The sequence below is a fragment of the Miscanthus floridulus genome, chromosome 2 (assembly GCF_019320115.1).
Source record: "Miscanthus floridulus cultivar M001 chromosome 2, ASM1932011v1, whole genome shotgun sequence".
NCBI classification, from domain to species: Eukaryota; Viridiplantae; Streptophyta; class Magnoliopsida; order Poales; family Poaceae; genus Miscanthus; species Miscanthus floridulus.
Window position 1 is genome coordinate 154,270,466 of NC_089581.1, and position 62,615 is coordinate 154,333,080.

Sequence of the window (62,615 nt, forward strand, 5' to 3'; positions counted from 1 at the left end):
ATTATTTCTGATAGAGGAACTCAGTTCACGGCTCGCTTTTGGGAGTGCTTACATTAGAATCTTGGCACTCATCTAATCCGCAGTTCTGCATATCATCCGTAAACATCAGGACAGACTGAGCGTGTTAATCAAATTCTTGAAGACATGCTTAGAGCTTGTCTTATCTCTTGCAAAGGCTCTTAGGAAGACTGGTTACCTCTCGCTGAATTCTCTTATAACAACAGTTATCAAGAGAGTATCAAAATGGCTCCTTTTGAAGCTCTTTATGGCCGCAAGTGTAGAACTCCTTTGAACTGGGTGGAACCCGGAGAAAGAAGATTCTATGGTATTGATTTTGTAAAAGAAGCCGAAGAGCAAGTCCGAACTATACAGAAGAATATGACTGCCGCTCAGGCCAGACAAAAGAGCTATGCTGACAAGAGAAGGAAACCTATTGAGTTTGAAGTAGGTGATCATGTTTATCTGAAGGTATCCCCTATGAAAGGAGTCAAGCATTTTGGAATTAAAAGGAAGCTTGAGCCTCGATATGTTGGACCCTACCGCATTATCGAGAAAAGTGGAAGAGTAGCCTATAAACTCGATCTACCCCGTGAGATGGGAGCTATATTCCCGGTATTCCATGTGTCCCAGCTGAAGAAGTGTCTTCGTATTCCCGAGGAAAGAATAGCAACAAGGAAAGTCAACTTGAAATTTGATCTTTCTTATGAGGAAAAGCCCGTGCAAGTTCTGGATACTCAAGAAAGAGTGACTCGTACACGAGTGGTTAAGTTATACAAGGTAGTTTGGAGTAATCATAGTGAACGGGATGCAACCTGGGAGCGGGAAGATTATTTAAAAGAAAACTATCTAGCTTTCTATATTAAATGGTACGCTTTCCAAATCTCGGGACGAGATTTTTCTAAGGGGGGAGGGCTGTAACACCCTAGGTGTTTGGCTTCCACTAATTGCATTTCATTTCATAAGCATGTGTATCATCTATGTCATCATTTCCATTGTCACTGAAACATACACATGCAACATTCGCACATTCTGTTTGTTTCGTATTGGAGTGCTTATGAATGATAGTAGTGCAACATATGAATGCAACATAAATTTCTCATACCTTGAAACATGGCAACATGGTAGAAATATGACAAGTGTAGAATAACAACCAAGCCATGAAACATATGAAACATTTCATTGCAACATATGATTGAATTGTTTGTTTTAATTGTTTTATTCCATGTGATCATTAGAAGTGGTATAACAAGTTTGTAAAGTGGTTGATCATGGTCTAATACACCTTAACTACATTTAGTTTACTTGTTGGAACATTGTTCATGTAGGTCAAAATGACAGAATTGCCCTTGAATGGAGGTTTGACTAGGATTGACCCTAGGAGTCTCACTGTTTGACTGATTCAAAAGACCAACTTAGAGACTTTGCATGGCTGTGCACTCTTTACCAAAGTTGTAGCTAATTTATCAAGGAACAAAAGTTGTTTTATGACCAACTCATGAAAATGTGTGGAACATGTTCAAACATGGCCCACAAGTCAAAATTTCATGTTGATTTCACTGAAAAATTTGTCTAAGTCTTAAACTGCATTTCAGTTGCATCGAGCCCACTTTGGCTCCATGTAACTTCGGATCCACGGCGTTTTAGGTGTTGGTCCTTGAAAAGAGTTTGTAGAGGGAAGGTAGGTCTACAACTTTGATGTTCAATTCCTCCACTAAATCGTCATGGATTTGGAGCAAATCATCGTCTAACCTGCTCTGTCAGTCGGTCATTGGATAACTGAATCGCAATTTCTGAAATGATTCAGTCGGTCATGGCCGACCGGCAACAGAGGTCAAGCGCCGCGTGGGGGACACCCGGCGTCGGTCGGCTGATCGCGCTGCCACGCGCCGTGGCTGATCTGAATCCGCTGCACGCTGCCCTCCACTTCAAGCCAGCGCCGCGCTCACCCGGCGTCGGCCCTGCTCCATTCGCTCAACCCGCACGCGCGTCTGAGCCGTTGTGAAGCCACCGCTCCGCCATTGCTCGCCGTCGCGCCTCGCCCTGCACCCTCGCGCTCAGTGCTCCGCTAGCCTCCCACGGATCTCGTCTACACCTTCTCTGAGTCGTACGAACCATAGGTAAGCAGCCTTGCCGGCTCCACGCACCACCGCGCCATGGCCGCCATTGCCGCACCGGTGACCTCACCGTGGTCAGCACGGCCCCGTTCCCCTCCTCCTCTCTTAGTTCGCGATTAGTCATCTCCTTCACGCGTAGGTGCTCGAGTGTAACGGCCACCCCCAGTGCCGGTCCAGCCGCGCCGGGACACGGCCGAGCGCCGCCGTGCGCCATGGCCGATTCGCCGTGCGCCGCGGCCGGAGCTCTTAGGGACCACTAGAGCTTCGGCTTGGTAGGGAAATCAACGCGTGGGAGCTGGGGAAGCACGTCGGTGCTATTCGTTTCGCCAGGAGGGTTCGCCGTCGGCGAGTTCCCTCGTCGCCGCGCCGGCGGAACCGTCTCCCCTGTCTTCGTCTCGCTGACGGGTGGGGTCAGCTGACGCCCGGGCCCCGCAAGTCAGCCGCCGAGGCTTAGGCGGGATACGGCTTGGGCTGAGCCGCGTCTTGGGCCGCGCCAGTGTTGCTCGTGGGCCGCCGTTCCTTGGGCCAGCCCACCTGTAGCTTTTAGGTTTTCTTAATTGTTTTGTTTATTGTTTTCACAGATTTATGTGCATGATTCTAAAATATGTATTTCCTAGTATATAGATCCAATTTGATGTGGTTCTAATTTTGTTAAGTTCCTGGTCATGTCTAGTATTTAACAAAAATAATGTATGAGCACATGTTTTAGAAATTTTTGATGAATTAATTAGGACTTTGAAATGTGTTTTTAGATGCATGCAAATTTGTTTAAATTTTATCTTGAGTTTCTGTGGTCCAAAAATTATGAAATTTTGTGGGTCCTCTATTTTGGTTTAGTAGAGTCCCTGGTTAAAATTTCAGAGCTAGTGCATATGTAGTTTTTAAGTTATAGAATTTCCTTTTATTAATAGGTGGATCTTGTGTGAATTTTCATAATTTTTCTATAGATCCAGTGAAGGTGAAATTTGATGGGTACTATTCTTATGCTAGAAGGATGCTAGGAAAAATGGGAAATCTGTTGCTTGACACTTTTCATTAGGATTTCTTAATTATGCCATTTTAAGCCAGTATGCCTTATCATTTTTGTGTAGACTGTTATACTTACTTAATGGCTTTGAAATTTTTATGGTAGTCTATGTGAAGCATGAGATAGGTACTGTAATTTTTGTAGATTTTTCTGAACAGTTTTACTATATATTGCTTTAATCACCTAATTAACTAGATAAATTAGAAAAAGATATTAAATAATTTATTTAGAAGTTAGCACTATACTTTATGATGTTTCTTAGGTATGAAAAACAAGTTGGTAAACTTGGTTTGGTCAAATTAGGCTTTTGCACAATCATTAAATAATTAAGTTAGTAACCCTGTCATTGCGGGACAGATTCTAGGTCTACTGGAATGGAATTTGGTTAACTTCAGAATCATGCTTTGATGTTTACCAATGAATTGTAGAGAATTTCATAAGCTTTCCAGAATGTCCTCTTGCAAGTCAATTGGAGTTATAGAACTCTGGTTATGATAGAATTAAGTTACTACTTGTTGCATATGAAGCTTTAACTGCTATATTAAGTATGTCTTTACTATTCTAAGTTCATGGTACTGTTCCTAGGTGTTAGGCCTTTAACTGAAGATGAGCATCTTTATCTTAGGTTATGCAAATTAGGTAAGTTGCTCTTGTTATTTAAGTTAAGTTGGATACATGCTTAAAGTGATTTGAATAGAGCTAAGTACTCGGTAAACGAGTGTCCAGTAATACTTTCGTAAACACTCACTGGGATTCATTCATCATGAGCATCACGTCATTCCTTATGCATCCATGATATTCATCGTTTGCATCGGCATGCAATAGGTGTACCGGAAGGAGTAACCCTGCTGGAATTCGAGGAACTGAACGAGCAGCAGCAGCCGACACCGGAGATTCAGGAGGAGCAGCCTTCAGGAGAAGTGCCAGACGAGGTCGCCGTTGAGTGCCCTGATCACCGTCCTTGCAACTTTGTGAAAGGCAAGCCCCGGAGCATATTAAGCCTCCTATTTTCCGAACTGCAGCTACAGTATTATTATTACATATATTGTGCATTAAGTTTAGGTGTTGGATGCAAACACTTGCTGCATTGGTTACCCATTCCTTGTCCAGATATGGTTACCCTGAATCCTATGTAGCTCAGGCTCGAGTAGTGCTTAGCCCTGCTTAAACGCGGTAGAAGTCAGGTGATTTCCTGTCACCTGCGAGATATATGATGATACATATGGCACGGTTGGCTATATTTGCTATCGTGGAAAAGAACCAGTCTTAATTTGAAATTAAGACCGGGCGGAGGCTTGCCGGTTTGCAGTGACTCCGTCTGTGTCGATTAAGGACTGGATCTTGGAGCCTTTCCTGTTCATGTTGAACGCATGCCTCTCTCTTAGTTGGCCGGCCTGAAGACCGACCGCGAAGCCGAGTAGCTCACCTCAGGCCGGGAGTCGATAAGTATAAAGTGCGCCTCGGAAGGGAGCCGTAGGCGTGAGTCCAAGGGCAGGTGATTTAAAAGTCCTGGTCGTCCTGGCAGAAGGGTAATCCCTGAGAGTGCTGGCGCTGATCGAACCCGCGAATTTGGTTCCTGAGATGTTCCAAAGGTGACCCACGGCTACCCTTGCAAAGTATGCCAGGGTGAGAGTTAGGAATACCCCCTCAGCTGAGTTGTAATTCGATTCGAGTCGCCGTCTCTCCCGGTTAGTGAGAACTTGACGGGCTTATCTCCAATGTAGATACACTAAATAACTTAATGGTTCAGAAATGATGATATGATGATGACAGCCTTATTATACCTGCTATGGTTAATATTGTTTGCTCCTAATAAGTGAGTGCTCTAGTACAGGTGCTAATCTAGTGGACAGGTAATTAATGATAAGCTTGATCATCAGTTTAAATTGGTTACTATAATCTTAAGCTCTTTTATGCAACTGTGTCAAGCTAGCCCACCTGAAAAGCCTTGCATGATCCTTGGTGTCTTTTATTTCTAATTTTTGTTGGGTAAGTCTAGCTGAGTACCTTCTCGTACTCAGGGTTTATTTCCCACCTGTTGCAGATGACCAGTTCTACTTTGGTTGCTGCAAGTACTGCCTTCTCCCTGCTGGGGATGAAGACTAGACCGTTGGGCGCGGTTTCTACTAGTTCTCGTACCTGATAATGCTTTTGTGGGACATGACTCTGATCTTGGCAATGTATTTGAAAACTATGATGTTTTGTACTAAACTATGTTGCTTCCGCACACTCAAACTTGGTTTGTAATATTTATTTGAACTCTGATGGATGTAATCCGAATGCTACTTATGAAATGTTGTAACGGATGATGTGTTGTGTTGAATCATTACGATCTTGGATTGTATGTCGAGAGTTGGTTGAAATCCTTCGTGATTTCCGGACTACCGGGATTATGGGAGCTTAAGTACAGGAATTTGATCGCTTCGGTGATTGTTTTTGTACTTACGTTCTTATGATTTGGTCGGTTCTGTTACATTTATCGCAGCTCGATCTACACAATCACACAGAGGAGGTTCCTCAAGTCATCTAACTGTGGCTAGGTGCTTCTCCTTAGCCGTCAATGGCGGAGGGTTAGGGGGGTGGAACCCACCGCTTGAAGTGATCATGTGGATGTCTTCCTCTAAACCAATCGTCGAAAAGGAGGTACCTAGGATCAAACTTGTCTGCACCGTCGATCCACTGAAAGAAAAAGCACCTCTCATGGTCCTACACAACGAGATTCCAACAAAATATTAGTAGCATACTTACACAAATAAAGAAAAATGATAGTGGAAACAATTTCTTACATTAAAACGACTACATGTGTATAAGCAACGCGCCGCTGTGTTCGGATGTTTTGATTGAAAAACATAGGCCGGGAAACCACAGTCACAGTTAGGGACAGGGAGGTCAGGAGGGACGGGGGCATGTTTGCTAGACGCGTCGGGGTATAATTCTCGAGGACGACCCCGTTTTCACCAAAACTCCTTCCGAAATATTTCTTGCATCGAACAAAACGGATGTAATTTAACAAACATAAATCAAAACATCACAAATAAATGTCAATGAGAACCATAACTACAATACAACCAATTTCGTTCTAAGAACCCAAAGCTGTTAACATTAAACCATAAACCTAGGGTTTCCTATTTGATGCACAACAATGAACCCATAACATAACTACATGCATCTAGGTTTGCTAGTTTTTTCATGCCTTCGCATCATCCTATGGTTGTATAATACATATATTGATGGATACAATGAAACCCTAAGCGATGACGATTATTACGTTCAAAAATCTGACTAATACATACCGAATCGATGCGAAAAAAACTAGGAGAGGAGCGATGATACCTTACTCTCGAAGATCTACGGATCAAATCAAAGTTTCCAAGGTCCAATATGTCGATTCGTGAGGTAGAGTGAAGTGGGGAGAGAAAAAACCCGAGAGGGAGGAGAAAGAAGAGGAAGAACGCTCGGGCAGGAAGGTCGGAGTTAAATGGCAGTGAGCTCGACGCCAGTCACTCTGGCGCCGAGCTCGGCACCAAGATCTACGGCGCCGAGCTCACTGCCATGTCATCTACCGTGCCTAGGAGCTCGGCGCTAGAGACGCTGGCGCCGAGACGTGTTAGCTCGGCGCCAGCACCAATGGCGCCGAGCTAAGGGTCCATTTTCTAAATTCTTTCCGCCAGAGGTCTATTTGTGAGAAACTTTTAAAAAAGGACTAAAATGTAAAAAATTCGGGCAATCCCATTCCATCGACTAACCGGATTGTCTGTTCGACAATCCCATCCCAGGGCTCGTCGGTTCGACCCAAAAATTATTCCAACTCATAAAAAATTATATAGATTATTCTCATCAAAAATTATATAAATTGGCGGCATCAAAAGACTTTCGAGGAACCGAAAGATGCCTCCCTAGGCTCATGACAACCGGATTCTCTCAAGGAACACGAGGAACCGAACAATGGCGCTTAGCTGATAAGCCACGCTAAAAAATACTATTCACAGATTTGTTATGAAAAAAATATACTATAACATGGATGATAAGTTCAAGCAAACAGGACCAATGCCTGCCTCGGCTCCATACCGACCAGGATTCCATGTGGAGTAAATAGTTAGGAACTGCCATACTGTGTACTTATGTAGTACGAGTTGAGTATGGACATCTCTAGGGCTTGTTCGTTTAAACTTATCAGCCGACTTATCAGCTAGAATCTACAATATTTTTCTCTCACAATAAAACAGCTCCAACCGGCTTATCAGCCGTCTTTAATACCAGCCGAACAGGCCTCTAGTTTCTTCGTATATAAGATCCCAACGACCTAGTTTTAGTTAGCTCTATCCGTTTCGCTAAAATTTAGAGCGTGTTCTTTTCTCTAGTCCTAGGACTAGAGACTAAAACAGAAACTAAAATGGTGTTTGTTTTCGGGGACTAAAGGGAAGGAGAGAGACTGCAAGGGAGGAGAGAGGAAGGAATATGTGCTGTTTAGTCCCAATTAGCAACCCCGGAACTACTACATTTTAGTTCCTAGTCTCTATTTTAGTCACTGGTGTTTGATTCAAAGGGACTAATTAGAACTAAAATTTAGTCTTTAGTCCTTTCTCTCATGGAAAAGAACACGCACTTAGCTCATGCTGATGCTTATGCTGATTTGTTGTGAGGGAAAAATACTTTTGAAGTAGTTCAAAGCGAACAGGGCCCGTCAGGCCGTATCCTCTCCGGCCCATACATCGACAGCCTCGAAAGCCAATGCAGCCCAGCCCATGACAGACCGAGGAACCAAGGATCACTCGAAGGTAAAGCCAATGCGCAGCCCATGACAGGCCGAAGAACACTCGGTCGACAGGTTCCGAGATTTGTCGGACAAGTCTCACCTGTACTGTACGTCCATATATGATTATACCAGTGCTCCTGAGTCCTGACCTAGCTGAAAAATAAAATCAACTTGTCATCCTCATCCCTTCCCCATATTGGTCATATATGCGTCGCATCAGTTTCGAAGTTATCGAAACAAGGTACCAGTGCAATCAGTGTTACTAGTAGTACATGCCAATTCTCGCAACCAGAGTGAACCCTGCATCCACCCCTCAAGTACTGATCGGCTAAACATTCTTACAGTAAGAAAAAAGAATCCCAGCAGTAGTTTGTGTGAGCATTTCAAACAAGAGAAGAAACCGAGCATTTCACACAAGAAAAGAAAACAAGAATACTAAGAAAGGCCGGGGAAGAAGACTATCATCAACCTATTTTACGCTGAACATAACACAGGAATGAACATTATTTGTACAAGAACTCAGCACATTGGTCAGCTGATTCCACACTCGGTTTTGTTAGAATAGACAGGGATTCGGCCACATCCCTAGATTGCAGGAAATCAGTCCAAACCGTCACCACCACTGGTTCTGTTAGTAGCTACTACTAGTAGTTACCTATGGCCTGCTCCCAGGCAGCTACTTACACCATGTAAGAAGCATCCTCTTCACCGTTGCCTGTGGCATGCCACCCATCACTCACCTGGTGCTTGCAGATTGGGCATGTACCCTGTTGGCGCAGCCATGGGTCGATGCAGTTTACGTGAAACTGTAAAACAAACAGAAAGTAAGAAATCTTGCAGTGTTATCTCATCATGACACATCACATTAGCACTATGGTGGCCATATCTTCAAACCGGTGGATTTTCATTTATGCACTTGTAAAAACATCAGTCCATAGCATGCTACACAAGCTGACATGCATCTGTACTGCATATGCAGAATCAAAATCTAGGCCATGCTTACGGGCAAGGCTATAGCAGGTCTTGTACAATAGTCTCTTAGGTTCTTACCAACCCTCAAATATAGGAAGCCAGCGGTGTGGCGTGGCAGATTGGGGGAATCGGGATCACACCTCTATTGCCCCTTAATCCTATTTCACTTGTGATTCCTGGTCTATATTTTTGTCTAGAAATATGTGGTTCCGGATATTGTGATCGGACGTGCTAAAAATATGTCAAACTAGAACTCTATGGGAGGCAAAGAATGACAAAGCAAAGGAAGTTATTGATGTGTCAACTAACCGGTCAAATTTCAGATAACTCCAAAAAATTTACAGCGTTCCAGATCTGAGTGTAAAGAATAAACTACAGTGATACGCTCCCTACCTTCTATTCCGCAAAATCAACAACATAGCACTTCACACTGGTGCATACTCCCTCCAGCCAGAAATAAGTGGTGTTTTGGGTTGTCTTAAGCCAATGATTTTAAATTCTGGTTACACATTACTTTTTATATTCTATAAGTTTGGATATTTGAGAATTATTCGTTAAGGTTTGTCTCAGAAGTTTCATAAACAATTTTTTTCTGTTTTATAAATATTTTGAAGGAAGGGCGGGCCTAGTGCAAGCGGTAGTCTTACCGCCTGTGACCGGAAAGTCCCGGGTTCGAGTTGCGGTCTCCTCGCATTGCACAGGCGAGGGTAAGGCTTGCCACTGACACCCTTCCCCAGACCCCGCACAGAGCGGGAGCTCTCTGCACTGGATACGCCCTTTTTTATAAATATTTTGAAGCAAAAAGTACCATTCAAAGTTGCATTTTGGAGAATGTGTCAATGTCCAATAAGTCACTTATTTATGAAGAGGGAGCATGAAGCAAGTGGTCAACCAAGTGCAAGATGTAAACTGTAAAGTAACATATGATATATGCATAACAATAATAACAGTTAAAAACAACTTTTATCGTCGGTATGTCACATTATCACGTATTCATCCACAAAATGTGTAAAATGCACTGGTTAACCCTGTTGCTACACCAAACATGATTCTGGTTTCACGGCGTTGTTTTAGGATGTTAGCTAACATGTCAAGTTACCATATCAAAGTATCAAACTAGAGCTAAAAGGTGCTACCAGGGTCATTTCGGAAAGGAAACAAAATCGAGATCTGCTGTTTCCATACAAGGAAAACCAAGGGCAAGATATGAGCATGATTACCTGATGCAAGCATGGTAGGCTTCTCAAGAGATCACCCACCACGACTTGCTCTAAGCAAACACTGCATATTAGTTCATCCTCTGGAGTTTTGCTGGTTCCATCTTCTTTTAAACCATCCTGCTTTTTCTGCAAGGCAGAATCAAGTTAAACAATAATCATCGTGGACCAAAGTCTGAACCATGTATGTACTACTGCACAGACACTGATGGTGATCACACTAGCTATGTGATTCTATACACTAGGTGTTACATCAATTTAGAAAGTGTAAACTAGAAAACCATTGACACAATATATCATACAAATCCCAAAGCTAACCAGACAACCAATAACTTCAATAAATGAAGGCTGAGCCAAAAAGTGTATTGCCAAGTTATACAGATATGTAAAATACATATATGTTATCTTTACAACGGAATATTATAAGAATATCGTTGCATATACATACAACTGACAACTGTGGCATCACAAATAACATGACATTTTAACAGCCTACATGATTGGTGATAATAAGATACTTTTAAAGCAACCACACCTTGAGAAACAAGCCAGTATTTATTAATTACCTCATTGCCAGCTCCAGTTGAAGAAACCGATAGCTGAGATGGCCCATCACTATTGAAAAACATTCGTTAGAAACACATCACAGAGACAAATTACTCCAAGTCTCCATTTCAGAATTAAATGTTTGGTCATGTGTTGATGATGGGAGATACTGGAACCAACTTGATATGGCCATATGGACAAATCAACCCAAAGGATAATTCGTCTTACCTTTTCCGGGCAGGGGCATTCCCCTGCTGTGCCTGAACTTTATATTTGAAGACAGGAAGAGAATTTATTTCTTCTTCACTCATAGAAGGAGCATGCGGGCTATTGTCAGCATCCAATGCTCTCAGAGTGTCATAATCTGAAACAAAAAGATTTCCATGGCGCTAAGTCTTCAGGAAACACTATAAACCATCACATGAGTCGAATGGGATGTATTGGCACACCTAAATCGTCAAATTCACGGTCAAGAAGAGCCAGTTGAAGTCTAAGGCTCTGTAACCGGCCTCTTGTAGCAAGGGCAATGGTCGGCGGTACATGTACACGCAGCTCAGTGTGGCTGAGAAAACTGTTGGCAGCTGCAGCATGAGCAAGCTGCTGGCATGTGGCATACATTCTAAGGCTCGTGGCCATTAGGAAGACTCCCAAGACAAGCCAAAGCTACAAGAGAAGAAAATATTGCGCAATCCGACAAATATGTAGTTATTAAACTGTTCCACAATTGCATGCTTTGTACGAATAAGAAACCAACTTTAATCGACTCATGGACACCTCGCACACAGCATGAAAACTTACCAAAAGATTGGGAGAGGGAGACATCTGGTGTGAGTTCAGGACCATGAACAAAACAAGAACTGCCCAAGAAAAAACACAACGTTAACCAAAAGAATAATCTTTAGCAGCTCAACATTATTGGTAATAGACAGGCGAGCGGATTACCAGTTAGAAGAAAAGCCAAGGAATTGCTATTCACCGGCCTGTTCCCTGCATGAATTCGCTGCACCCAACCACACATACGAATGAGATCAGACATCAGGACAAGGAAACCGGTTTAAGCTACACTACCACCAGTTACATTTTAGCAGAAATGCATCATGGGTTGAGCAGACGGACACTCACCATGGCGCGGCGCTCGGGGGCGAACCCCGGGAAGCCACCGGCCTCGATGTCGGCCCTGCTCCCTCGGAAGACGAAGCTCATGATGCCCACCAGACGCTGCCGCCGCCACTTTAAGGCGCAAGATTGGCTCCAAACTCCAAAACCCCGCGCAGCAATGAATTTGCCCGTGAACCTGAGGCACCGATAAATATAAATGAAATAAGCGCCGGAGAGCGACGCCCCAACCGAAATCCCAGCTAGAAACTCCGTCAGGCCAAGCGATCCGGTCGCGCCGTCGCGGGAAGCGAAATGCCGGGATAAACCCTGAAGCTTCCGGAAGCTTCGCCCAGCGCACGGCTTGGGCGCTGACCGGATCGAATCGGAAGCCAGACGAGGAAGGCGAGGGGGAGTTCGAGGAGGGCGCGCACCTGATCGAAGGCGAGATACCTCCCGCCGCTGCGTCGAGCCAGCGATTCGCTCGCTGGCGGAGGACGAGAGCAGCAGCGCCTGCAGCCTGCAGATGGGGAAAAGAGAGGGGGGACAGCAGGACTGCAGGAGCTAGAAAGGCTTCTGCGGTTTCGAGTTCGTGCGCCGCAGTGCCGGGCACCCTGTGGAGAGTGCGTGGCATTATCTGTGCCGTCCGTTTCGTGATGGACGGCGCACTTGGATCACGATAGCTAAAATTGAATACCACCATCCTTAAATTTATCCAAAGTTATACAAAAAATACTAACCTTTGTGATATAAAATAAATATTATTATAATAATTATGAAATATAATTTCATAATAAATTGATTCAAATATATTAATATGAACACTATTCACTGTAAATTTGGTCAAATTTGAACTACTATAATGAGCATGAATACCATAGCTACATTCTTTTACAGACGGAAAGAGTACATAGTAGTAGTAGATGTCTGCGTCATATTGTCATAAATAACTAGCCAATTTCTAGCAAATTTCATGCCAATTCTTTTTCCCCAACAGATAAAAAAGCTCCAATAATAGATGCACCTTGACTATTTTAGAGTACGCACCTCAATATTGGTTATGAAGCTGTTTCACAATAGAGTTTGTGGAGTAGAGTAAGTGAAACAGTCCTAAACATACCCTTAGGTTGGAGTTGAAAATGAGTAGTGTCCTCTAAATTTCAATGGAGCATACACTATCCCAAGCGCATGAGATAAGTTTATCAGAAGAAACCTAAACGACCAAGAACAAAACAGTTGTTGAAATAGCAAATGTGTAGTTTTATTTGTGGATGAAATTGTGCTATTCATGTCGCATTCAAACTTTTAACATGTAAAAAAAAAATGATGTGTAGTTTAAGTTTGGAACATTGGACTTTATATAGCTCGAAAACATTCGCTTACTCCTATTTATGACCGAAGTGAATAGATATTCATAATAACTATGTCTATATCAGCTTTTCACGGACTTGTATACCTGATCGCATAATACAAATCAAATTATCCATAAATATGTCTATATCAGCTTGTCACCGACTTGTATACTTGATCGCGTAATACAAAGTTGACCACAGCAGCAGGTGATCGGAGAGACCATCTCTAATACCTGGTCTCTACCAACGATTTCGTGCCCTGCCGCTGTGTGCCATCAATGGTATCTCCACAACGAGCACAGATGCCTATGCTCGGGCGCCGAGGCGCTGGGTGGCGAGGTCGCAGCGCGCGGGCGCAAAGCCAACGCGGCTATTCTGGAGGTCGTACTCCACCCAGACGTTCTGCTGGTGATGGTGTCCGATCACGTACGCCGACATGCCCGCCATGTCCGAGTTCCCGAACGTCAGGCACCACACCGCCTCGGCACCGCCTTCACCGCGACGCTCGCCGGGCACCCTGTACAGGAGCTTCTCCCCGCCGACCGCCACCTCCGCGCCGCGGAGGACGAGGCCCACCTCCGGGAGCAGCTGGCTCGCCGCGGCCACCCGCGCCTCCGACGCGCGGAAGCACGCGTCGAACGCACCCTGGAACACGAAGTCGGGCTCGCCGAGCGGGGCCAGGAGCGCGGTCGTCTGGTTCAGGAACTCGCCCTTGAGCGGCGCGTAGGCGTCGGCGAGGAGGAACGTGAACTGCGTGCCCGAGTCCACCATGGTCTGGCCCGCGCCCGTGTGGTCCGGCGCGAGCACGGACTTGGGGATGGGGAGCAGCGCGGCGCCCACGCGGATGCCCTCCAGCTGCACGGAGTAGGCCACCCGGTCGAAGTACGGCAGCGGCTGCGAGATCTCTATCAGCGGCGTGTAGTTTAGCTGCGGCGCCGACAGGGCGGCGCCGTCGCCGCCGAGGACGAGGAGGCCGGGCCCGTCCCCTGGGGCAATGCAGTAGGCGAAGCGCAGGGTGCCAGTCTGCGTCACGAAGGACAGGCTGCCCCGGTTCATGCCGAGGAGGCCCGTCGCCGCCTCCGAGGAGTTGGTGGCGGCGTCGTTGCCGTTGGCCGTGGTGGACGAGTAGGAGGTGATGCAGCCGAAGAGCGCGCGCACGGGCGGCGCGCCGCCGAGGAGGAACGTGTCGGCAGCCAGGACGCCGTCGGCAGACGAGGCGTCGGCGTAGGAGAGGGACACGCGGCAGGAGTTGGACGGCGGCCCGGCGCAGAACGGCGGGACGGGGAGGTCGCGCCCGCGCCACTGGCACTCGGGCGACGAGCAATGCGCGGCGGCGTACGTGGACGACGCCGACCCGTTGAACGCTCCCGGAGCCCGTGGCGGTGCGGACGCGGACGGCACGCGGCTCCCGTTGCAGAGCAGCCAGGAGAGCTCGCTGCCGGTGTCGAGCACCATCGTGACGTTCTGCGGCGGCGCGCCCACCGCCACCGGCACGGTCAGGCTGACGTCGTGGCGGAACCGGAGCCTGTTCGCTGGCGGTGCCTGTGTAGGCGCCAGCACCAGCTGCTGCGCCCTCAGCGGGAGAACTGCCCCCCCGAACCTGGCCTCTCTGCACGCCGCCTCCGCCCCGTGGGCAAGAAGAGAGAGGCAGAGGAGAAGGATCGGCTCCATGGCAAATGTCATGCAGTCACTCTGGACTCTCCGTTTACTCTCACCGCTGACTGGTCGTCACTAACTGGCTCCGCCTTCGTACTTATGTCAGCGTCTCTTTTCCACCGGCATTCGTACGAATCACGTGTCAGCGCTTTTCGTCTGGTTCGGTGTATCCGCAGCAGTACTCTAAACCGCGTCACGTTGCATTGTGTCACATCTCGCTTCTTCACAGCATCGAATGCTCGTTTCCTCTATTCTCCCATCCGATTCTGCGATGCAGCGGTCGGCGATCTCATCAATACAAGTACTATAACCCCATGGACACGGCTGTCCGTCCAGGTGACCAGGTGGCGCAGCTGGAGCTTCTGGGGGCTGGGGCTCCCGCGCTCCCGATTTGCCGTCCATCATCGGGGAGTTTTGGAGGCGAGCGAGTGAGTGGCTTTCAGTTTCAGGGCAGCTGCCTCGCTAAAGATGCCCGGGCCAGGCACGGCCTGATCGGGCTCGGGTCTTTTTGGCCCGCCATACCACCGGGCCATGCCTGAACAGTTCACCGTGCCTGGTGGACGGCCTAGGCACGGTCCGTGGGCCGAATATCGGGCCGTGCCAGCCCGTTGAGCCCGCGGCCCACTGGTCCATCGGGCCAGCCCATAGCCCGTTACACAGTAAACACCATATTTCAAAGCAAGCCTAGTTTGAACCAAACTAGCCTGTTCTGTTTTCTTCTTGCATGAGAGCATATGTCTTTTCAAATGACCAGTGCCATTAGCAGATTTACCAGACAAACGAGACTTACAAAGCTTACAAATAGCAACAACACGTACCTCACCGTCCACTGTCTCTATGATTTCATCAAAGTTAGCCCAGACAGGGGATCGGCGCTTACTAGTGGTGGACGAAGCCAGAGATGCTGCATCGCTGGTGGCCGCAGCACTAGCCGCTGCATCGTCTCGGTTGGTCGGAGCAGCACTCCTACCGAACAAGAGATGAGCAGCATCTCCCATGTCGTCTTCGTCATCGAGGATCTGCCCTGTGGCCCTGAGCTCGTCGTTGATGGTTGGACCATCGTCACCATCAGCGGACTGAGCCGGCCATGGCAGATGGCACCCACCCAACCGACACCGTCCCTCAACGCCTCCTGCGGCACCAGCTACACACCGGCGACCTGCGAACCAAAAACACCGAGAAATGGATTAGGGTTCGTGTGATTGCCTACTAGATCTAGGGTTAGGGTTAGAGGTACTTGCCTGCATGGAGACGGAGCCCGGCACCGGAGAAATGGAAAAGAAGACGAAGACGAGACGGAGAAGAGGGGGGAGACAAAAGGAGATCCCAAGATCCGGTCAGAGAGAGATAGAGAGTCAAACTAGTCAGAGAGGTAGGGAGGAAGAAGTGAGACGAGGAGGGGGGGGAGAGATCAGAGAAGAGGAGATCTCAACATCCGGCGTCGGTAGCAGTAGCCTGGGAGGTGGACGACGGCAGCGGTAGCCTGGGAGGTGGTCGACGGTGGGCGGCGGGCGGCGACCGGCGGCGAGGCGAGGTGGGGATTAGGGTTAGGGTTTCAGAGCTCAGAGGCGAGGGTGGCGGGCGAACGGCTGCGGGCGCGGGCGGAGTGAGGGAGAATGGCCGAAGGTGGGGGTCCGTCGGGGCAGGGGGCTTATATAGCCCCTCCAGTTGCCGGGCCTCCACCGGGCCGGCCGTTGTAAAACGGGCCGGGCCGGGCCGCGGCCTCAGCCCAAGCCCGGCCTACTATGGGCTTTGGGCCGGCACGGGCCCGGTTAGAGTTCGGGCCGTCCCGTGCTCAGGTCGGGCCCAATAACCGTGCTTTGGGCCGGGCCTTTGGCCCACGGGCTGCATGCACATCTTTTATGCCTCGCCATGATTTCTCGTTAGATTTGTCGAAAAGACCCTTTCGCATTCGGTGCAGCGCGCGCCAGTTCATCCTGCCTGCGGTTGAGAAACCCGTGGTCGACAGCTGGAGAGTGGACACCTACCAATACAGTGAGTGCAACCACAGCCACAGGCCCCTCATCTTCCTGTGCTCCCCCTCCCCTCCTGTTGGTCTGCTGAGAAAGTCTACTATTTTGCCCGTCGGGTTTCCAGTTTCTCACAGCAGCTGTGGCCTGTGGCGGTGCCGGTGAAGGGGGCTTGCCGCCGCGGCGCAGCCTGGTGGGTGATCCCGGAAGCCACGGCCACGAGCCAGAGTGCCAGACGGTGATGGTGACTGCCGGTGCTCTCAGCTGCACCGCATGTGACGTGCTCTGCCCCGCCCTGCCTCTGCTTGACCCGGGCATCATGCGGGAATGACGCAGCATTTCTTACGAACGAACCATTGGACCTGCAGGCTGCCGGCGGCTTTTTTACTTTTACCAAATTCCGATACGTTAAGGGAAAGTAACAGGCACTATGGCAAGCACGGTACGACACAAACATGTGGGCCAATTGAGAGTTCTGACGTGAAATGTGCGGACATGCAGCTTGTTCGCTCGTTAATTTCAGTAAGGGCTTATCAGTCAGTTAATAATGTTTTTTTTCTTACAACAAACTAGCACTATTTAGACTTATCAGCTTAGAAACCGACCAGCGAACATGCTCATGAAAAAGGCAGTGAGTGGTATACTAGTATCATGAGAAAAGCCACGCAGAGAGAAATGTGCGGAACATTCACACCTTTTCATCGCCGCCTCGCCGGTGCTTCTGAAATTTGGCCAGATGGACTCGTCGGACAGGCAGATTCCAAGTAGCAAAATGGGCAAAATGCTATTCATGCATCATTCTACTGTACAGACGTGGGCACGTGGCTCGCCGCTCGCACTCGAGCCTGTAACATCGCACTCAGTCAAAACGCTGCAACTATCACCAGAATCAGAATCTACACACGAGACGCTGGGTTCGTCGGATTCAGTTTTGTTCTCGCAAATGATTAGCTTCTGCCGCTGGAGACATGTGTTGACCCGACACGAATGGCTATTCCGCTTCTTTTTGAAGCGATCATCATGCACACACCTGGCACACCAATCATGCACAACTGAAGGGCTCTGTTCGCAAGAGCTATAAGCTAGAATCAGCCTTACTTTTTCAAATATGGAATAATGTTTTTTCTCTCGCAACAAATTAGCCACAGCAACCATAAATCCTGCCAAACAGCAGCCAACAGCAGCAATCAGCCTGTTCGGCAGGCCGTATCGTATCGTGGATTATTTACTGCTGGCTGGTTTGGTGTGAGAGAAAAACACTGTTCCCGGCTGGAAATTTACGATCGTTTACGAGCAAGCGAACAGGCTGAATAAGGCGGGTGCCAGACTGCCGGTGGAATAAGATAACATCGCTTGTGCAAATCATCCAATCCCCTTCTGCTCCAGGAGCACACTGGATCTGCACGGCAGGAACACTTATGCCCAAGCATTCTTTACGTTCTGATTGTTCAATCCTGCAGCACTGTTTTGAGACAACTACACAATGAAGCACTCAATCTTGGAACCAACAAAGTGGAGTAGGCTTTCGGAAAACATGGAGCCTCACCACAGCAGTAAGGACTCCGCAGGACCATTGCTTCTGAAGCAACTACTATAATTACAACACAAACCACTGGATCGAGTGCACTGTATTATGAGGTTTGGCAGCCGTCAAATTTCTGCGAGGAGCGCACCGAAACATGGAGCGGCGGCCGTGCTGCCAAAAACTGAGTCCATTGCACAGAAACCTGGAACTGGAAGAAAGTTCATCTCTTAGCTTATCACAAATATTCTTGCCGGGAAGGTATACAGAACATCTGATTACTCCAGCACTCTGTGTGATACAGATTTTTCACATAAAACGAAAAGAAGGCAATCTTTCCCAATGCTTCGTAAAAGTCAGGAATGGGAATAAAGCATCGCACTGTGAGCAGTTATTAGAGTTAGGATGCTCATTCGGCGGCAGTCCTTTTCGTCGAGCACTAGTGATGCGCCAGAACACTGAAAGTTCTCCACGACCAGGACCACCACCAATAGATTCCAATGAACTGAGCCATCCTGCCAAATGTTTCCCTGATAGTTAAGCCAGCCTAGGTACCTAACAGACGGTCCTTACCTCGAGTGAAGATGAGCACCCATGATGGTTGAGAAAGGCAAGGCGATTTTCTCACTGTAGATGGGCTCAAATGGGTCCGGTCCTTCTTGACCTGATAGCTGTCTTCCAATCTTCGTCACCATGTTTGTTCATCACCATGGCCAACGCAGCATAAATGGAAGGTTGCGCGAACAGTAGGCTGTTGAATCAACCGACATTCAGAGATGTTGATTGCTCAACAACCAAGATAATACATCATCTTAATACAGATAAAAAAAACTGCTACATTAGGGCGTAACTGAGTGTGCCATAAAATGCTTATGGATGGACAATTCGATAACGATGCATAAGCAAAATCTGGTAGGGTAATATTCCTACCGACGGATGCCCCCGCATCGCCATACACTGTACTGTTGTACTGTGACAGCCTAAAAAATAAATGACCATCACCCTTGTCAGCTGGACTGCTGGAGAGCCCTGTGAAAGGTAAGCATATCACAAGGACCACTGAAATTCTTCATTGTCAACCTGCAGGCATGAGAAGCATGGGGGGTAATCATCATGAAAAGCATACAGCAGTTCCCTCCAGAAAATATGCCATTAGCAACAGATATACATAACGTAGACTAACATTTCTGGAACAATTAAGCTGGAAGAAAGCAGCAAGACAAAGAACCACGGTTCAAAGGGTAAAGCAAACAGCTGAGAAGTTAAAAAAAGAATATGAGTCACAGGATATGGGTGATTACTCAGGGGAAACAATAAAAAGAAGGGAAGTCAAATAACTAGTTAGGATCCGTGGTCAGTTATTAGCCACTATACAGAGATCTTTGGTAACATATAATGATCAAATAATTTGTGCATGAGCAGTGACCTACAGCTATATCCAAAAATAATACATGACAACCCCAACAAGAGGGAATGATAATGACATAAACTAAACATCAACAAGCTTCACTAACAGCAAGTGAATCGTTGTCATGGACTATGATCCAAACTTAAGAAATGAGAATAATCTCTTGTTTTTACTGTGAAGATATTCAATTGGTGTTTAGTTTTTTTCTCCACCAGCAGACAACAGAACCCTGCATAGATGCTGTTTCAGCATTCATATTGTTACCAGAAAAGATGTTAAAGAAGCAAACAACAAGGACACACGCCAGCATGACCTAGCAAGTTTTTCCGAGGCCAAATGGTAATAAAGGTAATCAAGTGAGCAAAGCAAAGATTACGATATAGAGAATTTTATGCAGTTTCTCAGATATCCTTCTGCTTTTAAGTAACTCCCTAAACTGCCACATATTCATATCAGAGTAGAGGCAATATAAAACAATAAAGCAGGCATGAGGTGATCAAGACGAAAAATGAAGCTTTTCCCCCTTCACAAGTACAACATAAAGCCATGAACATATAGGGCTTGAGTGGTGATGAGTTTCTAGATTGAAACTACAACTGGAGCAAAAACAATAGCTATGCTAATTAATAGAACACAAATAGATGAAATAACTCCGGCAATTTGTCAAGGATGCAGAACTTATATCATCATTGCAAATTCACCGTGTTACTTATTTGAAAGTATGCACAGAAGAAACGATAAGCAAAAATTTCACAGTTAGGCCAACCGCTGCGTATGCAGTATGACTCAAACAAGATGGAGGGCTACAAGGATGGACGTAGACAAATATATGCCTACTACAAGATGGTACAGTTCATCATTTCTGCCAGAGATGAAAATGTAGAACATGACACCCACAGCCCTTTAAATTCTACGTATCAATAATAGAAGCACTAAAGAGTAATTAAAGATAGATGGTAGGAATTTTTTTAAAAAAATAGCAGCTAGCATACCACTAGAGCAAAGCTGCAACCAAATTTGTGGGATCCATCTGGACATGTGTTGTATTAAATTCTTATATTGCCCTTACACCATGTGCACCACCCCAAACATGACCCTGCACTAGTTGAACACACTGAAAAGACCAATCTACTATTGTGACATTTTTTAGGCATAAAAAAGATATTTGAGTTGGCACATTTAAAATAGCAAAGGGACTTGATGTTTCGTTCTCTAGCTGAGGAAACAAAAACATCAAAACTGCAGGAGAAAATGGGCAGAAAATTGAAGAGAACAGTCCTGACCACTTACCAGTTAGCGATAGGAGCACAAGCTAGGGTAAGCTATGACCATTAAGCATAAACAAGTGCTCGGCTGGTAGCTGTTATGACTGATCCACGACACGAATACTTCAAATTGAAACAATGAAGGGATGTGGCTAGATGAACAGAAGTATTACCATAGATTTTGGGGATTTTTAATGTCAATATAAGATATAACAGAATGGGAATTCATGTTCAACCAATCCAGTATGTACACAAACAGTAGGGATGCAAATACAACAATTGTTCTCTCTACCTACAATATTGACAAAATTGATTTCCCCAAAACATTCATTGCTATTCCTTTCTTGAAGGTTTGCACTTGTGTGTTTGACCTAATTTGGTTGCAAAGCTTACTCCAAGATGCTTGCTCATAGCCATCTCTTAGTAATAATTCTTAAATGAGACAAAGGAAGGGGGAATGCTAGGCCTTCATTTACATCAAAAGCCCCAAGAAATCATAATCTGGGTTCCATTCTTACACTAGCCCTAGTTCTTCAGTGCTATTGTTACCAAGGAAAACTGCGCTCAGCCACTACGGGACTGCGACGAACTCGCTGGCTGACCAAAACAGCCAAATAGATTCCTAAGTAGGCGGCGAATCCGACCTTCACCACCATCCACTTGGCCATCTCCCTCTGGCCATGTCACCCGCCTCGGCCCAACCCCGTTACTGAAGCCGCCATCCAGCTCCGTGTAGACGACGGGGAGCTGCTCTCTAGGCCCACCGGCGAACCTCCCTACGGCAAATCCACCGCGTGGAAGTCGCCATATGGTGAGCCCAGCATCCGCCTCCGCATCTGGGGTGGCTGCAGCCGGAAGCTCCTGGCGGCAGACGGGGCAGGAGTTGCGGAGCGAGAGCCAGGGAAGGATGCAGTCCTGGTGGTAGACGTGCTTGCACGGCATCTCCCGGCCGGCGGCGCCAGGCTCAAAGGCCTCCTGGCACACGGCACAGTGAGCACCACCTCCGGCGACCGTCACCGACGGCATGGACTCCACCGCAGCCTTCGACGCCGGCGGACGCGGAGCCGCCGCCTCCAGTCGTGAGAACTGGTCGAGCAGGCGGTGGAAACCAGACCCCATGAGGAGGTGCTGGACGTCACCGGGCAGCGGCCGCAGCCCTTCGCCCGCGCCGTCGTCGTAGTAGAGCTCGAACCCAGAAAGCGATCCGCCGCGGAGCACGATGACCGGGTTCATCGTCCCGCGCCGGCCGCTCCCGCCGCCGCCCCGCGGCGGCGGCGGCGGCGGCGGCTGCGTAAACTGCTCTAGGAAGCCGCCATCACACTCCGGGCAGACGACAGTGGACGGAGATGCCCTCACGAAGCGGCTGCAGCTGTAGCACCAGTAAGACACCGGAGACGACTCCATCCCCGAAATCGAAGACCCCGACCCTTGAGGCCCCGACCAAATCGAGCCGGAAAACTCGCAGGCTCACTCCAGACGCAAATTGAAGACGGCGGACAGACTCAGATCCAGGAGATTTCGGGGAGCGAGGCGCCGAAATCCCCAAATCGAACTCCGCCGGCTTCGAATCGGGGGTTCGGGGGAGGGGAGACGACGGGAGGGGAGGGGAGGGGAATTGTGGGGGTGGGTGAGTGGGTGGGGCGGTTTTATGTGGGACGGCGCTGCCGGAGCTGTGACGTGGCGGGTGACGGAGATGCACGTGGAGCGCGGCCATTGGGAAGGTTACGCCGTTAGCTAGCTGCCGGTGGTGACGTTGACTGGTCTGCCGGCCGGGGAAGTCAAGGGGAAGGCGGGGAGCCCGGGATGGGCGGGATCGGCGGCGGCCGGGTGGGTTTGGCAAACCGCCGCGTGGATGGAAGGACGGAAGAAAGAAGGCAGGCGGTTTTGACTCGCGCGGTGAAAAGCGTCAGGTTTAAATTTATCGTGGTTTTGGTTTGACGCCGGCCACCAGTTTAAAACCGAGAAACAGTACGACTATGGGGTGGTTGGGAGGGCTTCTCCCGACGAGCTCCTTTAGTCAGAGCCGTTTAAAATGGTGTAGGTTTCTCTTTTTTTCACTGAAAAAAGCTTCTTCAACGAAACGAAACGTTTGGCAGAGCTTCTCTGGTGGAGTCGAAACCGGAGCTGAGAAGAAGCCCTGGCAAACAGACCCTACATGTGCAGGATCCTTTTGAACTTTCAGAGTGTAAATTAGTTAAACTTGTTGATCGCAACCCATATTAACATGACACAAACAAAAAGATGACACTGGTACATGACTTTTCTTTGGATGTGAGTCAGACTTTCAAATCAGCATGGCTTCATATGATTTTTTTATGTTTAAATATGAAATAGTTTGACTTGGAAAAAAAATTGTGCTGATATATTTTTTGATAGAGATGTATCATGTTGTCGCTTAAGATATTAATACGACTCCAGTTTGCAAGTCTTGTAAAAGTAAGGTAAACTACTTTAAATATATATAGTTATATAAATTATGAAAGTATTTTCATGGTTAATTTGGCAGCACCGACCATGTTTTGAAAATTTACGTAATTTTTATATAATGGTTGACCAAGTTTCAGAGGTTTTTCTTTCAAAAAAAAGTTTCAGAACTTTAACTAGCTATAATCCTGAAATGACCTACATGGCTACATTTCTATTGGAATCGAAGGGGAGTAGTTAACTCTTTGCTTTTTGTCAATTGTCTTAGAATTTCCTTTCTGGCTCTTCAAATATATTGGCAAAAGTCATCCACTTTTGCTTCTCGACGAAAGGATATTCGCAGCTATACAGCCTGTTCGTTTGGCTGGACTTGTTCGTTACTGGTTCGTGAAGAAGTACTGCTGGCTGGCTTGGTGTAAGAGAAAAATACTGTTTCGATTGAAAATTTACGATCATTTACGATAAGCACGAGCCAAACGAACAGGCTGATAGATGGTTCTGCGAATGGTCGCCGTTGCTGCAACAACTTCACTTTCAGTCGCTTTCTAATCACTAGTAGATGCTCATCGGCGAATACAGGGTCAAAAAGGTCTCCTTAAGTCACCATATTATTTTTTTTCTTAATTATACAGCGCATTTTCTGGTTAAACAAAAAACCGTAAACCAATTGCTGTATTTTTTTAAAACCGCAAACCAATTGACATTCACATGTGCCTACATGTACAGGAACAAAATAGCCATATTCCAAAAGTCACTGGCCCCGTTCGCTGGTCTGAAATTTAACTGAAACTAGCTGATTGTGTGAGAGAGAAACACTATAGCAGCTGGTTGATAAACAGTGCACCTGTGAGGAGGAGGAGCCGGCTAGTCTGGTTTTTCCAGACCAGCGAACGCAGCCAGTAAAGTTTGACACGTGCTCGAGTCCACGTCAGGGATAGATCAGATCTATAGAACCAACAAAGAAACTTCATATGCTGTCATGCTCAATCAGACATGATACAATCATCACTCCTTGTCTGCGAAGAAAGTTGACGAGAAGCTTCCTCCCCATCCCTTGTGGTCACGGCTTCTGCTATTCCAAGCCTACGACGCAATTCAACGTCAACAACTGCAATCACACCCGGGCATTGGTCACAGATATCTGTAGATGACTTGACGTTCAATTCAGAAAAAAATGATATCACCTTCATTTTAGAAGAAAAAAAATCGATACAAGACATTATCTTAAAAAAAATTCCAGAGTTGTTTGCAAAGCTCAAACATTCATAGTTGTTTACACAACATATCCACAACAAATCACCAGGCTATGCCGAGGCTGCAAATTTCCGCCATGTTCGGCTGGCTGGAAAAACGGCTGATGCTGATGTTGATTTGTTGTGAGAGAAAAATACTGTTATTTTGTTGAAACGGTACTGCTGATAAATTCAAGCGAACAGGACCTTCCATAGTCCAGGAATAGGCAGTCAGTTCATTCCCACCTTCTCTATATAGCCTCACAGCTCACTTGGCATAATTCACAAAGGAACGATCAAGTTATTATTTTGCTCTTCTAGAAGAATAGCAAACAGAAATATAATATTAGGTGTAGATGTAGATGTAGTTTCTGTTTCCAAGGTTCGTATCCAAAAGTCAATGCCTAACCAGCCCAAGTTTCAACATGCAAGCAACAGAGAAATATAAGATATACAGACTTCAGTTTCAAAGTTATTGGTGTATATGGCGCAACAATTCAGGCAGATTTGATATTAATAACATTAAATATATCCAAAGTGGCAAACTGTTCATTAACCCCCAACACCAGAAACAGCGCTAGCACACCTTTTGGTGTGAAAGGCACCATATATGAACACCCCAGAAACTCAACTGATCAAAACATGTTGTTACTGCTAGATTCAGATTGAAGCACAATGTGATTCAAGTGCGATATAGAATTTATGAAGCATCTGTTATACAATAACTTTTACTTACAACTTGAATAATGAGAAGAAATCGGGCTAATTTGAACTAACAAAAACAAGGAGCTAACCAGTCTTCACAATGACATAAAACCTGAGAAAAGGAGATGTTGAAGACTGATATGCATCTGAAGAGCATTGTTAGCATAGGCAGCACACATAATCTGCATAAAAGTAATTCCAGCAGATAGAGGAGTCAAAGACTTACTTAAGTATGCAGTATCATCTAAATATGGTAGATAAATAACATAGGTGATCAGTAATATGGTCAGATTTCACATGAGGAACAGAAACATGACAACTGTATGCAGTATGATCTAAATATGGTAGATACATAACATAGGGATCAGTTGTATGGTCAGATTTCACATGAGGAACATAAACATGACAATGGCCAACCTCGTACAGGAAGTATGGTTCATTGACAAATGGAGGTGCCAACTGCTCTAACTAGTAACTAATGTATCCAATTCCAAATGAAGTCATTTTAGGATTCAATCAGGCAAAAAAAAATTAACTTGGACCATCAGAATATTAAAAGTGGTATGTATTGACAACATATGGTTGATGTTATTCATCATGTAAAATATTTTTCATAAAATATAATTTTCACTATTTGAGATTTGTATATTTTGACCCCAAAAAAATCCAAGTCAAAGTGCCACATTGGAGACTGTTGCTATCCTAAATAAACAACCTATATTTGGAATATTTGGTTCAATTATAGAATAAGGTGAGATTGCCTTAATTATAGAAATTAATAAAAGAGTGGGAGCATTTACATGACATGTTTTGAGGTAACGCCACAGACTGTTTCCCATAAGAGTGACAAGTTTTTTTTTCTATATAAAGGTACAAACTCACTGATTGGAACACTTGCCTAAAGAGACGGCAAAGAAAAGTGTCTAATGAGCAAATCAAAATAATATAAGGGGCTGTTTGGATCCCTTCATTTTGAAGGAATTGAAATCTGGATTAGGCTATTTGGTTTGAAATTTGACATTCCATAACTTTCCCAAGTTCACAAATAAGCCTATCTTAAATTCATAGGTTGGGAGATGGAAATGGATTCTATAAATGACTATGCTATAATTCTACCCTCCAACTTATAACACACTCTTCAACTCACTTCCCTACAATAGAAATGCAACATATAAGTATGCCCCTTGTATGCCTAACAATAAATACAACAACAACATAGCCTTTCAGTCCAATCAAGTTGGGGTAGGCTAGAGTTGAAACCCACCAAGAGCCCTAAGTCACGGTTCAGGCACTTCAATAGCTGCTTTCCAAGTATTCCTATTCAAACATAGATCTCTAGATATATCCCAAGCTTTCAAATCTCTTTTTATTGCCTCCTCCATGTCAATTTCGGTCTTCCTTTACCTCTCCTCATATTATTAGCTTGACTTAGGACTCCACAGTGCACTGGTGCCTCTGGAGGTCTCCTTTGGACATGATCAAACCACCTCAACCGATGTTGGACAAGCTTTTCTTCAATTGGTGCTACCTCTAGACGATTACGTATATCATCGTTCCGAACTCGGTCCATTCTTGTGTGACCGTAAATTCATCGCAATATACGCATTTCTGCAACACTCAGTTGTTGAACATGTCGAATCTTTGTAGGCCAACATTCTGTTCCATACAATATAGCCGGTCTAATCGCCGTTCTATAGAACTTGCCTTTTAGCTTTTGTGATACCCTCTTGTCACAGAGAATGCCAGAAGCTCGTCGTCACTTGATCCACCCGGCTTTGATTCTATGGAACGTCCGCATCAATATCTCCATCCCTCTGTAGCATCGATCCCAGATACCGAAAGGTATCCTTCTTAGGCACTTCTTGACCTTCCAAACTCACATCTCATGTATTCGGTTTTAGTTCTGCTCAATCTAAAACCTTTAGACTCAAGGGTCTACTACCATAACTCTAGTTTCATATTTACTCCCGCCTGACTTTCGTCCACTAACACTACATCATCAGCGAACAACATACACCAAGAGATATCCCCTTGTATGTTCCTGGTAACCTCATCCATTACCAAGGCAAAGAGATACGGGCTTAAGACTGATCCTTGATGAAGTCCAATTTTAATCGGAAAGTAATCTGTGTTACCATCGTTTGTTCGAACACTAGTCACAACATTGTTGTACATATCCTTGATGAAACGGCGCATCACGGGGGTAACGACCCGGCCCTTGCTCATTTAACACCATACCCGGGTTTCGACATGGCGCGTCGCTAAGAGGGTTACGCCCCAACGGGATTCTTTTGGGTTTCATCTCCATTAAAGTGGCTAAGTTTTTACATTGGCTCGCCGCGCCTAACACAACCCTCCTCCTTTACCAGGGCTTGAGACCTACTATGCCTAACAATAAATATACAAATATATTCCATATACAACTATATTAACTTAATTAATCTATGTCTAAATTGTAATTATTAGAATGAATTCAATTTCAAGGATCGAAACGGGCCCTAAGTGAATCTGCTAATAAAGATAGCATGCAAGATGACATGTATTGTGTATGTTGAATGGGTGAGCATTATAGTCAATGTCCTTGTTAGCATATTATCTGGGGGAGTGTATATTATGTGTTGCTCAAAAAGTTTGGGCGCAAAAGAATTCATTAAAGTTATGTTTTGCCACGTACTATTATCCACCTTATGAAGTATCCAAGATGGTTTAGTGGTATAACAACTTAAAGTTAATGATGGTTTTCTCCTTAAAATGTTTCGGTTGGAATCTTGTTGACAAAATAACTTGATAACGCCATGATCCTTTCATTTCAATTCAATCAAAGATGGCTTGAATGTTTCATCTTATGTAAGCTCTTAAAGTATATTTTCATATCTTCAAGTCATTTCACTATGAGGGCTATTTCGGGCATTAGCGGCGCTAAAAGCTTTAGTGGTGACATAATTTAGCGGCGCTAAATGTGCAGCCGGACGACCTACCAAGAAATGAGACCTAGCAAAATTTCCACCAGCCAGAATCTAGCCTATCTACCATGGCGTATAAGCGTGTTCACAAAATCTAGCATCTCTAGTTCTGAACCTTTTGCGGTGGCGCGGTGTTGGTGTGCGTTGAGGCAACTATGGCTGTGAACTACGAACGGCTGAGAGTAATTGCAAGAGCCGGCTGCGTGAGGTGACTGCGGAGGTCGCGGCTGCAGCCTTCCCCTTCGCCGATGTGCAGCAACTACACTGCCAAGGACAAGTACTCCAGCACTGGCATGAAGGGAGAATGTGACAGCCAGCAACGGAGACATGCAAGTTAGCAAACACCAAGCAATAATATGCATGTTTTTTGAGAAAACGCTAAATGCCTTAGCGCCGCTATAGCTTGCTTAGCATATTTCCGAAGGCTCCGCTAAATGTCTTAGCCCACTATTTGCAACACTAATGAGAAGAAATTATTCAAATTGATCTACCATTGTCGTTACCAGGGATGATGATGGTGTAGTGTGGTAGTATGATTCCTTAGGGTCTCTTTTTTAAAAGAAAATTTCTTAGGGTTTTGCTCTTCTCAGTCCTTATATAAGATCATCAATTTCAGGGGTGTGTCCAGTTTACACACCTGCGATTTGTAAAATGAAATTGCTATCTAGAGCCCATGTTTTTCATTAGCTCTTGTCTAGGAATAAGCTTCTTACTAGAACCAGTCTAGCTAAAAGAAAGGAGAGTTGAAGATGATACCGGTTTGTTTTGTTTTGAAACTGAGCCATCTCACACTGGTTCTTTATCTGTGCTATTGCTAGATAGGTCTGCATGTGTGCGGCAGAGCTCACATCCAGTCTAATGATGGAAGATATGTGTTGCTAGCTAAACATTGGCTCCGTGAAAAGAAGGATCTGATCTTTAATATGTTAACAGCATTGACTCTTTGGGGGTTGTGGAAACTAAGAAACTATCTATGTTTTCAGAATGGAGTTTGTCTAGGTTTACAAAAGCTCTAGCGCTCCAGCAGGGCCATGTTTAAGAACTGGGGATGGCTGCTTTGCTCGGTGAAGTACTTCGAACTGCACCAGCTCTGGAAGGCCAAACTGGACGCCTTGGTCACCAGGCTGGAACAAATTCTCTCGAGGAATGGTGCCTGCTAACCTCAACAACGGCGAAGTTGGTGGACTGAATGCTCCAAGCTGTGCTATGCCTGGCTCTTTGTGGGTTGATGTAGTTCTGGAAGCTGCTGCTCCGGCTTCTGCTGAACCTTTTGCCTGATGTCTTAGGTGATTTGTGAACTCTGAGTGATTCTTGACTACGATGCATGGATACTTGTGAACACTTGCGTATCAGATACCAATACTGTCGAACACTGATACTCCTTAGATACTTGTAGGACAAGTACTGGATATTTAATTATTTTAAAACAAATAAAATAATCCTGATGTCTCGGATGCTGTAACACTGAACCATTATGTCCTGATTCAATGCAACGGACACAGGCGTTGATCCAGTTTTTTAAAAAAGGTCCCAACAACTTCTAAGTGTCCTTCACAGGGGACAAAATGCGGCTTTATTCTTGTTTTCACTCAAAGAGTAGCATCCTTCAGGCACCCGTCTTTCCAAATTTCATTCGATCTTGCTTTCCCTCCTGATTATTTTAAGAGTGGTGCAACTTACTTTTGATTTATTGATTTGTAAATATCCCACATTTATAAATGGATCAGTCCTAAAACAAATTAGTTGTAAGCTAATTTGGTTTAGCACGCCCCTCAGCTGAACTGATCACATACACCACATATATAACCTAAAGTGAGAAAGGAAGGAAAACCACATGTGATACAAAAGGTGCAACACTACATACAAAATCATTGCTATTACAAGAAATAGGGTGGAGAAGAAGAAGAAATGCTCACATTGGGGGGTGGCAGTTCATCCCGAAATCAATAATTTCTTCTCTTCTGCCTGGACTTAGCCCTCTTCTTCCTCGCCTCCTCTTTCTGCCTCTCAGCCTCCTCCTTCTCAAACTTCTCCTTTTCCCTCTTCTGCAAGAAGTCCTGCACGGACAGGTAGATCACCTGCATTGCAAAAAGAATCGTGAGCCAGCCAAAAAACACAGCCTGGCGAGATCAGCATCGACCATCCAATGCCACAACGGCTGGCTCGCAAGTCGCAACAAACACGCACCCCGAGGGTGAGGAGGGAGAGGCCGACGAACGCAACCGTGAGCAGCACGGACACCACCGTGGCCGTGATGCTGTCGTCGTCGGCGGCCACCCTCATCGCGGCCTCCGCCTCTTCGAGGGGCAACTCCGCTTCGCCGGCCACGGCAGCAGCAGCCCGGCGCCCGCGCCGCAGCCCATACCTCGCGAGGAGCAGGGGACTCGAAGCCCTTCTCCCTCCTCCCTCCAACACATTCCTAGCGGCACGCCTCAGCGGAAGAGGCCTCCGCGGCGCGAGGGGCAGAACAGAGACCGAGCTCACTGCTGCCATTATCCCCTCCCCGGCGCTCGCCGAAGCAAATGAACGGTCGAAACGAACGGCCGAAAGACAGGGAAAGAAAGGCCCTGGGCCGTCTCAGAAAACATTAAAGCCAAACCGGCCGGTGCAGAACAATATGGGCCGTTCCGGCCCACAGAGTGCAGCTCGGCGGCCAGAACAGCCGAGTAATTTCCAGAGAGATCCGTCCCTATCCCCAACCTTCCTACCCGTGACGGCATTTGGCATTTAGCTCTAGGAGAGTCATCGAGTTGATCATCATTTCAGCCCTGTTGTATCCAGAAGCGGAAATATCTCGCGTCGCCGCGAACGAACGCACACGAGGGAGAGGAAAGCACGAACACAAACACATCACCAGCTTTGGGAGCCGCAGAGAGGAACCGCACGGGACGCGCGGTGGTTTGGTTTCGCCGGCCGGAATTGCCGTCGGATCAGGAAGGGTAGAGGGAGGAGGACAGATGGCGGGGGATCGGCTGAGCTGGGCGGGGCTGCTCAAATGGAGCCTCCCCTACGTCCACGGGGCGGGGCCGTCTGGCGCCGTCAGGTAAGGGGATGTTGGATTGCTGGTGGGAAGGCGGAGTGTCTGTTTTTTTAGAGGTGGCTGAAGCGCGTGTTGGTTTTCGGTGGTGCCAATCAACAGCGAGGAGGAGCGGCGGTGGCTCGCGGAGGCGGTGGAGCGGCACATGATGGTGGACGTGGTGAGCCGGATGAGGGAGATTGCGCTGCTCATGAGCACCCCGCCCGCCGTCCTGGAGGCGCAGGGCATCACCCACGACGACATCGAAGGTATGGGGTCAATTACATTGCATGATTGCAAGATGCATTTCCCACATCTCCTGCTTAAATTCCCTGAGCACGCATGCTAGTGTTGGCTTTTACGATTAGAACTTTCAGTTTCAGCGTTGAAACTTTAGTTCAGATGACGAATTTCAGTTAATGAATGAACAACAGCGTTTGTAGTCCAACGGTTAGGATAATTGCCTTCCAAGCAATAGACCCGGGTTCGACTCCCGGCAAACGCAATTTTGTTTTTCTGGCTCGTAATTTCAACTCTAGCCTGTCAAAACTTGCTTGGAACCAAAAGGGGCGATGGATGTGGAATTGGGCAGGCAATTTTTCTTTAGAAAGTTTACACTTCACATCAAGGAATTGTGCAGGCAATTTTTCTTTATAGAAAGTTTCCACTTCACATCAAAGACATAGGGACATTTCTCGCTTATGGAACTCCGAATCATAAAATTGAAGTTCAGTAAGCTCACAGTAACGATTAGGCAAATGATCCTCCATTTCCAAAAAAAAAAGAGAGAAAGAAAGAAAAGAAAAGAGTTTTCCTATATGTAGTTTTGTTTTTTTATAGCTTCGAATATTCTGTGGGTGTGGACTGTGGTAATTAGATAGCAAGTACCACTGCTATTCCCTGTTTCACCCTTTTCTAGGTTGGTGGAGATATATTTCTATGCAGCTTTCCGTTGTACTTGTGGTCTTCTTAATTGATTGTTTGAAGAACTGACATCTATCTAATTATTATAGGCATAGGCATGTTTTGGGCCTTGCTTGAGTGTAACAATCTGCAAGTTAAGGGGAAGCAGATTGTTAATTGTTACAGTCTGGCTATAATCTAGAATGTGTTTGTTTCAACTTGCAGATTGTAACAGCCTTCAAGCTGACAATCTGGGCCTTAATTGCATTTATTTAGTTTCAAATGCCATTTCTCATACCTGGTCAATGCTAATCTGCATGCTTCTGAAAATTCCAGATTTGCTGAGTGAGCTGCTGGTGCATGTTGAGTCTATCGACATGGCAAATGGTATGTCCCAGATTCATGTTTAATTTTTCCCATGTCTTGTTATCATTTCACAAAATCTCATGTTTCATATACCTCAATATGGCTCCATTTGTGGTATATAATACAAAATGGTACCTCCTTTGTGGGATTTGTGAGGGTCCTTGATGTGGATGGCTCATTGGGGCCAGACTTTTGCACAATTACAAATCGTATGACAAAAGTCCTCAGAGCTATCTGATATGTGTAATGTGTGTGTGTCCATTAGAATTCTCCTAGTGTCAGTTCGTAATTGCTGCTTGCATTAAGGTTTATGAGCATATTTCATTCATACATACATGAACTCAAATTATTTACTTTTAAGTGAAATCTACAATTCCATATGTAGGAGACAATGGTAGCACTTGGAGGCATGCATTCTTGGTGTCAAACTGAATACATTCACATCATTGGATGATTCAAAATGGCATTCGTAGTTTCTGTTGAGGTGGCTAAACAAATGGATGGAGGCAATATAGTGGTTTTTGGCAAATAGAACATTGCTATTCAGGTGAATTCTCAGCTTCCCCTTTCAATATGCTACCGTGCAACTTTTCAAGGGGAGCTGATTCATTAGAATAAAAATAGTTGACTGAATGATGAACTAATTGTTTACAATGAAGCAATAATAGCCATAAGTCTAATTTAAAATGTTCTTTATGTGAAACTATCATTTTTTTTATACTCACAATTTGTTATTTGGAGGACTTATTTTGTTATTTCTATGTCGTGCTCTAGATTTGCATTCTGTTGGTGGGTTGGTTCCAGTTATCAAGTACCTCAGAAATTCTAATGCTCGTATCCGAGCGAAAGCAGCTGATGTTGTAACAACAGTGGTTCAGAACAATCCGACCAGCCAGCAGTTGGTCATGGAAGCTAGTGGTTTTGAACCTCTCTTATCCAATTTCAGATCAGATCCTGACCTTACTGCTCGGATAAAAGCTCTTGGTGCACTATCTTGTAAGTATTTTATCCACATTTTAAATGGACACAGTATATATTATATCCTATAAATTGACATGTCTAATGATGTCCTCATTAAATATTCAGCTCTGATACGGAACAACAAACCAGGAGTTTCTGCATTTCGTTTAGCCAACGGATATACAGGACTAAGAGATGCATTGAATTCAGAAAGTGCAAGGTTTCAGAGGTAACACAATTGATTCGAAATTCTGAGGTGATGTTTTTTGGCAAATGCCTTGCCAACATGTTATTTGACTGAGATGTTTTTGGTCTTTTTTTTTTTTTGTGTGTGTGTGTCAGGAAAGCATTGAGTCTGACTCACTATCTGCTCAGCGAAAGCCATTCAGATTGTTCAGTATTTGCGCAGTTAGGTTTCCCCCACCTTATGATGCGTTTGGCTTCCAGCGATGACTCTGGTGTTCGAGAGGCAGCATTAGGGGGCTTGCTTGAGCTTGCAAGGGACACAACACTTGGAAATAGGAGTCTACTAGGAGAACATGACAGGTTACGACGGCTTCTCCGTGGACGTATGGAAAGCATAAGGACGATGACTCCTGAAGATTTGGATGCTGCACGAGAAGAGAGGCAGCTTGTTGACTCACTGTGGATCACATGCTACCATGAACCCTCCATGCTCCGCAATGAAGGGCTCCTTGTTCTGCCTGGGGAGGAATCTTTCGAGCAACCTCCTGATGTGGCTGGTAGATTCTTCGAGCCAATGCGCCGAGCTGCTGCTAGGAGGGCACCCCCTGTTGAGGGATCAGACCCGGGGGATGGAACTGGGGGAGGAATGGTTTTGCTTTTAGGTCCAGCACCAGATGGTAGATCAAACTCCCCCAGTCACTGATGTTTCTGGGCGGTGAGAACCGTGCGTGAGGAATGGAGAAATGAAGCCGAACCGTGCTGCTGCCTTGTAATTATATAATAAGTTGCTTCGAGTATTACGTAATGTAATCGAGTATTACGTAATGTAATTAGGATTTAGGGACCTAGTATCCAGCCTCAAATAAGTAAATGCTACGTTGCTGTTTATGCTTGTATAGTACTAGTGACTCCCACTTATGTCATGCTTTAGTTGTTACAAATGTGTTGTGTCAACGTGAGTAAACAGTGTGAATGCTAAACATTTCATCTACTAAATCTCAGTAGCACAGCATTTCTATTTTCATGGTAGCATCAAATAGACCAATACATGTTCATGGTAACATCAAATAGACCAATACATGCATTTGTAGGAAAGCGGCTAATTAGACGAGGTAACCTGAACTCTGGGATGTTTGCTTCTGCATATCTGGGCAACCATGAATCTGTGATCAATCAATCCTGTTCTTCTGATGATCTCAGACGATATATCGCTTTCGATTATGCAGACTCACTCCAACCAGCTGCAGCCATCCAGCTTCTTCATGCGCCGTCTCTTTGCCAGCCTCTTCATCTTCATAACATCATCTTGTCTGCCTGCACTTGCCAGCGAGTCCGAGAGTAGCAGGCAACTAGCTGCATTGGCCGGCTCGACGGTTAGCAGGTGGGACGCAGCCAGCTCGGCAAGCTTGACATCGCCATGGCTCCGGCATGCCCCCAGCAACGCCCCCCAGACGAAGGAGTCAGGCTCCAGGGGCATGGCTTTGATGAAATCATAAGCCTCGGCGAGCCAGCCGGCTCGGCCAAGCAAATGCACCATGCATGCGCAGTGTTCCAGCCTCGGCGCGATGCCGTGCTCTTCCTGCATGGCGCGGTACAGGGCCTTCCCGAGCTCCACCATGCCCGCGTAGCTGCAAGCCGTCAGAACGGCTGTGAACGTCAGGTGATCCGGCCTTGCTCCGTCGCACAGCATCCGGTTGAAGAGACCGATGGCTTCTTGGCAGTGGCCGGAATTCGCCAGCCCGAAGATCATGGAATTCCAAGTCACCGTGCTTCTTTCTGCCATCCTATCAAACAGCCGGCGTGCTTCCAGCACGAACCCACTCTTCGTGTACATATCTACTAGAGCACTGCCCACAGTGAGCTCCTGTTCGACGCCGGTCACCATGGCGTAGGCGTGGACTTCCTTCCCACGCTTCACGTCAGCGACATTGGCGAAGGCAGGCAGGATGCTGCCAATCGTGGCCGAGCTCGGCAGGACAGGGTTGCCATTGGTCATCATTCTCCGGAACAGCACGCGTGCCCTGGCATACTGAAAGTTCAGCACCGAGCCAGATACAAGCGATGTCCAAGGGACCACGTCCGGCTGGAACCCGTCCTCCTCCATGGCGCCGATCAATTCCCCGGCCATCTGGTCGTCGCCGGCCAGTGCGAAACCGGAGACGACGGCGTTCCATGTCATCAGGTCGGGGCAAAGGCGACGAGGTCATCCCTACGCGGCATTTCGTCGAACACCTTCTGGGCACTCGCTTCGAGGCCACATTTGGCGTACATGTCAAGAAGCGCGGTGGCGGCGACGGCGTCGGAGGCGCGGGACGGGAACCGGGTGAGGACGAGCGCGTGTATTAGGCGGCCGGAGGAGGCGTTTCCGAGGCGCGCGCAGGCGCGGAGCGCCGTGGGGACGGCCGCGGGGTGCGGGTCCACCAAGCCGCGATCGCCGCGTCGGAGGTGGGCGAAGACGAGGTGGAGAACGCGCCGTGGCGGCCTTGCAGGGAAGCGTTCGTCAGCTGCTTCCATGTGCGCACGCACGGCTTATTTGTTTTCAAATTAACTAATTACTACAAGCTCTACCAAAGAATCGTATTTAAAACTAGCCCAAGGGCATCATCAACAGTAGTAGTTCTGAATTTGAAGCTAGTAGTCAGCACTAGCCGCCCAATAAGGACAAAATTCAGATCCAACACAAGGGCATCATCAACAGGAAGTTATACTTTAGCTAGAATACACAATCTGAAAATGCAACAAAACTGTAGATAAGCAACTGCGGCAAAACAAATTCAACAATTTAGCAGAAGCACAAACAACACAATTGACGGTAAAATTTGGGCCAATATTTCTGAACAATTCATCTATTTATGAGCTCAAAGCTCTGAAAGAACAGATCTTACAACCTACATAAAGAAAAACTAATCTCACACTAGCTATCACTCTTCCTCAGAAAATAGCTTCATTATTTCAGCAGAGCTCCAATGCCGTTTGGGTCCTATCACAGCCCACAAGCATCGCTACACAGAGTGCCTCAAAAGTCTGTCTTCCAGTGGCGGAATGAAGCGTACTCAAAATCTCTCACCAAATCTGAAGAAAATGGTTCCGGTACCAGCATTGTGATCTACAATGTACTCTCCCCTTACCAACCCAAGCTTGACACCAACACCATATGAAGATCCATGACCAACACGCCTGAAAAACTCTGTAGGGTTCCCTTTCACATCCTTGGAACTCCCAAGGTCAGTCCCATGTTCAGCAAATGCATAAACGTGTGTGTTTCTTACAGGGATGCGCAACTCTGTAGCAACCTGCATAGATTAACAGACATAAACATTAGTTACCAAACAATACAACATTGTGTGATGCCACGGTACCAATTACATGTAATCTTTTAATGAAGGAAACCAGAATAATCAATGCCAACGATAATACTGGGGATGAAAATGCAATGATGCATCAAATGAAAATCTAGAGTGAGTAATGCATACCTCAAGAATATTCCTAGATGCACCCAGTTCACCGTTACTAAAGCCCCTAACAGAGTAAGGCCCTCCAAGTGCAAATGCGTCATAGCTTGGCAAATCACCCACACAACCAGCATAATGACCATGAAGAACTAAAACAGCTGGTAGTGGCTTGCCAGCACCGTTCTCTTGCTTATTTAAATTGATGAACTTGGTCAGAGTAAGTTGATGACGGTTGAAGAATGGGTTTTTGCTTCCGATGCCAAGACCTTGGTCCAACTGCAACCAAGGAAATTCCCCAGTTTATGTATTTTACCATGGCAAAGACTAAATAACAACATGAAAACATGAAAGAACAAGTGCAAAGTTCAACATAGAGGTTCGTAAACAATAAGAGAGGTTTGTAAACAATAAGAGCACTGGGCAAGAAAAAGGTACTGAAAAAACATTGAATTGCAATCAATCAATGAAAGTTTGGTGCACTGTGGCAAGCTTTGGAATTGAAAGCGGTATTTAATAAAAAGATAAAATAACAAAGAGAGTCTGCCTTGCTACTTTTCACAAAATTGAGTGTAGCACTTCAAAGAGTCTTACAGCCACAAGGCAAATGCTTGAGCGTCAAGGGCTCACTTTACTGTATGTCCTTGAAACCATAATTGTACAGATAACTTACCTGGAAAATGTATCTGTCTCCAACAATTGCACCATTCACAAACTCAGTATTGTCACGGGTTATATTAGCCTGAAGGAATGCCATTCGGTCAACTCCAGTACCACTGAGGGTTGTGGGAGGTCCATCCATGCTCAAACCGCCGCTAGGCATTGCTCGAGAACCATGGGTACAGATAGAATTAGTTTCATCACGTGTTGTAATCTCTTCAACCACGAGGCCATATGTGAATTTGCTTTGTCGTGTGAAGCTCTGAGAATCCAAACAGTTTTTCATCATGTTACAGATATTTCTGGAACAGTACTTGCTCATAAAATAGAAAAAATGTGGAAGAACTCGAGCAAACCTCTGTTATGTTGGCTTTAAATCCAACTCTATCGATCCAAACAGGCGGAGCCTCATCCATGTTGGGACCAGCAACAAAGACAGGACTCAATTTCCTCGTGTTGAAGCAGCTAGTTTTGAATGTGCGGTTTTTACTACGATCATCCACACCATCCAAATAAGGATGGACATACTCAAGCTTGAATGAAAGATCATCCTAAAGATCCCCCAAAATACACATGAATAAGTGCACGATGTCAAAAAATATAAGTGGTGTTGCTGACAAAAAAGTATAAAGACCTAAATAAATACTGTTAGACAGATGTTAGCCTATCAAGTACAAATAGAATAATCACCAACCATGAAACAAACCAGTATTTCTTAACGATGTTACTGTTTAAACATATTTCAATAGAACAGAGAATAATCAAGTTTAAGATTGACAACAACAACAACAACAAGCCTTTAAGTCCCAAACAAGTTGGGGTAGGCTAGTTTAAGATTGACAAGTGCTAGGTAAATATAATTCCTTCTGGAGGCTAATGCAGCCATGCAGGGTCATTGCTCTACTTGTTCAGTAATTTTAGACATGAAATTGTCGACACTTAAAAATGCACACTTTCCACATGGTAGTCTAATGAAAGACAGACTAACATAAGATCAGAAATGCCATGCTGAACTCGCTCGTTGTTAAACACATTCCTCTTACAAGTATAAAGCACCAAGGGTCTGATTGGTTGCCTGCACAAGCCCTTATCCAGGTCTCCTTGGTGCAATTCATCCCTATTTGGTTACCTGCACAAGCCCATATGCAGGCTAGTACTGTCCTCAAAGCAAGCCCAGCCTGCATCCCACAATTCGGCCAAATCCTGTGTATCCAGATATGCACCCTCCCTCCCACCCGCACCCGCTCTACAGCCCAAGACTCAGTATGACCACTTACGTAGGAAACCAATCACATGCATAACATCCTATTCAGACGAACCAAAGAACAGCTAACTCCATAGGCTTAAGCAGGTTAAGGCTACGCTGTATAACCCCTAATACAATGCAACCCCAAGTGACAAAGGTAACAGTAACCAAAATCAGAAAAACAACAAAACTCCCAAAAGAACATTCATCAGCAACTAACCTGAGGGTTCAGCAGGTTGCTGGATGTAACAGAACCAACAATAGATCTATTAAGACCATAGATGTTCCGGTGCTCAAATGACACAGTTCCTCCAGGTTGTATGGATGCCTAAAAGAAAATAGCCATAAGATCTGAGGTTCATGACAGATAACAAAGTAACAAACAAGATGTACTTTATCGAAATAGTGTAGCCTAGCAATTATATACAGTGGAGGAGTTGCACCTATGGCAACTACGACTATGGCCCTAGGTGCAGCACAAAAACACCTATAGAAATATCAGCAAACTTCAAGATAAGTTCAAAGAATTCTACAATCTAGTCTGAGACACATGAATCCAGCCCTAGGTGTGGTAAAATCCTAGATCCACCCTTATATAGAAAGGTTCCAGAAGGAACAGATGATTCCAAATAAATAGGTACATTACCAAAGTTGGTCGCCCTTCACGCCCAGGTACAATACTCCATTCTGTGCTTACTTCAGCTGACTTGGGTTCCAGTTCCTTGAGCTTAATTTCAACTACTATGCCCCCTTCCTTTGTCTCATCAGGACGTGGATTAACTTCTATATTAGAAAACAAAGCAAGTGAATTTATATTCTTCAGAGCCTGTTTCCCTGCTCCGATGTTAAAGATGTGGCCAGGTCGAAGCTGTAAAAGATTAGTAGTCACAGATTAACAACTGAAGTCACCAACATGCTAGGAGAAAATTCATGTCAGGACAATGACTGTTTAGTAAAAATATATAGAGAGCAGGTATTTGTGTTGCACGCCAAACATCATCATAGAGAGCACAAGACCAGAAGAATCACACGCAATGGCTAACACTGAGTGCAAGTACGTTTGCATGCTACATAATATTTTAATTATTGATCCAAATATCCTAGTGCGCAACTCATCACTGAGGTTCATTGATGAAAATAAAATGTCACAGGCGTTACCATATGCTAATCAATGTAATATCTTTAGCGATTGGTTGTAACAGGTATACCTGTTGGGGCAGCTCTCGGTCTATGATCGGAAGCTGGGTATTTCCCTCAACAATATTTCCAAGCTTATCCTGGAACTGGTACTCCACCTTGGTGATATCACCCTCAACCACCTCACACACAACCTCATTGGTGTTAAGGTTTCCAAAGTTAACCACCTGTGCGCACACAAAACCCTCGTTGTGGTACCATTTCTGGACATGGTCCCTGATCTTCTGCAGCATCCTGGCGCTCACCTTCTCCTGCTTCTTCATCATTCCCAGCACCTCTCCACGCACATTTTCTGGCAAGATGCAGGGCTTGGCACCCCGTACACGCTGCTGGTAATCACGTTCCTGCTTGCGGAGGTAATCCATTTTCTCCCTCTCAGTCATATCCTGGTCGAAGTCAACCTGCCCTGACTGTGACATAAGCCCCACATTGATGCACTTGAACTGCTTTGCGGCACTCCACACACTCTCCACAAAGGAGACTGTGAGCCCAATTGTGTTATCCGGCTTGGGCTTCACCTCCAGATCAACCCGCTCAAACATGCCACAGGAGACGAGTGTCTCGAGCTCCTTCAGCAGCTGCGACTTGGTGTACACGCCACCAGGCTGCAGTGTCACCATTTCGAAGAAGGAATCCTCCGGCCCTGTGTAGGCGCCACCGCCGGCGGCTGCCCGGTCAAAGAACTTGAGCTCAGACAGCTTGTACCTCTTCAGCCCGCTCAGCTTCGTGAGCGGCACCGTCATGTTGATGGGGAGCCCGTGCGCGTCCCAATCCCCCGAGGACTTGTCGTCCGCGTGCGCCGCGCCGACGGAGAACAGCCGGGACCAGAAGTCTCCACCCCCTCCGCCACCGGCACCACCACCCCCCGCGCCCCATCCACCACCGCCGCCGAAGAGACCCCCAGCGCCGCCTCCGAACCCCCCAAACGAGCCGAGGAGGAAAGCCGCGCCCGATGAGGCGATGAAGAAGGCAGCGCCGGTCTTAGCGGCCTCGGAGAAGACGGTAAATATCGCGGGGAGCTCGATTCTGGGCTCGGCGGGGACCGGGTCGCTGCCGGGCTGCGCGCCGGCCGAGGTGGCGGCGCGTATGGCGGAGGAGGAGGAGCCTCCCCGTGGTAGGCGGGCGGCGGGTTCGTACCTGGCGGGCGAGATGGATAAGGCTTGCCCCGCGTGAGGCTGCCCCCAGCCGCGCGGGACCGCGGCGGCGGGTACGGAAGAGGACCGCCTCCCGCCGTGGCCGCGGGGGCCCGCTGGCGGGGAACGCAGGGTGATGCCTTGGGAGGTTAGCGCCATTGCGACCGCGGATGCGGTGAGGGTAGGTGTCGGCGAGGGGGAGAAAGGGCGGAGGACGAGGAGGGGCACACGGGGAAGGGAGGGCCGGAGGGGTGTCTTCCTCGCCTCCCTGGGTAAGGGTTTGGGTCTCTCCTATCTTTTGCCCCCCAGTTTTCTAGTTTTCTGTTGAGGGTTTCGCGGCGGCGTGGCTACCTCAGACGGCGGCCCGTGATGACGTGTTGCGACTTGCGAAAAGCCCTGCGGTTTGAACGCTAGACTCACTTGCTGGCCTTTTTTCTTCCTTTTTCCTTTTTCTTCCTGATGCTGTTTTTGGTGCCTTTATTTGATTACCAGAACCAGCTGCAAAACCTGCTCTTTGCTGATTCCGTGACTTGGAAGAGATTTTCAGTGTGTTTATCCGAGGTGGTCATACGTGAGGTGCACAGCACAGTACAGAAACGGCTGGCTTCACACGTTGTTATTTACTGGAACACAATTCTTGTATTTTTGCGTTAAAAAAATGTTTCAGCTTCTTTATACACTTGGTACTACAACATGGACAGCGAAATGGATCGAACGTGTATACGTTAAATCCTCTAAAAAGAACAGTGTACTGTGTACATACATATATGAGTCGTCATGGAAAGCCGTGTGCAACGATGCGGGTAGTGCTGACATGGCTACCAGCTCTCCGCCGGCTGCAGGTATTGCTGCAGCGACTGCACCCTCTTCTTGCTCCGCAGCTTCCGGAACGCGCCCAGCTCGATCTGCCGGATCCGCTCCCGGCTCACCCCCATGAGCTGCCCGATGTCGTGCAGGGTCCTGGGCCGCCCGCCCTCGATGCCGAACCGGTACCGCATCACCAGCTTCTCGCGCGTGCTCAGGCTTTCCAGCGCCGTGTTCACGTCCTTCTTCATCAGCCACCGGTGCAGCACCTCCTCGGCCGTCTCGGCGCTCGTGTCCGGCATGATCTCCTGCCAGGTCGACGAAGCGAAGCGGAGGCCGTTAGATTCAGGCGCCATTATTATTGTCATGCTGTATGTTCCACCGTAGCGTTTACATGAGAAGGACGTCAAGGACGAACAAACCTGGTATGTGACGTCCGTGCACCCGACCTTGCTCGTGAAGGACACGCTGTATTTTGGGAGGCTCATGGCTGCCTCCACCCGCCGGATTGGCATGCCAGTGTCCACCGCAATCTCTTCGTTGCTGGGTAGCCGTTTCAACTCACGACGGAGTCGCCGGCAGCATTCCTTCACTCGGGAACTTGCTTCAGCCATATGTGCCTACATAACAGAAACAAATGTTTTAGGTACAAAAAATTACAACATTGAAATTGAGCTCACGTAACGCCAGGTAAAAGAATGCAGCATTAGAATGTTGGTACCGTCATCGTCATCACCACCGCTGCCTTCACCGATACATAGACAGCAATCTCAAGAAATTCAAATGGTGAAAGTACAGGGAGGAAGGATAACATACCGGCAGGCGAATTATCTGGGTTTGTTCTAAAACAGACTTGCGTATTGCTTGTTTGATCCACCAATGGGAGTAAGTGGAGAATCTAAAACCCTTCTTAGCATCAAACTTTTCTGCGCCTCTTATCAGGCCTTGCATCCCTTCCTGCCATGAAGACAACAAAATGAGAATGTGTAATATAATTAAAGCAATAATCTTATTTCTCTAGGAGCACACATGTACAGCACCTGAATTAGATCAGAAAACTCCATTCCAGGGCCTTCATGTTCTTTTGCGATTGAGATTACAAGTCGCACATTAGATTTCACCATCCTGTTTTTGCAGTAAGCCCCATAATTCAGGCGTCTCCGCAGAGTGCTCTCATCAGTTCCAGCTGCTGCCGCCCACTGGGAAAATGTTGGTTCACCGCCATTATATTGCGCAATCTCCTTTTGGATGGCTTCCAGTTTCAGGAGGTCCTGCATACATTCAATGTGACATGCATGATAAGTTTAACGTGATGGGCAATAGGACAATGGTAACTAGCAGAAACATCTGACGAAAATGGTGAGTTGGTTGATGAATGGTGATGGTTGATGCCGCCAAGAGGAAGAACACACTAAATTATGGCTATATAAATTTGCATCAAACACAAGAATAAATTTCACAAGCTATCATGCGTGCAATGTGCAGTTTGGTTATGATCTAGGTTGAACAGAGCTGCGCTGCAACATTGTGCATTTCACCATCCTCGCTACTTAGCACAGGGCACGCAGATACTATTGCAACCTCTCAATAATCTAAGAGTGAAATGCATCATGTGTCCGCAAACTTTTCCCATATTCTCATCTGGTCCATACTCCATAAACCCAAAGTGATCATCTGGTCCTTCAACTTTTTAAGTGGTTCGTTTGAAGTTAGAATTCAAGTCCATGATTGGAACTAAAGTAAACTTGAAATGGATCTTTCTTTAAGAAAGTGACAGGAACTCTGCCTTGCATCGAAGTAAGTAGAATGGATCATTTAAAAAGTTGAAGAGCATCATTTTGAGAATTCATAGACCCGGGTGAGAATGTGGGAAAAGTTTAGGGAGTCGCGGTGCATTTTACTCAATAATCGCGATGCATTTTACTCAATAATCTACTACTGATATGTCTCCGCATAGCACCACAAAATCACAAAAAGTTTTAATTTGCGAGTCATGATGCCTGAATTCCTTCTGAGAACTCGACTTCTTGTTCCGCCGTGAGAAGCCTCGGGCCGGTCATCTTATAGAAGCACCCGAGAGGAGTCTGGCAACCCTTCAACCGCTTCTTCCTTGTGGAGGACGCTCCAACGGGCTTCCCGCTGCTGAAACACTTAGCCGCCTTCATCGCTGCCCTCACTCTCCGAGCCCTTCTCTCGGACCGCCGCGCCGACTTCACCGCTACGGCTATGCTATGCCCGCTGTCATCATCGTCATCCTCGGATTCGTCGCTGAAGATGCTGCTGAACTCATCGCCCTGCAATAATTCGAGCCCGGCGCGCCTCGCCTCCAACCCCACCTCGGTGCGGAGGACCTCTCTTGACAAGAAGCTGTCCTCCGTGTCATCACGCCGCGGTAAGTCCGCTGGGTGATCCTTTTGCGCCATCCGGGCGACTTCTCCGGCGACTTCGGCCGCCGCTCGAGCCAGAGCGACGGCTTCCGCGGCCGCAGCCGCAACCACGGCCTCCTTGTTGAGAAGCGCCTCACCGAAAGAGCCCTGGTTGAGGCAATCGAAGGAAGAACGAGACGAACAATTTAGAAAATTGCCAGTCCAACCCGTACTGAGATTTGCAGCTACAGCTGAATCAGACGGACGAGATGGAGACAGACGTTACCGGAAGGGTCCGGTGAGGAGAAGGCGGCGGCTCGACGGACAAGCACTCGAGGCGCTCTGCATCGACGACTGCCGTGGAGGAGAAAGAGCAGTTTATCCGACTGAGGCGGGAGCCTGCGCCGCCGGAGGGCTCCCTGAATACCGCCGCGCGGGTGGAAGGGGGCCACTTGAACTGCGGAGGCGCGAGGAACGCCATCGACGGTAGTTCGTAGGCGGTTTCTCAACAAATGCGCGTCGCAGAGGTCGCGGCCAAATGACGCATTACTACTTTCCTAGCTCAGGAGTTAGCTCTCGGCTCTGCGGCGTCGCGTTGAAAGTGAACGCGTGGACGAGCAGGACCGCGGTGAGGCTGCGGGAAAGGAGAGAAGCGGGAGGGGGCGGCGGGAGGAGAAAGCGGATAAGAGGGTGGGGGACGGAATCGTGCGGAAAAGGAAGCGGCCACCTGCACGGCTAGGCAGCCGCCGGCCACGATGTGGGCCGGGCCAAAAAGACGAAGCTGTGATCGATCCGGTAATATACGATGATAAAGGGCCACTGTTTTTTTTACTGTGCCGTCTTCTGCTGTACTGTCAGTTCAATGAACTACGTAACGTTTATTTATCATTCATCAGTCGTACGATCCCAACTATTTGTAACGTGGCCAAGTTTTGACGTGCCAAAACTTCTCTACCGACCCCCAAGTGACGTGACAGGCGACACATTTTTTAAAAAAAACAAGCGGATCAAATCGAGTCTACGGTCACATATCCCAAGGCGGTCGCCGATCCCAATCCGATCAGAGCCTCAGAAGTCAGAAACTGACCGCAGGCATCTCGCTGGGAGACGGTTGCAGGAAGCGAGCGAGCGTTACACAAAACAAGGGAACTGCCGCACCGATCCCTCCCCACCGTCCACGCCGCCCCCCCTTCTCCTCCAAACCCGGCCACCCACTCGCCACCGCTCCGCCCTTTATAGTCATAGCCATCCCACGAGCTCCGCATGCACGCATGTAGGAGTACCCTACGGCAGTTCCCTGCAGAAGCCAGCCGGGTAGACGAAAGATCAGCGAGTCGCCGCGAGGAGGGGATCGCGGAAAGCGAGAGTAGGATCAATAATCCACCCGCTCATCATCAGTCGATGGAGATGAAGATGTCCGCCTCAGGCTCCGGATGCAAGAAACGCCCGCCGAGCCGTCTCCAGAAGCATGCACCGGCGTCGCTGCAGCTGGAGCAGGTCGCCGCCGGTGCGGGGACGGGGGCGGGCCCCGCGGTGTGGGGCGACGGGAGAGCGCCGATCCCGCTTCTGTCGCCGCTCGTCGTGTCGCCCACGGTGCCGGTTTGGGAGGCGGACCAGGCGGGGGCCGCCGCCAGGAAGGAGGGAGGAGGGGACCAGGTGGCCGAGGGCAGGAGCGGTGCCGAGCAGCAGCAGCTGCTGCGTGGCGCCGCCCGGCACGGCGGCAGCGGGGAGCGCCAGGCGCACGACGTCTCCCCCAGGCCGCCGGCGCCCGCGGTCGGCGCGGGGTGGCGGCACCCGGCGCTGTCGGCGCCAATGGCGGAGCCGGCGTCCCTTGTGCCCTTGTTCCAGTCGCAGTGCGCGTTGGAGGTGCGCAACGCGCAGCAATGAGGGATCGAGGGGAAACGCTTGCCTCGGCCTCAACCAAGCAACCAGGCCCCTAGTGCGCGGCGGCGCCGCTGCGATGTGAGAAGACGCCGACGCTTTCGTCCTCGCAGGCTGTTCTCGTCGTGATACCTCTTTTGCACAACTAGCATTGATTTTGCTCTTCACTAGATTATCGTGATATCTCTATAATGTGGTCGCAGTTCTTTGTGAATATTTAAACTCTATCTCGTTTTAGCGATGGCTGAATGTTTGAAAACTATATATCCTTTGGAACAGCTTCTCTAGCTTTGTCATTGGGCATTGTTGCTATGATGTGGTAATGCATTGGCATTCAGCGCAGTGGTCTACGTGTCGATATTCATGCCATTGCTCAATTTTTTTACGGTCGGATTATACGTGATTGAAAGTAGAGTTTTGTCGATGGCTTATAGAACGACGGCTATGGGAGGCAGAGGACCGTCGACGGATAGGGGTCCTAGTGGCACCCTAGGATGTGTTTGGGAAGATAGAGTTAAGGCTTCATTTGGATATAAGCATTGAAGGGTATGAAATTAAATTTGGTTCAATACCAAATCAGTTATGATATTAAAATGGGTCACAATTTAAATTTTGTTGTAGGAACCAGCCCAACTCGATCCGTGTGTGGATGTATAAAATTATAGAATTGAAATTTGGTCATGTGTGTGGCCACCTTGTGCAAGAACGATGCTTCCATCGCTCGCCGTACAGGCCACGAGAAAGAAAGGAAGAATGGGGTCTTAGCCACAAGAAAGAAGAAAAGAATGGGACGCCGGTCAGGAATGCGAGGAAGAAGAAAAGAAGAAAAGGGGCCATGCGCCACCAGCCACGATGAAAGAGAGAGAGAGGGGGGGGGGGGGGGGGGGGGGGGGTAAAGGGGTGTTGAATGTGAGGAAGAAGAGAAAGGGGCATCGGCCTTGAGCAATAAGAGAGGTGTTGATGAGGAAGACTGGATCTCTAACCTTGGTGCCATACAGAAATGAGGAAGGCTTAAGCCGATGAGGTGCACGACATTACGACGAAGCGTAGTGGTGGCATAGCATAAGGCCAGTCTCAGAAGATAGTTTCATGTCGTTGTTTCCGATACATATAGAATAAAATGAGACTTGAATGAAACACTCACTTTCAATGTAAAGTTTTGTTCTATAGTTTCATAAACATTTAATTTCATAAGTCATAGATAGTTGGTAATCGTGAGCATTTCTTCTCTCTCTTCTTAAATATATTATCATGTCATGTCATGAAAATGCTTATGTGACAACCTATTTAAAGCAAATAAAACTTACCTGAAACTTTCACTGAGACTGGCCTAAGCGTACAACAGCGGTAATAATTAATGCATAGGGAGAGCAGAGGAGTAACGAGCTTGTTTTGTTTTTTCCCTTTTGAGGGGCAAGGGAATTCCACAAAAAGTATAGGGACATGGGTCAATGTTGAGGATGAGGGGAGCGGCTGTAATAAATATTAATTGATATTGGTATTGATTTCCGGTTCTGAGTTTTTACGAGAAATTTCAATATTTGACATCGAGTTTGTAAGCCTCATAAGATTTGACACTTAATTCGTCTGCCTTTCAAAATTTGACGTCATGACTGCGAATTGTTTCGATTCAAGGGATTTCACCCATTTTCCTTTTTATATAATGTTTTCACCTCTTCCTAGTTACCTGAAAGGACCTGTAATGTTTTCCCGGCGGTTTTTGTCGCTGCTACGGACGCGCACGCGAGACGGACACCGGTGCTCCTGTCCGCCGCCAGGGAGCCCCTTCGCCCGCCCGATGCCCTCCCGTCCTTGAGCACCCTCCGCCGCCCGACGGCCTACTGTGAAGCAGCAGCAGCCAGGCTGTAGCCACTCCACGACGCGATGCCCGCTCCAGCTCGCTAAGCTCGCGCAGCAGGCAGGAGAAGCTCGGCGTGGCGACGGAGCTCTCCTGCGGCATCTGGCAGCCGCCGTCCTTGTAGCCCAGCCCTGCCACAGCGTCTTCCTACAGTGAGGACGACGACGACAACGCGGACGGAGCCGCTGGATCTGGTTGTTGCTTTGCCTGACGGACGGCGGAGGCCGGAGGGTGGTCCATGAGGGGAGGAGGAAGGGCGGTGGATAGGCGGAGGGGGCTCCTCAGCGATGGAGGGGCTCCCCGTCAGGTGGATGGCGGCGGAGGAGCGGCCGTGCGTTCGTCAGTCATGACGAAAACAACAGAAGGACATCGATCTCTATGTTCTATTAGGCCAGGGGTACTTTGGTCCGTTCAGGTGGGTGGGGAGAGGTGAAAACATAACAGAAAAGAGGAAAATGAGAGAAAATGGATGAAATCCCTTGAATCGAAACAATTTGCCTTCCCAGTGTCAAATTTTGAAAGGCAGGCGAATTAAATGTCAAATCTTGTGAGGCTTGCGAATTCGATGTCAAATATTGAAATTTCTCGAGTTTTTAGCTATCCAAACATCCAAATTGAGAGCTAGCTAGGGTTGGATGAAAAACTTGAAGCTCGTTGGCTCGCTCGACTCATGACCAGTTCAGCTCAACTTAGCTCGGGCTCGTTACGATTTTCTAACGAGCTAAGCTCATCTTTTAGCTATGTTGGCTATAACGAGCCAGAGCTGGCTTACGAGCCACTCACGAGCTAGAACATCTAGTATTAGCCCAACAAAAATCGACCCACAAGCCTAGTATGTGTTAGAACTTATACGGTCTGGATCCCATAAGCCCATATGCAAAAATTCTAATAAAACTCAACGGCCAATACATGTGTTCCCTATTAGGCTTTAATGTTCAAGCCCATGAGTAGTGGTGGAAGATGCAACATCAAATAGTATCATATTTATTGCTAGTTGATGTGGAGGTAGGAGGTTGTGCTCCGAGTATATGTAACAATCCTCATGGAAAAAGACACCAAAATCTACTATTGAGAGTTTCTAGTTTGAAAAATTATAAGGTACTCAATCAGTAATTTTCTCTTCTCGCTACTGCATTGTCACCATAGTCTCTCCATCCCGGCGTCTGCGTGCACTGGTGTTCAGGAGTGCAGGTCTCCGGAACCCTCGTCTTTGTGATCATGCATCGGGAGAGGACAAATAAGGTTTTTGGGAAGCGCTCATCGTGTGACTGCTTCCAACTTCCACGATAGCTCGTCTTTCGAAGGCTGCGTCATGACGTCATCTGCGCTGCTAGCAAAGATGCCAACGGGGAATTCCCCATCAGGTTTTAGGCACCCATCTCCGTCCCCGCGGGGGACATATGCTCCCCATCCCCGTCCCCGTTAACCATCACGGGGGACATACGCTCCCCATCCCCTACCCCGCTCGGGGATTTTGTCCATGTCGGGTTCTCCATCCCCGACACTGGTCCTTGTAAGGGCACCAGAGATGTAGCCATGGAAGTGGGAGATTGAGGTGTAGCAGGCGTTGGCCCTCACCGTGCTCGCGCATGTCATCAGTAACAGCTTCCTCGCCGATCTCTTCTCCCCTTGGAGCACCTCAACAGCTTGACCTCTTTGGACTCCTGGCAACACAGATGTGGATCGATGGCAGGGGGAACCGAGGAAGTGTGCAGCAGGCACTAGCTAGGCGACTCGGAGGAGGCACTAGTAGGGAGCAAGGCAAAGAGAAGCTAGGAGGAGGCGCTGGTAGGGGGCGAGGGTGACTCGGAACAGGCGACAACAAGGGGTAGTGGGCAACTCGAAGCAGGCGACGGTGTGGGGGAGGGGGCGACTCGGAGCGTAGAAATTGTGCGGGTGCCGTGGAATCGTGGATGGTTTGGGCCTGGGCCTTTGGCCTACTAGATTTTGCAGGTGGATAGTGGATTTATATGAATTAGGCCCTATAAACGTATAAACGGGGATCCTCGTAGAGAACAGGGACGGGATCAGTTCCCCGTCCCCGTCCTCGTGAGACCCGATGGGGGACAAAATTGTACCATTTTCATCCCCATGGGGGAAGAAAGATCCCCATCCCCATCCCCTAATTGGGGAATTCCCCGTGGGGAATAGGGGATCGGGTCCCCATTGACATCTCAAGCTGCAAGCAAGCTCGTCGCATCTTCAGCAGGAGCGTTCCTCCACCGCTCATCGACGACTTTGTACCACCCACTACTACAGTAAACTTAATGGAGGCGGGACGCTTTTTATTTTTGGAGGCAGGCAAAGGCAACTGCCTCCGTCGAAAGGTCACGGTTAATCTGTGAATAATGAAGGCGGTTGCCTTGGTCGCCTCGGCTAATCAGTTAATGGAGGCATGCGCCTTATAACGTCTGCCTCGGTAAATCGATAAAAAACAAAAAAGGTCCAGGCCAGACACCGAGCCCACTCTCAGGCCCCATGCTATGCCCGCTACCGGGAACACCGTGCCGCCACTAGTGGTTGGATCCACGCCCATGCCGCCGCTGGGTGCCGGATCCGCGTCGGTGGTGGCCAGATCCGCAACCTCGCCGTCATTGGTGGCTGGATCCACGAGCCCTGATGCCAGATCTAGCGGATCCGTGAGCCCAGCCTTGCGTTCCGCCGCCGGAGGCCCTGCGCCACTATCGGAGGACGGGAGCCGTGCGCCCCGCCGACGCCGGAGACCCAGCCAGACACGAGAGACCCGCCGCAGCCGGGCACAGCGGCCCCGCCGCACTCGCGAGCCGTCGCCGTGGCCTGGCGCGAGGAGGCCGCCGGGGTGCGAGCGCCTACCAACACCCCCAAAGAGCTCCCGACGCGAGAGGAGAGAGGGAGCGCCCGCCGGTGAGAGACGAGAGAGGGAGAGAGCGGGCCATGCATGCACGAGAGGAGACGAGAGGGAGAGAGCAGACCATGCATGCACGAGAGATGCGAGAGAGACGAGCGCCTCTCTCATGAGGACTGAGCCGAGAGAGGAGAGAGAGTGGTGTGCGACGGCGGATGAGGGATTGAGAGATGGCTATGGATAACCCTAACTCTCTCTCTCTCTCTATACACACACACGATGAGTGTCGGGCCGAGATGGGTTGCCTGCTGGGCCACTGTTTTTTGGAGGCGTGCCTTACAAGGCGGTCAATTAACCGAGGCAGTCGCCTTATAATAATCGTCTCGGTTAATCTATTAACCGAGACAGTTGTGTTAGAGCAACCACCTTGGTTAATCAACGTTAACCGAGGTGGACGCATTAGGTTGCCCTACGATAGAAATGCAACACATAAGCATCTCTCTCATATAGCCAACAATAATATACAAATATAATTCATATACAACCATATTAGCTTAATTAATTTGTGTCTAAATGATGACTATTTAAATGACTTCAATTCAAGGACTCAAACGGGCCTGGGTGTTATTTGTTTCCTTGGATGCAAGCATCTACATATGTTGCTTGGCACATTAGCACCTTCATATCTGAAGTTTGTTCTCGTGAAGTCAGCTTGAGGGAGTGAAGCACAGGTTGCTATATCACATGGGCACTTTGATGTGAAATCAATACAGATACTTTTTTTAGTGTGCACTAGACCTCTATGACGTATGTATTTTGTAGACCAACTATTAACCTATTCGTATGCGTTAAATGTATCCTTTGTTATCGGTCGAACCCGAGCCACCAAGGTTGCCAACGATGAATTATGAATAATGGCTTCATAAATGGGCTGTTATGTTTGGTCTAGATGCCATTGTTACATAGTGTCGGTACAGAAAGTGACCAACACGAAAATATTTATAATTTTATCGTACGTTGTGATTGGAGGTGGCCTAGCACTCAATAATACAGGGTTTATACTGGTTCAGACAACGTGCCCTACGTCCAGTTTCAGGCGACCGGTGACTTTATTCCTGAGCCCAGGTGCTCAAAGTTTGCAGTGGGATTACAAACGAGAAAGAAAAAGATGGGGGTACAAGAGGTCCTGTCGGACTCTGGTCAGAGGGACCAAGAGTGACGGGAGCTCCGCTATGTGCTATGTGTTCGAGCATGTGCTCGAGGTTTGAACCTTATAGTTCTGTTGTTGTGTACTAGTGAACTTGATCGATCTGAATCAAGTGAGTTGTGTTGGAGAGAGTGCATCCCCTTTTATAGATAAAGAGGATGGCCTTACAAGTGAGAGAAAGATAGTGCATATGCTTTCTAAGTCTTGTTGCCCACACCGGTAGGTACAAGATGATGGTAGGCGCCCACAATACTGTTTAATGTCAAATGCACGCGGGAGGTTGTGTCTTCTTCAGATATGGCAAACGTCGGTGTTTGTCACACTGTTGTTACCCAGAGGGTTTCACCATGTTCGCCTAGTACGGTAAATACCGGCGCCCACAACATTGTCGATGCCTCAGAGGCACATGAGGGGAGCCTTACCGTATTTCTCTGATATGAGAGTTGATGACGCCCACAACCCTGAAGGGGAAAATGTCAGCGCCTACAACACTGCTTGGGTTCTGTCTTGTCAGGGAGGTCGCAGGGTACTGTCCTGCAAGTGTACAGGATACGGTCCTCGGTATTGCGGTTGACTTGGGTGCCCTGCCTTACTTTCTCCGTCTGTTTCCTGGTCCTTACCGAGCGGACGTCCCCGGTCGGTGGGTCCAAGTCGGCTCTGATTGCGCCAAACGGAGAGGAGTTGTAAGCAGGGGTTCGACACATCCCTAGTCGGAGAAGCGGGTCAGAGTCGGAAGTGGTGTTTGGCCAGGTCTTCCGGTCGAAGAGGCCATCCGGAGGCGGGCTGGAGACCGAAGCGAGCGCTCCGCTCGGAGAGGTGGGCCGGAATCGGAAGCGGGCGCCGTTCTTCCTCGGCCAGGCCTTCCAGTCAGAAATTGGATCGTCCTTCTGGCCTGTCGTCTAGGTTTTTGGGCCGGCCCATGAGTTGTGCGTTGCTCATAACGTTGTCTGTTGAGTCGAGCCTTTGTTGGAAAACCGGTTCATGAGGGACCTCGGATTTATGAATCCTTTAGGTATAGCAACGTGAGCAGTCAGCTGTTGTATGCACTGGGCACAATTTTGCTGGTGTCGCAAAATGCCGGATCGGTCTTGTAGTTCCATATCTGTGGCATGACGAAAGGTGTTAGTAGCATAGGAAGTATATAATGTACATGGCTAATTTGTTATAGGATGACAAAAATAGATAGTAGCATTGGGATTATGGGACATAGATGTTTGATTTATTAATAGAGTTAGAATCCAAGGTTTGTTGTGCACGGCAAAGGCTTGCGGTGGGCAGCCTGCCCACCAGGGTTGGAATCCTGGTGCTCATCGGGATTTATTTCCAAAAATCCGTAGCCTCTCTTGCATGGAACCACAAGGGGATTGTGACGCTCCCGTCGTCTAAGAATTCAGTGCATTTCGGTGATCTCAAGAAGGACGCGGTCTTCAAGATCTGAGTATAGTTGTAGGTTTGTTTGTACACGAGTGGTGTGAGTAGCATGCGTGTGTTGAGTAGGCGTGCATGTCCACATGAGGCACCAAAAAAATGAGAATGAGTTGTGTATAAATTAAAGCAGAACAAAAGGATAAAGGAACTGAAAAAGAAGACCATGGGACAATGGGAGGAGGAAACACAATATGGCCAGAAACACCAACTTTTGGAATAACAAAAGAATCCACTCATCCAAATACATGGAGAAGGAGGTTGGGATCAGAACGCATGATGAAGAAACAAAGACGACGGTGTGCAGGTAAGCGAAACAGAGGGTGTCAGGTATCAGTATCAGGGATACCCGGAAGAAGAAAGCGAATGGCCACAAACGCTAACTCTCTCGGATGGTCGTATCTTGGTTTCGCCCAGCCCCGAGGGCATGGGCTCTGTCTCGCCCGACCTCAAGGATACGGGACCCGACCCGGGTCGCCCGACCTCAAGGATACGAGACCCGGGTCACCCGACCTCCTCCGTCTCGCTCGACCAGTCAGGTGAGAGCCACGTCACGCCTGACCCCTCGGGCAAGGGCCCCGTCACGTTCGACCCCGAGGGCGCGGACTCCGCCTCGCCTGATCCCGAGAACGCGGGCTCCGCCTCGCCCGACCCCAAGGACGCGGGCTCTGCCTCACCCGATGAAGGTCCGTACTGCCCCCAACCGCTACGAGTCTAAAAGTACAAGTCCAGGGTCAAACTACAGACGCCAGATGGGGAGCAGGCGCGTCTTGACGTGACCCGCGGTCACGACGGGCCACGTCTGAGGACGCACGTCGCCAACAGCATCGGACGTGCCGACGCTGTGCTACCTACTCCCCGTATGGCCTCCAGTGAAGGCGTCAGCGAGCCATACCGTCCGCTGGGACGGGATGGAGCGCCACGACCGGCTAACGACGCCCGCGTACGGCGCCAGTGACGAATAGGGCCGCGACGTGGAGCCGTCCCCGTCGTCATCTACAAGGCCAACAGGACCCGCATAGAGGAGATGGAAGACGTTGCAATCCCGGAAGCCTCCTCCCTCCCTCCCTCCCTCTCTCTCTCTCTCTCTCTCTCTCTCTCTCTCTCTCTCTCTCTCTCTCTCTCTCTCTCTCTCTCTCCCGATGTAACCTGCATCTTCCCCTTCGTCTATAAAAGGGGAAGCAAGACACCCCACGGAGGGGGGGCATACACACACAACTAACACGTCTGAGCGGTGGAGGCTTAGGCACTCGACTGTAGACAGAGAACTCAACCAGACTCACTCTTTTCACCAGAGACTTGAGACCTTCCCCCTCTCTCGCCTGTTTGTAACTCCTACTACAAACCAAGTGCCGGTAACATGAGCAGCAGCAGACTGGACGTAGGGACGTTCCGCCCGAACCAGTATAAATCCTCTTGTGTCCTCCGAGCACAGCCATCCGGGTCAGACACACAAACTAAAAATTTACTAACTGGTGATTCGAAATATCGACAAGAGGTGCCCATTGCAGCGGGCACCTTGAGTATGAATGGCTGCTATATAGTAGAGGCTGCTGTTAGGAGAAGTGACCTGTTTTGTACAGACCAATTGCAGAAATGAAAAAGTAGCAAAAAAGGAACAGGAAAGGGTGAAGCCGAGGTAACACAGTGCTACCATGATGGTTTTGCTAAAAACAGAATAAAAGAAACAGAAATCAAGTAAGAAAGAAAAGAAAGTATTAGGTACAGAGCTGCCCGAGTTTGATGACGATTAGTTTGCACCACAATGAACAGGACAGATGGGAAACAAGCCAGTAGAGTAGGTTGTGTTTAATGTGAAGCAAAGAAATTGGCTGTTATAATGGTATCTAAGATATCTCATCCAATCTGTAAGGCATTGTCCCAAAGAATGTCGAAGGTAGTTGCAGATACCTTCTTAGTGTCAGTCTGCAAACGGTAGGTACAACACCTTTGACCCATAGGAGTGTCTACTATCTAGAGTATCATATATGAATGTTACTAAGATTTATGGGAAAATACCAATCATTGCAGATATTACATACACATAATCAAGCGTGCAGGCGGAACTTAATTTTGCATAGCAGGTGGTACTATAATAATGGAACAACCATAAAGAAATCTAAACCTACCAGAGGGCCAGAAAGGGAAGAAAGGCAACAGAGAAGGAAACATCCATACTTGTGCGTAGTATCACAATGCACAGAATTGTAAGGCCCAACCTGCCTCGCACCGTCATACCAACAGCTGCTTCGAGGGGGCTCATGGTATTATCTGGAATCTGAAAAGTTGTAAAACAACCTTTTTAAAGGCAAAAGCACAGGTAATGATAACTGCTAATTTTGTTCAATTTTAAGGCTGGAATAAGCTGCAAGCCTATAAATATCCCATATGAGATAGAATAAATACCTTGGATGTCATGAGGTGACAAAGTACAAGAGCAAGGCCGTAGACATCTGCTTTGCTGTCATAGGGCTGATGATTTGTAACCTACACATGGAAAATGGAAGTGATTAAGGATTTGCGTACTAATAGCTGGAAATTATATGAATATGACAATATCTGATTCACAATATTGCGCTAGGAATGGCAGTGACCTTTCTGCAGTTGAGGATTCAGAGTCAGACCATGAACCCTTATTTATTTTACAGAGCCAAAAAATATGACGTTAGCTCGAGGATATTGGATCGCAGGATCAGTACATATTGAATATATTCATTCACAATCAAATAGGAAGAACGTCGCATACCTGTGAATGGATAATGAAGCATACCTCATTTTTCAAAATTGATGCTTGCCTTGTCAAACATTCATATTCCTGTTCACATGATATATATATTTATATGTTCAGAAACAAAACATAAGAAGACTGGCCACACATTATATTTAAGTAAGGTGGTGGCAAGTGGTGTGGTCTGTGATGAAGCAATGCCTACATATACAGAAGCTAATCCTTGCAAGCTTTTTAACATTTCTAAATTGCTTCAGACTGGTAGGCACTCTCTTAATATGCTACAGGTAAACAAACTTTCTCACATCATTGCCTTCTCTAATTCGCATTATCCAAACCAGGAGAAGCGAAGAGTATTACAGATCTAGTGCAATAATGCATAGATAAGTTTGCAAAAGAGGGAAAATATGACATGGCAATTCGCAAGAGAATAGCTATCGTTGGTACAGTGTACAAGATTTTACCTCCCCACATTGCTGGGTCCAAGAGGAAAGCCTTCAAAGCACATTTCGGACACAAGGGTGCAGCCATATCAATGTATCTGCAACCAAATCAGTCCAAGATTCACAAAGACAGTCACTTGCGTGTTTCCAATGAAATGATCCCGAGAATGACAACCGATAGAGTAGGGCCGTGCCATACAAACCGGTTTAAAACTGAATCATGTATCTGTTTTGTCTTTTAGGTGTAATTTCATAGAGGTCAGTGCGGATGCTTAATTCACTTGCTGGACATCTGAGAGCTCCTTCAGTGTCAGAAGTGAGCCCAATTTTTGGAACCCATGAAGCCATAATATTTTAGACCTGAAAATTCAAAGTGTTACAGTTGATAGGGAATAGACAGTGCACACTAAAATGAGTAACCACAGAAGGACCCAACTATCATTCAAATCTGATCATAGAAAAAAGATAAAGGAACAGTCAATATAAGGTAATAACCGCTGTGGAAAAAAATTTCTTAGCATGACGAAACAAAAATGCACTTGTTGTCCTGAAAACATTTTGTACAAATCTCATGGCAAGGAATGCAAACGCTGCAATATGTCCCTAGAAAACAGTGCATAGGCTGTTCAGGTGTTGTGAAAACATAAATTAATAGCGACTGATCTTTTTTCTTATATAGGAAGTTGAAAAAGGAAATATCAACCTCTAATAAGATCAACATTCATGTTCCAGTTTCAGGACAAACTGTAGATCAAATGCCATAAGAACAAGATAATCCTGAGTCCTGACTTCGACTATCAAACCAGTGCAAGAGGGTTTGAACTTAGTTGACACAAATAAAAAAGACTCATGTGGACTGCAAAGCAGTTTAGATTAATAGCGGTGTAAAAGGAAAGAGCAGCACATAGGCATGTGCTACAGGTAGTGCTACACCTGTTTTGCAGGAAGCATGACCTTGTTCTTGAGTTGAGGAGAATGTGTTGCCTTTTTAATATCCTGGCTCCAATTGCTACAAACTGACACAGACAGAAAAGGAACGTCTTTCCTCGTTTGGTAAAGTTTAACATAGGCAACTTACTCTTGCAAAAAAAAAAGCACGAGAAAGCAGCACATCAAACATAGAGGAAGACTGGCAAAAGTACCTAAAAGTAGGGAGTCTTGATTCGGCTGGGAAATTTAAACCCAATGAATTCAGTAATCTCCATAAACTGATCAAGGGCAACACAAGAAAGATAAACGATCCTCTAAAAAGGTAAAATCCTAACAAAGGTTGTTTCTGCAGGAGAACACAGGTGTAATAAGACACTACATGAAACTTTGCAAAAAGGAATGCCTGTGTGTAGAGGGAAAGGACAGAGGAAGATGTAGTAATAGGAAGACCTGAAAGTAATGGGTGTTCACTGGACTGCAGAACCCAACATTACTAAGCTGAGTAACCTCTGTTTTCTTTATCCTGCATAGTTCAAATATGCTGTTTAGATTGCCTAAATACCATATAAATACACAAAAAAGGACACAAAAGTAAACATTTAGAGCGATCCCATCTAAATTGGTGGGGAAATGTCAACCTTGGTAAAAAAAAGCTGGTGTCCTCTAAGTATAGGAGATGGTCTGTGAATTGGTTACCTCTGTGAAGGTATGCCAGATACAGTCCTTGTCTGATCGGGATTTCAGGTTAGGGTTGTGGATGGCAATGAATTTTTCTATAATTGGCCAACCAATTAAAAGATTAAGCACTGTCAGTGAAGCCAAGTTGTTAAATTTTGTGCTTCCCAGTGCATTATCAACTTTGTCGATGATGATCTAGGAGGTGGCATAATTCAGTTATGTGGCTATGCTGGAAATAGACTGTAACTCCATAATTATGGGAAGATGGCCTACAAAGTAAAAATACTTTTTTCTACATTATAACAAACGCAACTATTTTATAAGCACGGTCATCGGAGCCTTCATCTGAGCAACAAAATATGAGTCAAAACTTTGTACCTGATTGCCAAAAGGGATTTTTTTTAGCCATTGACAAAGACGAAGCTAACACTGTGTTTCCAGCACAACCATGGTAATACTGTGAAGGTGGGAAAATGTATGGGATAGAATGATAACTGAAAGGAACTTGCATTTCAATGATTGAGAACTGAGAGTGGAAATAAACGGTTGATACCTCCATATCAATGACCGATTGCATGTACCCTGACATTTGTTACCTGTTTGCATCGTATCATGCTTCATGCAAAAGAAACACACACCAAACTGCCATGAACATAGGAACCCTAGAGTATGAACCAATTAAATTGGAGGAGAAATCAGAGAAATCGAAAGTGAAATTAGAGGAGGTCCGAGTACCTGCGAGGCTGAGGGAGCGCCTGCCTCTGGAAAGGTCGCTGGGCTCAGTAAAGGTCAGGGCGGAGGGAAGAAGATGCAGCTAGGGTTTCGCGGGGAACAGTAGCAGACGCGAAACGGCGGGAGGAGGCAGCGCCGGGGGCGCAGGCTCGCCGGCGGCCACCAGCGGCGCCCGTCCGCGCGTCGCCGGCGACGGCGACGGCGGCGGCTGGGGCCCGTGCTGCGGTGGCCGGGCCGCGACGGCGCGCCTCGCCAGCACCTCGCGCGATGAGCCATCGGCGCTGGGCCGGCAGGCACGCGGCGACGCAAGGGGGGGGGGGGGGGGAGGAGGGAGAGGGCAGGCGCCGCCGCCGCCGCCGCCTGCTGGTGCCAGCCGCCGTCGCCGTGCCCGTGGCCGCGTCGGGGAGAGAGGGAGAGAGAGATCCAAGAGGAGAGAGAGGAAAGGAAAGGAAGAATCTGGAATGTGAAGCAGAAGCCAGCGTATATATTTGTTTGCCTGGATTATGACGAGAAGCTAGAGAAGCCGTTTAGAAGTTGAGGAGAGGCCGGAGAAGGTAAAGAGAAGCTGCTTCCGGACGACCCGCTTCAACCGATCTGGACCGTTCACTCGAAGATCTGACGGTGCAGGGAATTTTAAGAGACGTGGACACGGCTTCCTCTTGAGGACCCCGCGAGGTCTTGATTTCTACAGTCTTCCAGTGGTACTAGTCTACACACGATCAACGTCGTGTTTTGCTATTGCTCATCGATGGCAGAGGGCACCACGAACGGATAAGAGAACGAGGCAAATGTGAGACTGTCATTGTCATTCTTCCAGCAGTTCTAGTTTACCATTTTGTCTGAAGTTTTTGCTCCTTTCAGTGATTGGTCTTGTCTTTCTATGTTTCATTGTTTGATTCAGTCTTTCAGATTATTAGTGAATGGTTCAAACTGTTGCAAGCGTAAGTCCAGGCTCGTAAGACTATTTGGTTCAATCTTTTAGTCTGAAAGTGCACAAAAAGGCTCTATTCTGCATTATCTGTTGCACTGTTGCATGTCCGGTAACATCACTGTATCAGCTTACTGGACAATGTTTACATGTTTACTGGACAATGTCCCCTTCTTTTACATTCAGTGATGAATGGAAAGTTATTATGGAAGGTTTTCTTTTTGCTATAGTATTCAACTTAAATTGATGTTTCGTTTTTTTGCTCATGATATAAATTGATTTATCATGTTTTTAAGGAATTACACAAGTAAATTCACTATGCTCTACAACTATTTATGATGCAAGCAACGGGTGTGTCAGCTTAATTCTTCACTTATTAGTGTTGCCTCTCATTTTCTGCATTATGCATTGTACTTTGCCAAGTTTATCTATATGGTATATGTTATTCAATGTAGTTCATGTAGACAGACCCATGTAACCATATGGTTTGTGTGTTATAAATTTCCAGAATCCTAAAGTTTGCTCTCAGTTTAACTTTGTTATGATAGCTATTCAGCATAAGTTTGTTATGCTTCGCAAAATAAGTAAATAAGAGTAACTATGATACATGAACTGCAGCCATTCTGATGATGAATTGTTTCACCTTGAATGAACTCATAAGCTTTTACTTGTTTTGCTTGGGGAAATGTGTAGGTGTGGTAAGTTACTGGAGCCTGCTGTCCCTTTGCACTTAGCTGATAGTTAAATAATAAAAGCCACTTGTTTTTGCATTTAGTGCTTCTACTGGTAATCTCTGACAAGAGGCATAGGCTGATTTTCATGTTGGTGATGGTGTGGTTATGCTGCTTGTTACACATACAATAATTGTAGCAAAGGTATGCTTTAATGAAATTTTCACCTCTTTTTTTTTTGATTTGGCCGCATTGCTCCATCGAAAGTACTCTTCTATTGTTCCTAAAATTGCTCACCACTTAGTACACTAAAAAAATCAAACTACATATTGCATAGGAACTAAAGACTTCTGGCCTTCTAGGTACCCAAACCCATCTGGTCTGGGGTTCCTAGGGGCTTTTCTCATTGCAGCAACACACGAAGGAGGTCAATGCCACTAACAAGAAAATTAACAAGCTCATGACCTTTACGCCACTAACTGATCTTAGATGCCTTAATTTTTTGGAAGCAGGAACGAGGGAATGTTCTATAAGGACTTGTGAGCTTTGATGAATGTAGCTAACTGCATCCCTGATGTTTCGTATGCCCTGATTCACTACCTCCTTAGAATATTCCCCTCCTACCTCCTTAGAATATTCCCGTGGTTAGTCCTGATGCACTATACATTGTTCTATGTCCACACTATGTAAACGTTCTGAAAACAAAAGTTACCATGGACAAATCACTAATATGTAAATATTCTGTTAGTCCTGATATTTGCATTTGAACAAGTAAATTTCATTCAAGTTTCAGGCTCCAAGAAAGAAATATATTTGTCATGCAGTTACTTGCATATGTTCATTTTTTTTTACCCGAAGAATCCTGCACCAAACCATGCGCGCCCGATAGGCCATGTCAACCATTTGCCTGCTAACCGTTGGATTTAACGAGGACGCGAGCTGAACAATTCGATCTGGGTCATAACGGGTCCTTTCCCATTAAACTGCGAACCCAACCCGTTGCGAAACAACCTCGCGAACCCGCTCGTCCTCTTGCCCTCTCCGCCGCTGCTCCACTGCCGTTGTCGTGCCGTCTTGCACCTGCTGCCCGCCGCCGTCTACCACACCTTCCTCCGGGCGCTGGCCTGCCCACGCGCCGCAGCTCGGTTAGAACATATGGTATCCAAGGACGCAAACCAAATTGACGATGACTTGGGGAAGCAAAGCATTCCGGCCCGTGCCAGGATGGAGACTAGGCACACTTATATTGTGGTGTGGTCAAAAAAGGGGCAGCTCCTGTTCCTTCCTTTTGCAAGTGACGACGCTCGGGTGGTTTCCATGCATGTGAGTATGTGACAGCTTTTGGTGGAGCCTCTTTTGGTTCCTTCCGTCAACAACGACGCCGCACTGGGCTGGGCAGCTAGCGATGACGACGTGATTTGGTTCAGTTGACGGACGGCTCCTGGGCAGGCTTCGCTTGAATCGGATTGCACGAGTAGCTTCAGGCGCTGTCAGATTTCAAAAATTTTCACCCCAAAGTGTCACATCAAATCTTGCGGCACATGCATGGAGTACTAAATATAGACGAAAAACAAAACTAATTGCACAGTTTTGTGAGAAATCACGAGACGAAACTTTCGAACCTAATTAGTTCATAATTAGACACTAATTGCCAAATACAAACGAAAGTGCTACAGTAGCCAAAACCAAAAATTTTTGCCAACTAAACGCTCCCTCAGCACAACAGGCCGGTGCTGGAGGACAAAGACGCAAGAGTCTTTCTTTGGTTCAGTATTCCAGTGGGTGAAATCGATCTGTGTA

General features: G+C 47.1%; 7 protein-coding genes, 1 long non-coding RNA gene, 1 other non-coding gene and 2 pseudogenes across 27 annotated transcripts; 3 read left to right on the plus strand and 8 right to left on the minus strand.

Annotated features, from left to right (window-relative positions):
- Nucleotides 1–8,286: 8,286 nt before the first annotated feature.
- On the minus strand, nt 8,287–12,293 carry LOC136540180 (E3 ubiquitin-protein ligase SDIR1-like). The gene is made up of 9 exons (XM_066532186.1): nt 12,162–12,293; nt 11,755–11,926; nt 11,575–11,632; nt 11,431–11,489; nt 11,082–11,295; nt 10,861–10,996; nt 10,653–10,701; nt 10,090–10,215; nt 8,287–8,703 (listed from the first exon to the last, which is right to left on the minus strand). Exons 2-9 carry the CDS (start codon nt 11,833–11,835, stop codon nt 8,578–8,580), a joined length of 849 nt encoding a protein of 282 aa, XP_066388283.1. The 5' UTR covers nt 11,836–11,926; nt 12,162–12,293; the 3' UTR covers nt 8,287–8,577.
- Nucleotides 12,294–13,066: 773 nt separating this feature from the next.
- On the minus strand, nt 13,067–15,200 carry LOC136540181 (aspartic proteinase PCS1-like). The gene has a single exon (XM_066532187.1). It carries the CDS (start codon nt 14,760–14,762, stop codon nt 13,386–13,388), a length of 1,377 nt encoding a protein of 458 aa, XP_066388284.1. The 5' UTR covers nt 14,763–15,200; the 3' UTR covers nt 13,067–13,385.
- A 4,915-nt stretch (nt 15,201–20,115) lies between these two features.
- LOC136533664 (E3 ubiquitin-protein ligase RDUF2-like) lies at nt 20,116–22,504 on the minus strand. The gene has a single exon (XM_066526212.1). The coding sequence runs from the start codon at nt 22,302–22,304 to the stop codon at nt 21,465–21,467; it is 840 nt and encodes a 279-aa protein (XP_066382309.1). The 5' UTR covers nt 22,305–22,504; the 3' UTR covers nt 20,116–21,464.
- A 2,730-nt stretch (nt 22,505–25,234) lies between these two features.
- LOC136533682 (uncharacterized) lies at nt 25,235–30,952 on the minus strand (annotated as a pseudogene).
- A 182-nt stretch (nt 30,953–31,134) lies between these two features.
- LOC136533675 (uncharacterized) lies at nt 31,135–34,452 on the plus strand. Its single transcript, XM_066526219.1, has 6 exons — nt 31,135–31,267; nt 31,364–31,509; nt 32,480–32,530; nt 33,284–33,505; nt 33,596–33,698; nt 33,812–34,452. Exons 1-6 carry the CDS (start codon nt 31,182–31,184, stop codon nt 34,356–34,358), a joined length of 1,155 nt encoding a protein of 384 aa, XP_066382316.1. The 5' UTR covers nt 31,135–31,181; the 3' UTR covers nt 34,359–34,452.
- Nucleotides 31,674–31,745, plus strand: TRNAG-UCC (transfer RNA glycine (anticodon UCC)). The gene has a single exon. It is a non-coding gene; the product is annotated as a tRNA-Gly (tRNA).
- Nucleotides 34,453–34,608: 156 nt separating the features above from the next.
- Nucleotides 34,609–36,655, minus strand: LOC136537288 (pentatricopeptide repeat-containing protein At5g59600-like; annotated as a pseudogene).
- On the minus strand, nt 36,444–41,651 carry LOC136533691 (protein TOC75, chloroplastic). The gene is made up of 7 exons (XM_066526234.1): nt 40,219–41,651; nt 39,657–39,878; nt 39,231–39,338; nt 38,121–38,315; nt 37,778–38,026; nt 37,129–37,383; nt 36,444–36,948 (listed from the first exon to the last, which is right to left on the minus strand). The coding sequence occupies exons 1-7, from the start codon at nt 41,497–41,499 to the stop codon at nt 36,709–36,711; spliced, it is 2,550 nt and encodes an 849-aa protein (XP_066382331.1). The 5' UTR covers nt 41,500–41,651; the 3' UTR covers nt 36,444–36,708.
- A 302-nt stretch (nt 41,652–41,953) lies between these two features.
- LOC136533703 (RNA polymerase sigma factor sigB-like) lies at nt 41,954–45,192 on the minus strand. Its single transcript, XM_066526243.1, has 6 exons — nt 44,797–45,192; nt 44,145–44,678; nt 43,185–43,415; nt 42,961–43,101; nt 42,567–42,764; nt 41,954–42,452 (listed from the first exon to the last, which is right to left on the minus strand). The coding sequence occupies exons 1-6, from the start codon at nt 44,989–44,991 to the stop codon at nt 42,159–42,161; spliced, it is 1,593 nt and encodes a 530-aa protein (XP_066382340.1). The 5' UTR covers nt 44,992–45,192; the 3' UTR covers nt 41,954–42,158.
- Nucleotides 45,193–45,884: 692 nt separating this feature from the next.
- On the plus strand, nt 45,885–46,669 carry LOC136540182 (uncharacterized). The gene has a single exon (XM_066532188.1). The coding sequence runs from the start codon at nt 45,912–45,914 to the stop codon at nt 46,395–46,397; it is 486 nt and encodes a 161-aa protein (XP_066388285.1). The 5' UTR covers nt 45,885–45,911; the 3' UTR covers nt 46,398–46,669.
- Nucleotides 46,670–52,191: 5,522 nt separating this feature from the next.
- Nucleotides 52,192–59,657, minus strand: LOC136533714 (uncharacterized). Of its 19 annotated transcripts, XR_010778545.1 has the most exons (11): nt 59,220–59,657; nt 59,038–59,146; nt 58,863–58,941; nt 58,257–58,329; nt 58,019–58,152; nt 57,080–57,892; nt 56,898–56,974; nt 56,452–56,520; nt 56,300–56,337; nt 56,112–56,192; nt 55,543–55,983 (listed from the first exon to the last, which is right to left on the minus strand). It is a non-coding gene; the product is annotated as an uncharacterized lncRNA (long non-coding RNA). The 19 variants fall into 19 exon arrangements; XR_010778539.1 differs by adding an exon at nt 52,192–53,382 and having other exon boundaries at nt 55,884–55,983; nt 58,257–59,146; XR_010778555.1 differs by having other exon boundaries at nt 55,542–55,983; nt 58,019–58,084; nt 58,863–59,146.
- Nucleotides 59,658–62,615: the final 2,958 nt, after the last annotated feature.

Coding starts and splice junctions, on each gene's coding strand:
- LOC136540181 (XM_066532187.1), bottom strand. CDS start 14,762: ATGACATTTGCCATGGAGCCGATCCTTCTCCTCTGCCTCTCTCTTCTT.
- LOC136540180 (XM_066532186.1), bottom strand. CDS start 11,835: ATGAGCTTCGTCTTCCGAGGGAGCAGGGCCGACATCGAGGCCGGTGGC. Junction 11,490..11,574: donor CTTGGCTTTTCTTCTAACTG/GTAATCCGCTCG, acceptor TTTCTTGGGCAG/TTCTTGTTTTGTTCATGGTC. Junction 11,296..11,430: donor CTCCCTCTCCCAATCTTTTG/GTAAGTTTTCAT, acceptor CTTCTCTTGTAG/CTTTGGCTTGTCTTGGGAGT.
- LOC136533664 (XM_066526212.1), bottom strand. CDS start 22,304: ATGGAGTCGTCTCCGGTGTCTTACTGGTGCTACAGCTGCAGCCGCTTC.
- LOC136533703 (XM_066526243.1), bottom strand. CDS start 44,991: ATGGCGTTCCTCGCGCCTCCGCAGTTCAAGTGGCCCCCTTCCACCCGC. Junction 43,102..43,184: donor AGTTTTCTGATCTAATTCAG/GTGCTGTACATG, acceptor TCTTCATGGCAG/GAAGGGATGCAAGGCCTGAT. Junction 42,453..42,566: donor GCACGGACGTCACATACCAG/GTTTGTTCGTCC, acceptor TCGACCTGGCAG/GAGATCATGCCGGACACGAG.
- LOC136540182 (XM_066532188.1), top strand. CDS start 45,912: ATGGAGATGAAGATGTCCGCCTCAGGCTCCGGATGCAAGAAACGCCCG.
- LOC136533691 (XM_066526234.1), bottom strand. CDS start 41,499: ATGGCGCTAACCTCCCAAGGCATCACCCTGCGTTCCCCGCCAGCGGGC. Junction 38,316..39,230: donor GCAACCTGCTGAACCCTCAG/GTTAGTTGCTGA, acceptor GGGGATCTTTAG/GATGATCTTTCATTCAAGCT. Junction 36,949..37,128: donor CATCTAGGAATATTCTTGAG/GTATGCATTACT, acceptor TAATCTATGCAG/GTTGCTACAGAGTTGCGCAT.
- LOC136533675 (XM_066526219.1), top strand. CDS start 31,182: ATGGCGGGGGATCGGCTGAGCTGGGCGGGGCTGCTCAAATGGAGCCTC. Junction 31,268..31,363: donor GGGCCGTCTGGCGCCGTCAG/GTAAGGGGATGT, acceptor GCCAATCAACAG/CGAGGAGGAGCGGCGGTGGC. Junction 31,510..32,479: donor CACCCACGACGACATCGAAG/GTATGGGGTCAA, acceptor TGAAAATTCCAG/ATTTGCTGAGTGAGCTGCTG.